Source organism: Tauraco erythrolophus, chromosome 25, assembly GCF_009769465.1.
Source record: "Tauraco erythrolophus isolate bTauEry1 chromosome 25, bTauEry1.pri, whole genome shotgun sequence".
NCBI lineage: Eukaryota > Metazoa > Chordata > Aves > Musophagiformes > Musophagidae > Tauraco > Tauraco erythrolophus.
The window spans coordinates 1-71,257 of NC_141489.1; the positions used below are offsets into that span (position 1 = coordinate 1).

General features: G+C 39.4%; 4 protein-coding genes across 6 annotated transcripts; 3 read left to right on the forward strand and 1 right to left on the reverse strand.

The window, feature by feature from the left end:
• Window positions 1-2,078: 2,078 nt before the first annotated feature.
• MPP3 (MAGUK p55 scaffold protein 3) lies at window positions 2,079-19,684 on the forward strand. Its single transcript, XM_086626717.1, has 15 exons — window positions 2,079-2,183; window positions 2,440-2,577; window positions 3,542-3,623; window positions 5,100-5,185; window positions 6,081-6,155; window positions 7,164-7,360; window positions 9,162-9,226; window positions 10,391-10,411; window positions 12,003-12,044; window positions 12,528-12,689; window positions 13,421-13,501; window positions 14,786-14,879; window positions 15,675-15,783; window positions 16,614-16,736; window positions 17,627-19,684. The coding sequence occupies exons 1-15, from the start codon at window positions 2,148-2,150 to the stop codon at window positions 17,804-17,806; spliced, it is 1,491 nt and encodes a 496-aa protein (XP_086482843.1). The 5' UTR covers window positions 2,079-2,147; the 3' UTR covers window positions 17,807-19,684.
• LOC104370185 (ras-related protein Rab-18-B) lies at window positions 15,864-25,950 on the reverse strand. 3 transcript variants are annotated; one of them, XR_015222876.1, is made up of 8 exons: window positions 25,886-25,950; window positions 25,752-25,807; window positions 25,478-25,539; window positions 24,960-25,032; window positions 23,864-23,982; window positions 22,912-23,053; window positions 21,659-21,996; window positions 15,864-16,558 (listed from the first exon to the last, which is right to left on the reverse strand). XR_015222876.1 is itself a non-coding variant. In XM_086626719.1 (7 exons), the coding sequence occupies exons 1-7, from the start codon at window positions 25,948-25,950 to the stop codon at window positions 21,824-21,826; spliced, it is 615 nt and encodes a 204-aa protein (XP_086482845.1). In that variant the 3' UTR covers window positions 19,680-21,823. The 3 variants fall into 3 exon arrangements, 2 of the variants coding, with proteins under 2 accessions (XP_086482845.1, XP_086482844.1); XM_086626719.1 differs by lacking the exon at window positions 15,864-16,558 and having other exon boundaries at window positions 19,680-21,996; window positions 22,912-22,978; XM_086626718.1 differs by lacking the exon at window positions 15,864-16,558 and having other exon boundaries at window positions 19,680-21,996.
• Window positions 25,951-26,148: 198 nt separating this feature from the next.
• Window positions 26,149-36,343, forward strand: DUSP3 (dual specificity phosphatase 3). The gene is made up of 3 exons (XM_086626637.1): window positions 26,149-26,312; window positions 31,349-31,575; window positions 34,836-36,343. The coding sequence occupies exons 1-3, from the start codon at window positions 26,191-26,193 to the stop codon at window positions 35,039-35,041; spliced, it is 555 nt and encodes a 184-aa protein (XP_086482763.1). The 5' UTR covers window positions 26,149-26,190; the 3' UTR covers window positions 35,042-36,343.
• A 6,809-nt stretch (window positions 36,344-43,152) lies between these two features.
• On the forward strand, window positions 43,153-46,633 carry SOST (sclerostin). Its single transcript, XM_009982310.1, has 2 exons — window positions 43,153-43,372; window positions 46,212-46,633. The coding sequence occupies exons 1-2, from the start codon at window positions 43,153-43,155 to the stop codon at window positions 46,631-46,633; spliced, it is 642 nt and encodes a 213-aa protein (XP_009980612.1).
• Window positions 46,634-71,257: the final 24,624 nt, after the last annotated feature.

Here is a 71,257-nt window from a genome sequence, read left to right on the forward strand (position 1 = left end):
GTCACTACAGGCCTTGGTGTTCCAGTTCTCGGATTGTTTTCGTGCTCCTCTGCACGCACTCTAACAGTTCCATGTCTATCTTGTACTGGGGACCTTGGATCTGGATGCAGTACTCCAATTTTGGGGCAGTGGGTCTCATGAGGACGGAGTAGAGGAGGAGAATCACCTCTGTCGACCTGCTGGCCATGCTTCTCTTTATGCAGTCTGGATACAATTGGTTTTCTGGGCTGCAAGCACACATTGCCGTCACGTATCTGATTTTCATCCACCAGTATCCCAAGTCCTTCTCCACAGGGCTGTTCTCAATCATTTCATCCCACAGTCTGTTCACAGAGCAAAGTTGTATCTTGGATTTGTTTGTAACGTGCCACATGCCTGAAAAGTGAAATTTTTACTGCCTTTGTCAGCTCTTTACAAGTGGCTTGCAAATTTGTTTCCTTCCAAAATGCAGCAAAGGGCTGTGGAGGGTTTGGGAGCTAGAATTCCGCTCTTTGCAAAGCCAGGAGACCTCACTACCCCATCATCATCTGCAGCATACGCCCTCTCCCCTTTTACCACAAATAACCAACTGCCTCCATAAAAGTTTTGGCGCTGATGCCTGGCAAGTCATGCAAAATTACCGTCTTCTAAACAGCAGAGAAGTTTTATACAGGACTATATGACTTCCCTATCTAGAATGCCTTATGGGGGAAGGAAATGTCCCTTATCTCAACCCCTTCTCCCTTTGTCTTCCCTCTGCTTCTCTCTCCTCCCATCCAACCAGCCTAGTGCAAAAGTGCTTCCATTATTTCTCTAATCTTTTGTTTGGAAGGCCTGAGACTCCAAGGCATACTTCAGTATCAAGGCTTAGCAGGGGAACAAGGGAACTTCAGTTGCATGTTCCACACAGGTAACGCTACCTGGGTACAGAGAGGATTAACCTACTTTATCCTAGCACAAGCACAAGAGTGTTGTTTCATGTATCGCTTATGGATTCCATATGGAATTTAAGATTTCAGAACTCGTTCCTGAAATTATATTGACAGAAGCACTCAAATGTATGTTTATGGGCTAGGATCCTGATTTCCAATGATGTCTTCCTGCGCTATCTAATAAAAATAAAATAGATGAAGAAGCTTTCGTTTCTTTTAGGATTCACGCATTATTGAATTGGATTGGTTTTGATCTGTGCACACTACTTTGAAGAATGATAGACATTAGCAAACACTCACCAAAAATGCTCATTTGCAAATATATGATCTTGTTTTGTGGACTCCTTTTATTTTGAGGTTGTTAATTTTTATTTTAAAGGTAATAGAAGAATTGCAGACTGCACAAGTGAATAATGAAGAAAAAGAGCTACTTCAGCTGTTGTCAACACCACATCTCAGGGTAAAAAACACACCAGAGACCTTAATGAAATTCCTTTGCAGAATTCCAATATAACATTTTGTAATGGAAAAGTTACATTGCAGAGTCCCTAGAGAAAGGAAAAACTTCCTACAAACTGTAGTTCTGTTCCACTGTGATTTCCTGAACAGGCTTTAGGATGCGAAGGAGGTTGAGAAGACACAGCGTAGGCTTTTCATGCATAATGCACCATGCTGTCTTCTCTCCCCTCCTTAATATTTTCTAAGGGAGCAGAAAAGCAAAGAAAAGGATATAATTTCTCAATTTTCTGCTTTCCATTGTCATAGAATCATAGAATGGTTTGGGTTGGAAGAGACCTTTAAGATTGTCTAGTTCCAACACCCCTGCCATGGGCAGGGACACCTTCCCCTAGTTCATCTTGCTCAAAGCCTCATCCAGCCTGGCCTTGAACACCTCCAGGGATGAGGCACCAACAACTTCTCTGGGCAACCTATTCCAGTGCTTCACCATCCTCATAGTGAAGAACTTCTTCCATAGATCTAATCTAAATCTACCCCCTTTCAGTTTAAATCCATTGCCCTTTGTTCTGTCACTACACACCCTTGTCCAAAGCCCCTCTCCAGCTTTTTTATAGCCCCTTTAGGTACTGGAAGGCTGCCGGAAGGTCTCCCCGGAGCCTTCTCCAGGCTGAACAGCCCCAACTCTCTCAGCCTGTCTTCATAGGAGAGGTGCTCCAGCCCTCGGATCATCTTTGTGGCACTCCTTTGGACTCATTCCAACAGGTCCATGTCCTCTTTATGTTGAGGGCCCCAGAGCTGAACACAGTACTCCAGGTGGGATAGTCTCCCTCCATTCTGTAAGTTTATTTAGGCTGAGCTTTGTTACTGCCTAGATTTATGTTACATATCTATATATACCAATATATAGTTTAACATGATGGGTAAGAAGATAATTGCTAAATCTTTTTGGTGGGATTTATGGTGAGGGTGGGAAGGAGGAGGTTTAAGTTTGCTGTAATGCTGGAAACACGAGAACTGGAAACTGTAATATTACCCCATTACACTACTGTTTCTTATCTCCTTCATGCAGGCAATGCTTGTAGTACATGACACTGTAGCACAGAAGAACTTTGACCCAGTCCTTCCACCTCTACCTGATAACTTTGATGATGATTTTGATGAGGAATCAGTGAAAATTGTTCGACTAGTGAAAAATAAAGAACCCTTGGTACATATAAGATAACTCATCTCTAGTCATAAAACTCTCTAGTGCAAAAGTGTTCTTGTGAGTATGGAGGAGATACTTGAAGATGTCATCAAATAGTCTGGAAAAACTAGGAGTGTTCTGAAACTAGTAAAATAACATAAAAAGCAAACTCTGGTAAATACACCTTCACAATTTTGTGAGAGGTGCTTTATAGGCATGGGTTTATAATGCCGGTTAATGCAGGGAACAGGATCTCTGAGGAAACTGCACAAGTTGAAGCAATTATGCTTATTATACATAGTAATTCTTTTCATATTGTAGCTAACATTCAATTAATTAATACCTTGATTTGCATGAAAGTCAGTGATGTATGGTAAGAGTATGTTTGATAGCTGCATGTAAACATATTGACAAGGTACTAATATTATACAAACGGAAAATGGAAAAGGAAGAATTGATTTCCTAAGAAAAAAAAATTGCGTCAGGGAAGAAATCTGCTAAAGTGCTTTTTGTATATGACTGTAGGTAGTAGAAGAGAGCAGTGACTTAATTCCTGATTAAAGCTTTATATTGCCAGCAGAGGTAGGATAGGAGAAGAGGAAAAAAGGATGTAATTACTTGGCTTTCCTTGCTTTTATATGGAGACATGCTGGCTGTATTGTATAAAAATTCAGAAGACACACAGAAAGCTTGTACGAAATTGTTTTGTGCACTTGAGCGACTTTGATCACCACAATAACGTACGTAGTGTAAGCACTTGGCAAAGTTGGCAGAAAAGGAAGGTGTGCACACCTTCTCACAATTGCATGACATGGGCACAGGCAAAAGTTGAATGATGGTAAAATTTGTCAAAGAGGAAAACAAAATTTGTAGAACAAATTCATTCCAGTTTAAAAGACGCGTTAGCTTACATGTTGTTTCACTGCTCACTGTATTCTAAGCAAATTTATGATGATTTTGGGGTGGGGGGTATGTTTTATTTCAGGGAGCTACCATCAGAAGAGATGAGCGTACAGGAGCTGTGATTGTAGCAAGGATCATGAGAGGTGGTGCAGCTGATCGCAGCGGTAAATTTCTGAAGAAAAGGGGATTTAAAATTGCATTTGTTAACTGTTATAAAATTTCCAAAATTATGCACACACACACGTACTAGGTACACATACCTAGAGCAATAATCTCTGAATCTGATGGTTATTCATTCCAAAACCAGTCTTTTAATATAGGTGTTTAATATATTTATAGACTATTTTGTAAAAAAAAAATTATAACAGCCTATTGAAATCTTAATAGGCAACTGTTAAATGTCAAGTCTGAGCTAGTATGTAGGCTCTCTGTGTAGTCAGTGGAGGAAGATGAACGTTGCTGGAGCAAAATCATCCCAACAAGCTTTAAAATGGGATAGGTCTCTGCTGGAATTGTCTGTCTTCCTTCTTGACTAGAAAGGGAGCCTATATGGTAAGCTCACTTGACAACTGAATTGTGTCTAGTGGCAGGAGGGACTTCTGTGCGTAGGGTGTTGTTCAGCATGCTTTCAGGATCTACAGGGTTAATTCATGCAGTATTTGACCGTGCATTTTCTAGAAGGTGATAATCCAGATTTTATTAAATAAGATTATTTAGTTCTCTGAGATTTATGGACTCCAAATCTCATGTACTTTTTTAATATAGAAGTAATGAAATCCCAAAATAATGTGATGAAAAAAAATTTAGCTAATTACAACTTTCTTCTTGATCGTTACCATCTTTTAAATTAGTGTAATATGATTAATGTGAAATGACTAGAGCGTGCACTTAGCATTTCTGTATTTCGTCAGTAATGTATTAAGTTAATTAGATATGTTTTTCTCTAAAATAGCTGCTAGGAAAAAATGCCAACAGAGATGGAAGAAGTAGGTCTAAGGTTTAGAAGAAAGAAAAGAAAAAAAAATGTATTTTACCTTTAATCTGGTATCTTGGTTTATTCAGTGTATCATATGTTGTTTTCTCTTTGCTTTAGTGAGAAATTCTTTTATGTCAGTTTATAGTAGTTATATAACACAAATACAACATTTCTTATTGAACTGGATAAACAAACCTAAAACTTGTAAGGGCCTCTTCATGGCTTATTAAAAAAAAAAAAGTATCTGGCATCCTTTCTGGGACTGTGTAGTCTTGATCTGTCAGTTGTTGGCCATGCCATTCCTGCCTTTATAGTCAGCAGCGTGTCTCCTGATGCTGCAAGAGCTGATCATCTTCATGAAACTATACCAGTTTTGCATTCTTAGTGCTGATCCAAATATAGAGGCAGTGATTTTCCTGAGTCTCTTGCCTCATGTTCTCTATCTCCATGCTGGTCTCCTATAAGACTGTGCTGCATGAAAAAAAATGCCATATGGAATAAGGGCAGGAGACTTCAGAGCACGTTGCCAACTTGGCTCTAGCAGGAAATCCATTAAGCTGGGGAACGAGGAGAGGAGGTACATGCTATTAACTTAGGTCAGACATCAGAGGAGTGGTGCTTTCCGGACTGTAGACTTATTTTAATTTACTTACTATCTTTTCAGGTCTTGTCCATGTTGGGGATGAACTAAGAGAAGTCAACGGTATTGCTGTGCTTCACAAACGACCAGAAGAAATAAGTCAGATTTTGGTCTGCACTGATTTTTCACTTCAAGATCTTCTCTGTTGAGTGATGTAGTAATTACAAAAGATGATGAAATTTAACCATGAGTTTAAAATATGTATGGAGCTAAAAGATGCAATCTCTGCTTGTCTTTGCATTAAGATTATTTCTTCCTCCAGTGGATTAGTCTTCTCCTTTTGAATTCAGAAAATTCTGCAAACTGAATCGGTACCAAGTAAGATACAAATAGAAAGTTACATGTTGCTCTGTCAAGAACTTCCCTTTCACGCTTTGTTTATGACAAACAAATTGCAAATTAAAAGTGCAGTCCTAGAAGATAAGCAGTTTATTCCTAATACAGCATGTTAGGAAGCTGTATTTCCAAAGCACCTAGAAGTGCTTTTTAATTTACTATAACTAATAATTGAAATATATTAGCAAAGATTTTTAGAGTGAAAGTAGATGTTTACTTTGTAGATGTTTACATTTCACCCTAACCAGTTAGCCACTACATGGGAAAATACAGCAATATTTTTCAAAGGAGCACTTTAAAATGGTTAGTCTGCAAGAACTTGAGTTAGCATCATGCCAAAATCCACAGAAGTATTTAATGCCCTGTGAACTGTAATTAATTGTAATTGTAAGAAATTAATACAGTTGCTAAAAGCAAATGAAGGAATTTTAATGCAGGTCTTAATATGTTCTAGCAAGTAGTTACTGTGGATGTCTCCATGGGGAAGACACTGTTGTAGAGGATTTGAGGAATATCATGATAGTCTCTGTAATGAAGTTAAATAGTGTATTAGCTTGCCTATTAAAGTTCTGAGAAGAGACAGACGGTAGCTCTGAAACTGGAACTTGAATAGTCTGCATTGTGTCCTTGTCCCACTTTCGAAGTGAAAAACATTTCTCTCTTTCTCAGGCTCAGTCTCAGGGATCAATAACATTAAAAGTAATTCCAGCCATCAAAGAAGAAGATCGTCTAAAAGACAGCAAGGTAGGCAACTTAGTGAAGTACTGAAGCACGTGTTTTCATATTTGCACAATGCTGGCATCTCTGGAAGTGCAAGATTCCTGCTGTTTCAGTTAGGAGTGTCACAGACCCATAGTTGAACTGAAAATACAGTAGAGCAGTCTCTTGTTGTAAAATGCAATGTCCTTTTATTCATTAGAATTACTTAGATGACTTCTCTCCATCATCTTTGCACATGTTCTTTCATAGTATTTCTGAAATCTAGCCTCTTCTTTTTGTTCACTTAATTAAAATTGGTGTTCCTGCCAGTCTCCTCTTACCATGACAGCTGCTACTCGTCCGTTATCTCTGGGCATTGTGCCATTCTCTTGAGTCAAAACAGACTTACTTGCCAACAGAGCTGCATTCATTTGACCCCATTAGCCCACTGCAAAAATCAGCATGCCTCTCTGAGTGTTTTGTTTGCCCTCCTTGATCAGCAGTGACTTAAAGTTTGACTGGTCCCTTACAGGGTTCCCCTGTCAATCTCTGTTTCTGCTTCCCTGTTCTCAGTTGCCAGATTTTTCCTTGAAGCCCCACAAATCACTTTTATAAGTAGTTCTAGTGTGATGTGTTAAATAGTGGTAAGATACAAATCCAAAGTTGAATATTAGATTTTGATGCATTAAAAGAATGTTTTAAGGACAGTCTTTATAATTGGATGACTTGGCCGTAAATCCCTTTTATTTTTTTCTCCCTCTCCTTATTTTTTTTTCTTTGTTTGTTGCATTTTTTACTTACGTAGGCTGTGAACTGTGTACGTGGATTTTTGAGGCTCATGTTCTGTAATGCCAATACATTATGACTGCGTACGGGCTTGAAAGTTAGTTCAATTAAGTAAACATACAGATATGGCTCACTAGGTTTTGAGTACCATAAAGGAGAGATGAAGAGTATATATAGTTAGCAGCATAAGCATTGGGGAAACCTTTTAAAGGTAGTTTGAAATTCCAAATAGGACAAGAAGAAAGGATGTGTTACTTTCTTTTAAAGGTGTTTATGAGGGCGCTTTTCTGTTATAATCCCAAAGAAGACAGAGCCATTCCTTGTCAGGAGGCTGGGCTGCCATTTAAGAGACGACATGTCCTTGAAGTTGTAAGCCAAGACGATCCCACGTGGTGGCAAGCAAAGCGTGTTGGAGATACCAACCTCAGAGCAGGCCTGATCCCCTCAAAACAGTTCCAAGAAAGGTTTGTCAATGAAGATGATAGAACTTTTTTCACATATATAGTGTCACACTGATTTTATGCGGCTTTTTTTCACAGGAGATGAAGGGCAGGATCATGCCAGGGTGAATATCAGATGCTTAGCGGAAAATGCTAAAAAGCTCCATCTCCTCTAATTATGTAATAAACTTCCTCGCTTTCCTTGGCTAGTTTGCCGTTGACTTAATGCTTTGTAGTATGAGGACAGAAGCACTTGCTAAACAAACATGTATGAAATGAAATGTGGAATATCAGTCCCTTGACCCTCTTTGCTTATGGAGACACTGTATTTCACAGACTTGTACTTCCATAGTATAAGAGGAAATGCTTATTTATTGTAACAATTTTGAATTTATACATGTAGTAGTAGTAAAAAAAAATGTATCTGATCTTCTGGCTCTTAAGTGAGTGTTTAGTTTGGACCCAGATGCCTTCTAGAGCTTGAAGTTTCTCGGTGCTTACAGCAAGATCTGTGTATCTTCTAAAGCAAAAATGTTCTTCAAGTCTTGTATTTACAGTACAGAAGTCTTGTATTTAAGAAGGAATCTGATTTAGGTCATTGGTCTCATTGTGTGATTCTTACTCCATATTACTGGATGTGTCTTCTTTAGATTGTAGGTGTTACAAAGGTGAGGCATCTAAGAATTAAACAGGTCTGATTATATTGCTGGCCTCCCAAGATTTGCATAAGGTTTCAAATAGAGGATTTCGCTCCACTCTAAGAATGCTCCTTTGAAATACTAGGCAAATTCTGCCTGAACAGCTGTAACCCTCTTCCTGTGCACACATATATGTCAAAAGATACAGCTACGCTGCAGTGCTTTTTTTTTTTGCTTTTTTTTTTTCAGATGTTGTAAACTACATTTCAGTGTATGCAAGAATATAGAAATTGCTTCAGTGTCTGTTTCCCCAGAGTGACTATGTAAATGCCTGAGCATCTTCTTTAGACTGTTATGAATGTTGATCTGTTGCAGAAAACCACTAAGGAAGAAAATGTGGTTTCCTTTGCCAACAGTGAGGAGGTTCTTTGGGATTGGATTTTTGTGCTGGGTTGTTGGAGTTTTTTTTGATGTTGCATTTTTGGGGTGGAAAGAGTTGGGATTTTTGAGCAAATTCAAGACTGGGAGATTAGGAGTTTAGCTCTGGTTCATAATTTTCATAAAAAACACTTCAGGAATTTTTACGTGATACTCTTCTAACATTTTCTTACAAGCTGGGTAACTTGGTTTGTTTATTAGTTAATAACAGAAAACTCCAAACTGATTGGGAAGGCAATGGATAATTTCTGAGTGTGTATAGGTGCAGTGATCATTTTGGACAAAGGTTATCTACTTTTGAGTTCTCTTTGAAGTTAGTAGTTTTAGGATTGTGGCAGACAGAAGTTTTGCCTGTCCTTTGTGAAAATGGCAAATGGAAGTTGGATTCTCGGCAGAAATAGAATAGAATAGTTGTTGTTTTTGTAATCTTTCAAAAAAGATTGGGTGGGGAAAAGGAAGTAGAAAGAAAATTACATTAATAAAAGTAACGTGCTATTGATTTCTGTGCTCTGATGTATGAAAGCCTAAAAGGTTATAGAATCTTCTCTATCGGCCACTTATCAGTGGCAGTCTCGGTTCATCATAGTTTTAAAGAAAAAATCTTTTAAAATGTTGAATCAGAGATGTTTTATATTTTTCAAGGAAAAGCACTACTTCATTTTTTATTTTCAATGCTATATGTATAACATGCTATAAATTCTTTCTAATTCTGAGCTTACATGGCTAAAATAGAATCATTTTCTACTTAGACGATTGACTTACAGAAGAACAATAGGCGCTCTGCAGAATCCCAGAACTGTGAAGAAACCATTATGTAAGTCTGTTCTATTCCTTCAGTGCTGTCTTAGTTGACACCAACTTCTCAGTATTTTTCTGTTATTTCAGTAATTAAATGTGTGAGTACGCTTTGTGTAATCTCGCATTGATTGATTTGCTTGGATACAAGCTGCCACATAAGAGGATTTGGGTTTGAGCTTTATCCAGTGTTGCTAGTGCCTATTGTTGTCAAAAAACATTGCTGCCCCTCTCTTCCTGCTTTCAAGAACATGCGGCCTTACGCAGTCTAGATGCTTTAAAATTTGCTAGTGCTCACGTTTTTTCTACAGTTTGAAATTTGAAAGCTGCAAACGTAACCCAATGCACACTTCTTGAAATTCCTACACAAGTGCATGAAATTACTCTAAGCTTGTATGAAAATAAACTGTAGCCATAAGGAGGATAAAAACCACTGGAGCTGGCAATACCATCTGCATTTCAGGCTTACCATTACAGAGCTGGTCTTAAGCAGACTTTAAAGTGATTCTTGTTTACAGCTCTGAAACCTCTGTTAGTGAATTACACAAAAACTGCTACTCGTGATGCAATTGCTAGTCAGCGATGAAAGGCAGAAAACATACTGTATTGTCCCAGTATATAATGTTCCTGTTGCTCTTGGGTGCTTCAGCACTGCTATTATTGATGTCTGGGGCAGCCCTGTCACTGTGGGAAGCCAGGCATTGTGCTAGGAGTGCCACCCTCATGTAGACTAGGAATCTGGAAATTGTCTGTCTTCAGCGATATAAGTGAACTTCAGACCCGTGGTGCATGGCACATCTGAAGAGATACAGGTATTCTTACGCTACAAAGTGGAGGGAAGATGCTCGACCAAATTATAAAATAACATTACTGATTTAAATTAAGCTTTTCCAAAATAGTTTCCGTTACATTCGATGTTAGGAGGCATGTAATGAGGATTGCTACTTGGGCTTTTTGTCAGACGTTCTTGAGACAATTAAATTGATAACTGGTTACAATACAAATTTTAGCAAAAAAGTCTCTCATCAGTTGATAAGGGTACATTAGTCCATATTTTTAAGATAGAAAAGCCTGTTAAGCAAATCAGACTAGAAGGACCTTCCTTTCCATTCCCTCTAATTTTACTCAATCATTTGCCAGTCTTTTAATATCATGCCTACTCTGCCTTTCATGCTAACTACAGATGATCAACCTTCTGATAAAGGTAGGTACTCTCCTAACCCGTTTTCTGTCTGAGTATAAACAACCAATGCATTTTCTAAAATACTTACTAAGCTCCCCAGCAAATGGAATAGTAGATACAGCTTGTTCCCGTAGCAGTTTCTTCCTGAGTTATTATTTAAACTAATTTAATTTGGATTGATGACTTAGGTAATTATAACTTCTAAATTTACTCCCAATTCGAGATAAAAGATTTGTGCCTTCTGATATACATTTACACGTTCTGTAGGTTTCTGAGTGAAGTTGATAGAGTTGCAAGTTAAATGCAATCTTTGTATGTGGTATTTTAAAAAAAAATAAAGAAATATTGGGATTTAACCTTTTAGAGCACCTGTACTGATCTAAACTGATTTTTCTTCACTGTTCATTTGGACTGTTTTCTGCGTTACTTTCATGATGAGCAACTGTGTTGGGCTCCTGCAGTTTATATGTCACTGTACTACATGCCTTTCCAAATATCAAATATCAATAGGTGTACCCTATCGAAGCACAAGTGTGAGACTAGACTCTACCTTCAACAACAGAAAATAACTCTGATCTTAGCTATGGATAGGCGTATATTGCTAGTAGTGTCTTCTGTTAATGTAGGCATAATGTTTTATGAGTTTACAATGGCATTGCTTGATTACACATATGTATGCAACTATTCATTTTTTAATGAACAAAGCTCCTTCTCTGGATTGGCATATTTGGTTAAAGGTTTAAGCTGCATGTATTTTTGCCTATGGTTGGGCTTGTCCTGGAACCATACACCTCCTTCTTAAAATGAGTAGAGTTCTGTGGATATTGCAGGGTACAGGTGCCTAAGTTTTAACAAGCCAGGTAGCCTTCTTTCAGGAAGTATGAGAACTCAGTATTTATCTTAGGATTGCAGTTTCGTGTTTTGCAGCTCAATATCATGGGTTTACTTTGCATACATTTAGGGGCCTTGGGGGTGGTCGTAGTTTGAGAAGAGGTAGGTTGGCTTTTTTTAACATAGATTTGCGTGTTATTTTACATACATGCATATGACTAAAGCATGAATTACTAAGCAATGGTAACTTAATTTAGTCAAAATGAAGGTGTTTAGAGCTTATGCCTGTCATCTCTGATTCCCTTTTTTCAAGCCCAGATGATACTGAAATGTCAGAAGAGCCTGTATTCTTACACAATCCTACCCATTTATAAAGTCATACATTAAAAAAAAAAAAAAGCTCTGTTTGCAGAGTCTTCTTTTTTACTTAGGTCTGAATATTTTTAGCAGCAGCACTGATCAAATGTAATGAATGCTGAAGGGGAATAATAATAATGAAATTCTGGGGACCGTAAATACCAAGATGTAAAATTCTCTTGCAGAATATCAACATCAAGGATTTTTTCAAAATACAAACTGCTAGCCAAGACAAATAATTTTTTTTATCGTTAATATTTGTGTTAGGAAAGCATGTGCATATAATGCAGGATATAAAACTTCTTCCCTCACCAATGAGCCAGACTCATATCACAGGCACTGTTTAAGATATCTCCCTCCTCCCCTCTCTCCTCTCCCCTGTGCCCTTACCCTCCCTCCCCGCCTCCTGCTTTTTAATTTACAGAAGACTGTGACTGTGAAGGATATTTCAACGGACAGTACATAGGTGAGAAACCAAAATCCCTTTACTCTTCTGTAACACCACCCCCACCCCGCCAAATAAAAAAAAAGCAAACAACCCACAAACAAAACAAAACAAAACAAAAAAACCACCACCACAAAACGCAAAAAACCACTCTCACATTAAAAAGGAAAACCTAGCTTATTTACATTAGAGCTATTTTCCCATACATTGATGAACTAGATTATCTCTGCATATTATGCAGAGCCATAATTGGACTTTGGCGTAGCCAACGCTTGGCAAATCAAGGTGATACGAGGGGGGGTTTATTATAGATTGGGCACTTGGTTTTCTACACGATAGGCAAATTTTTCCTTTATAACATTAGCATATGTGCACTGATCTGATTATTCAAAAAACATGTGAGAGTAACTCGTATTCAAAGACATAGTAGCTTCTTGCTGAACAAGCTTGAATATTTATGTAAGTGGAGACATGGTTTAATATATCTTTTGTTTTTCTCTGCAGCTGGCTTACGCAGGAGCTTTAGGTTAAGTCGTAAAGAGAAGAACAATCTGAATGATGGAAAGCAAGCAGAGCAGGCAGACGCAGCAGAGTTCCTAACATACGAAGAAGTCACAAAATATCAGCAGCAGCCTGGTGAACAGCAGAGGCTGGTGGTTTTGATTGGTAAGATACATGAAAAATTTTGAACCAGTTGTGTATCTCCCTTTTCTCTTACCGCCTGCACTCCAGGAGGCTTTCTTTAGGTGTTTGGTTTTGGGATTTGTGGTTCTGGTGGTTTGGCTTGTTTTGGTTTTTGTTTTTTTAAAAGGTTTTTCTGGTCAGAAGTTGTTCTCTTGTTTTAAATGACATTAAAAAACCAAACCAAAACAAAACCAACAAAAAAACCCAACCAAACCCAATAAACAACCAAACTCACCAAATCCTTCTAAAAATAACAATTTAGCGCCATTTCTCATCTGAGTTACTTTCCATCTGTTCTCACTCAAACATGTGCATACTTATGCTGTCAGAACAATTGATGAAAAGGTCGATGTTAAAATTATCTAACAAAATTTTGCACGCAATTTTAATTCAGTATGCTTAACAGCTTTGTGTTAAGCCAGTTTCCCAGGATGTCTTAGAAATCAAGGGTATTTCATAAAGCTAACTCCTAAGATTACAGATTTTCTGACTTAGTGCTTGACAGATATTTGTCCAACAGCTATTCAAGGATTCAGTTTGTTCCCGATGATGTTCTTAAAGCAGAATGTGGCAGGTCATGAGGTCTCTCGTGTAAATGTTTCTTCAAGCACACTCCTGTATCATATTATTTGTGTGAAATTGGTATTATTTATTCTCTTTGCAGTAGTACTTCATTCCACACAGAAATCTGTCAGTCAGTTTTGTTTTACTAGGTTGTTTGGGGGCCAAATTAAGTGAGCTCAAGCAGAAGGTCGTGTCAGAGAACCCACAGGAGTATGGTGTTGCAGTTCCACGTGAGTAAAATTTACTGACTTCTGTGCGTCACCACTTTATTCCAGAAATCATAGAATCATAGAATGGTTAGGGTTGGAAGGGACCTCAAAGATCATCTAGTTCCAACCCCCCCTGCCATGGGCAGGGAAATCCTCCACTACACCAGGTTGCCCAAAGCCTCATCCAACCTGGCCTTGAACACTTCCAGGGATGGGGCATCCACAACTTCTCTGGGCAACCTGTTCCAGTACCTCACCACCCTCAAATGCATAATACAGTAGTGTAGTGTTAGCTGCATTGATGAATGGTAATTTGTGTTTTGAGTACTGATTACATGCATGCTTCAGAAGTACTTCAAATTATTTTTCTCATTGTAATATACTGTGTTTGCCCTTAATAGCTGAATAGATCACTATATAACTTGGCACATAGGCACTTTGGAATTCTGTCAGCTCAGTTGATTTTTTTTTTTTTTAAATGTGTTTACCTGAGTGAACAGATTACATTTTCTCAGTGTCCATTAAAAAAAAGAGAACTGAATACAGGAAGAAAAAACAAAATTGTAAATTGCAAAAAGAACTAGTGTGGAAAAACTAGTATCTTAAGATTCAACCAAAACATTATGTGTGTTTAAGAGAGGATGATTTTTCTTCAGAATAACACGCCAACTAAAGTTTTTGTAAAAAAAAAAAAGACAGCAATAAACCAAGTCAAAATTCTTACAAGATTTAAATTGTTGATCAGTATATCTACGCTGTTCAAACAATAAGTTTCACAACATAAGTTTCACAGTAGTGTGGGAAAACAGCCAGGGATATTCTTATTCTTAAACAGAGGCAACATAATAGGACTTTATATATTTCCTATTTTTATTTTCTAATAAAAATATTGATAAAATATTTATTTATTGATATTATTTATTGATAAAATATTATTTATGTATTGAAACTATTTATTTTCTAATTAAGAAATATTGACATGATATTCCAAACAGTTAAGAGATACCATTTTCCATAGGATGTACTCCACTGCTTCTACTAGGTGTTAGAAGCATGCCCCCTAATTTTTGTGTTAGTTACAGCACGCTTGGGAGCAAAACAACTTTGGTTTTGGTCTTACAAATTTTGAGATTGAGTTTAAAACAAAATTACAATGTTTGATTTGTAGTTCATATTAATTTGAATTTGTCAGTGTGTAACTACCTTGTCTGAGGTCACGAAGACGTGACAGGAACTAACCGGAGAAAATACAGTTGTTTGCAAAGACTGATCTGTCTCCTGTGTCTTGCTTCCCTTCTCTTCTAGATACTACCAGGTCAAAGAAAAGTCATGAGAAAGAGGGAGTAGAATACAATTTTGTCTCTAAGCAATCATTTGAGACAGATGTGCAGCAAAACAAGTGAGTTAATTTTAAAATACTGGCATAATTGACTATTTGAAAAATACTGGTAGTAAATCTTACATCATATGAATACGAAAATCAGGTGTAAAAATACTAGCTGAACTAGAAGGGTTCAGCTTTCCAAGTAAACAGCTCTTTATTCAGTCTGGACTGTTAGCATGAACAGAGAAATTTAGTAAGAAACCGTTTAGAAACAACATAGGACTAGTAGGAGGATCATAAGTTAGAATTTAAGTCGGCGTAAGTAGTATGATTGGTCAGAATTGAATTTAGTGAAAGTAACAGGTATTTATTGGGTCTACTTATTCTCATTTAATATGATTGGTAACGAGTTTTATTCGTAAGTCCACTCTAAAGTGTGTTGTAGACTGAATCCATGGATATAAAGGACTTTCTGTAAGATTGTTTCCTGAACGTACAGACTTTTGGCTAGTCTCCCAGAAGGTGGAAGAATTGGAGTCCATTTCATTGCCAGCTTTGTTCTATTTTCTGTGAAAAACATCCTCTTTCTTTTATTAGGCTTGAAACATCAGTCAACTGAATTAATGCAGCTTCTTCCCTTGTTTGTCAGTAGTGCTGATTAGCTATTAGTGACATGTGAAGACGACTATTGCTACTATGAAACCAGAAGAAAAAAATAAGCAGGAAAAAGAAACCCTTTTCCTTTCCCCCTGATTTTTCCACCCTTCCCCCCACCATCATTTGACTACTGTGACTTCAGGAAACAGCTATCAAATGTTGTAAGTTAAATATTCTTTGTGGAAGGTATTTAAAAATGTATTGACTTTTTAGATTTGTGGAACATGGAGAATACAAAGAAAATCTGTATGGTACAAGTCTTGAGGCAATCCGGTCCGTGATGGCCAAAAAGAAGGTTTGTTTGGTGGATGTGGTACCTGAAGTAAGTTCTGCAGCTTATTTTAAAGACAGCAAGTATTTCTTATTAGGCTGCCAGCCTAAGTAACTGATGTTGTTCACCATTTGTGTCTACTTGCTCTGCAAAGAACAATGATGCTCTCAGAACTTGTGTTTCTAACAGGTGGCCTGACCACTAGCTAAGCAGAATAGGGCTCTTCAGAAAGCAGCGCCGTGTTTACAGTTCCTAGATGTCTAGTTGATACAGCCTAGACTGACACTTCATCAGGTCTCACTGTGGGATTTTTCCTGTGCTGTAGGAGAAATGTGCATCACTGTCCTAGCCTCTCAAGTTCTTTCCTATTGCCGCTGAAGCATTATTAGTGTTGTAACCAGTGCCAGTATACCCTCTATACTGGGAGCTGATCTTTGAAATTTTGATTCAGATTTTGTAAAGAGGCTAGAAAAAGACTTTTAATGCTGCCTCAGATGAATTCCAGGTTTAAAATTTCCAGTGTTTGGCCTCTTAAGCGAAGCAAACCATAACTTGCCTGTCAAGTCTTTTTTTTTAAAAAAACCCAACTTTTACTAGTATCTCTTGCCATGTCCTTGTTCCTGGTATCACAATGTATAGCACAGCATGTGTGCAGTTAGACCATGCTCCAGGAAGCTCATGTGCTCTTGTAAGCTAGCCAGGACACTGACATTAACCTTTCTTTTGAAGAGCAAAAGGTTACCGTGGTCAGATGTACAGTACGCAGGACTTCACACCACAGTGTGTACTAGTGAACTGTTGAACCCAGCTTGAGTAGATCATTGACCTATAACTAAAAAACAAAAATTAAAAATGATGTAACAAAAACCATCTGTTCACAGGCAGTAAAGCACTTGAGGACTCCTGAGTTTAAGCCTTATGTTATCTTTGTGAAGCCTCTCATTCCCGAAAAGAAAAAACACGTCCTAAAATCTCCAATGTCAGAAGAAATCTCAGTCCCCCTTGTAAGTACCTAACTTTATTTTTAGACATAAAAGAAGTATTTGGGCTAGCATTTCTATGATGACAGCGAGAGTCAGAGTGGGGCAGTAAGTGGGTTCTGTGCACATAAAGCCTTTCAGGTGGAACTTTAGAATGAGATTTTTGACTCCCTTAAAACTTGACTATATGAGTCACATGAAGCAAAGTGCACATCTTCCATATGGATCTGTGTACATCACTCCAAGCTGCAGCAAGGGACGCTGCTAATGAACTCAGATAAACTAATAATTATTTTACGTTTCTGATGAGCAGGCCATCAAATGGTAAGGGTAGCCACCTATTCCTGACACCTCCAGATTGATATCCACCCATGCTGTTAGTCAGGTACACACAAAATGCAGCATGTGGACGTCTTGTAAGAACCAAACCTAGACCAACTGCAAATTGGTGATGTGTAAATGTGAACACAAATACTGAGTGCATAATGTCATTACTTTGGGTAACCTGAACTTGAATTTATACAGAACAGAACTTAGTTCACTTGGTAAGTTTTCATGTAAGTAAGTCCTTAAAATTATCCAACTTGGGGACAGTGGGTCCAGCATTCCCTTTCAACTTTTCAGGAGTATGATTTCCAGGTGTTAGGTTAGGCAGTGACATTAACTTCATAAAATGCAGTGTCACCGTCTTACATCCCTCCTGTAAAATGTTTTTCCCCCTTCCCTAGCAGCTCTTGCCTTTTTGAAACAGCATACCAAATTCCAGCAGTAGCATACTGTTCCTTGATCTCAGTTGCACCTTAGCTGCCCTAATGGTGGCAGCTCTTGAGTTACTGTACTAATATACTTTAAAATGCTAGTAAGTAAAAAGGCATACTGTAAATTTCAAACCATCTTCTCATGTTGATCAGCAGGATGAAGAACAGCAGGAAATTATTAATTCAGCAGCATTCATTGAAGAGCAGTATGGCCATTTAATTGACACTGTACTGGTGAAAGAAGATCTCCAGAGTGCCTGTAATCAGCTGAAAACTATGTTAGAGAAACTAAACAAGGATGCATTTTGGGTGCCAGTCAACTGGGTTAGGTCATAGCTTGTTTTCATCTGTTTAAGGAAAAGATTGTCTAAAAATGTCTTGTAAATATATGAATTAGAAAAGGAAAGTATGTTAAATTCACTTCAAAACTGCTGGTCTATCTAGAAGGTAATACATAAAGACTGTATGAGGAAAAACTAAAGAACATCAGAAGCTGCCTTCCTGAATCAAAATCTGGAATGGCAGCTGTCATTTCACAAAGGGTCCCACATTCCCGAAGCATTTAACTAGTGCTAGGACACTAATCAGCTGGAACTTTCATCCTTTGGCCACAAATTCTGTGGCTAGAGTTAAGGCACCTGAACAAGGTACTTTTCAGAAGCCAGTCTGCCTACAGAACAAGCTACTTCAGCTAGATGGGAGTGATGGCCTTTGGAGGGTGCTTACACCCTGTCAGCCAGTTACTCAAAAGTTCAACTGGCTGACAGGCCAGCAAAACGCGTTTCCCTTCATTCAGGATCACTAGTTACAAATCCTTTCCAACTAGACACTAAAACTAGGACAGTTATAAAAGTTGCAGATGTTTTAGTAGCTGAGAGATGGGGATTTTTTTTTTTTTTTGTCTATTCCACATTTCCCAGTGTCTCCAAGTTGTCTTACACAGGTATTCGTCTGCTCATCCATAGCTTATGCCCACTTTCCCAGTCTCTTTCTACAGCTACAGGACAAATGATAAACAACCTGTGAATACACCTGCATGACTAGGCAGCTCATAAACAGGAAACACTTTTTTAGTCTACATGAAAATAACTGCATATGATTTAAAATAGGACTTTTAAGAAACTTATTTTCTACAAGACATCTTTGCACGTCACCTGTCAGGATACCACCTTGACACCAATATAGCAGCTCTGAAAAGGGTGCTAAAAGGAGGCTGAAGTACTACGTAGCTGAGCTACAGGTCCAAATCATCCTTCAAGCATTTATGACTGCCTTTGTTCCAAATCAGGTAAAGGCTTCCAGAGCATCTAATTGGCTACATCAAGTCCTGAAGAAGAAATCTTAACTGTTAGAGGACTTGTCAAGAGACTTGAATATGCAGGATTTTTAGATGGGTATTAATAAGAAAATGCAGAGACATGATTCTGGAAGCACCTATGCTTTTTTTTTTTTTTTTTAAATTATGAATATTGTACAGGTGCATGTTAGCTGAAACTGGTTCCTGTTTTCTACTTTCTGCTGAGGTCTAACCTTTTCTGTGTACTATACCCTTTAACAAGCCCTTTTGGGGCACTAGTCTGCTTCCTGGCATCTTAACAGTATGATGTTAGTCTTGTTCCACTGCATTTAGCAAAACTAACAACATTGCATATTAAAAGCACATTTCTTATATACCAGTGTCACTGAATTTACATTAGCCCAAAAAGTTGTGTAGACAGTCACCTGTACCTGTCTTCTCTAAATGTGTACCCTGACAACTTTCAATGCCTTTAGGCTGTGTGTCACAGCACAGCCACCAAAAGTAACATGGCTTATGAGAGACACATCGCCAAGTAAATTTTGTGATAGATGTACCTTCATCCTATGAAAAACTGGGTGCAACAGTTTAAAAACTATTTAAGTAACAGCATTTCAAACTAAGTCATTTGATGAAAATACGAAGTGGGCAGATTGATCTCACCATAATCTGTATTGCAGATTACAATGAGGTATTTAGAGTCTGCAAGACATAAACATGTTTAGAGGATACATATTTAATTCGAATAAAACTAGGTAAGATACTAAGGGTCAGAATTCACTTAAAGCAAGGCTTGGTATCTAACATCTTAGACTATTCCAAATGACTAGCAGTAAATAAATTAATTTGTATGCCTTATGATCTAACATAGTCTGATAGTAGAAATACGCATTGAGATACAAGGCAAATGACATAGATGTACACCTGAAGTTAATAACTGAAAACCTAAGGTGTTAAGATATAATATTGCTATTAAAGTGAACTGCAATACTCAGTATGAGTTAAATAATCTTTTTTTTAAGTGTATGCAGATACTCTGGATTGATGTACAGTCACAGATACTAACTTGGGATACTGTCAGGGGTTTTTTTTATGTTCAAAGTAAAGGATGGTGAGAGGTTGTGTATTGTATGCTAAAGTTTGCAGGTACCCAAGATAAGCTTCAGCTGTAGGGGGAAAAAAGAACACAATGCTCCTATTTATTCTAAAATCCTAGAAGAGGGTACATGCAGATGGGTGGTTGTTAACAGGCCAAGATTCCAATTCTGACAAGATACTGAGTCCCTGCTGCATTAGCCATGCCTGGTATGTGCTTCTGCCATTAGAAAGAAAAAAGGTGAGAAGAGATTCTAAAGAAAATCAGCATGCAAATTTACTAATTCAAAGTCCTGCTTTGTAAATAGCACCAAAAGCTCTAAGTTAAAGTACTTAAGCAAACAGGAACTCCTCCCCCTCCATCCCTTTCCCCATCTTGCTCGCACCTAAAATTTATGTAGTTTTTCATGTTTCTTTTTATGGTTTGTAGCATTGAAGGATGAGCCTTAGGTAACATCTTAACAGTTTTCAGGTAGTCTTCCATATACTGGCTGTATCTGAAACTGCTTCCTTTTCTAAAAATGAGTTAAGTTGTGTACAGTAGATCCAGGGCATGCTTCAGTCAGTGAGCTCAAATATACATTCAGATGGTTTTGAAGACTCTAATCAAATTTGCAATAGGATTAAGATGACATTTTACTATAAAATATGTATCTTCAATATGACTATGAGATGCACACAGATTAGAACCCTGATACCTCTAACCCAGCTTCTTATGACGTGTACATTGTTTTTATGAAGTGAAACCTGCCTTAAAACAGTATACCCAATTCTCTTGTGAGAAGATAAGGGATCTTGTAGCAGTCATGACAAATCACTGGTAGTACTCAGGAAGGGCCTCCCTCTAATATAAATTAACTTGATAGCAATGAATCATCAATGCATCTTAAAAAAAGGGCAGTTTTTCTTTTCTGACTTGACCGTGTCCTGTAATGGAAGACTGTCTTTGGATTTGTCACTTGTTTACAAGCACTTCACTTTACATTTTAAATGCTTTCAATATTGTCCCCAAATGTGATACTTTTAGCGTTGCAGTCAGCTAACCAGAAGTCTTCTAGACATGCTACAAAGCAGAGTCTAGGCTAACATCTTCCATGACTCAGTTCATTTTTAAGAAAAGGCTGTGAGTTTATTGGAGGGGAAAGGTAAAAAGAGGCAGTTATCTGACATAACTTCATAATGAGATTGGCAATAGACAGACTCATCCTAGTAGTCTTCCATAATCAGCACACTTTACATTAAACTTAGTTTTAGCCCTGCAATTGCTGAATAAGAACAGGAACATGGGTTTGGAGCGCCGCATTAACTGCAGAAAGGATCCACAGTCTGAACTAGTCCAAAATGACTCCATCTCACCACTGATCCTCGGTAAAAAGTATTTAAGAGCAGCAAGGGGTAAGCTACAGTGTACTGCACAGGAATTGTGTGGGTTTTTTCCTTCTGAATGTTAATAGATACATCTCTTTACTACAATCCTAAAATTAAGAAGTAACAACTTACTATCTGGGGTCATGTAGCAATTTCAACTAAATTAATGCTTAAAACCATCTGAAATAGGAAAACAATGTCACTGCTTAGGGTGACTCCCAACTGTTAACTACATTTAAGAGAACTTGGGCACCTGAAAGACTCCCATGCCATTCTGGGGAAGAGCTTTTTGATAATACTCCAGAATGGAGTACTACCTTATTTTATGCTAAGACAGGAATTTCCAAAAAAGTCCATGTTGAATGCCATACAGCAAAAGCACAATACTGTACAAAGCACTGTGATTTAATAGTGAAAATGACAGTTACCAGAAAAACATCTGGAGATACAAGTTGTGCATAACGGAAGGAGAAACTGTATTTTGTTTATGAACAAAAATGTATTTTGCTAATCGGTTTGTTTTTTGGATCTACGCAACTGGTGGCGAGTCAAAAAAAGTCTGCTCCATTCAGACAGAACAGCCACCTGTAGATTTAAGAAAGTGGACAGTATGCACCACATAAGCTTTTATCCTGCTGTGAAGATTCGTTTAGCTGGACTCCGTGCTTCTCTGTGCTTTTATTCCAAAGACCTGGTGTCTGCAGGATCTTTATGACTAGTTCTTCAAAGGCACATTGCACTCCATCCTGGGTCTTGGCACTGGTCTCTGGCAGAGAAGAAAGAAAGGGGGGGGGGGGGACACAGGGAAGTACTTTATCTTATTTGCAAGGAGTATTTCACTTTGTAAGTTCTTTTGGTACCAAAAAGAAGATAAATTTTTTTAATGATCAAGCCTGCTCTCTGTTCTCCCTTAAAGAAACACACAAGTAGAATATGATAAACAGAAATGCACCCCAGTCTGAAGCATCTAATTTTTCCACCTAAAAACTTCCACAGCTCCTCATTCTCTCTGTAATGGAGAAACAGAAATTGTTCTCAGGTTGCAATAATAAATCTGCAATTACTCCATAACTAAGCTGGGAAACAAACAATGCAGAGGGAATTACGTGTTTTTCCCCTATGCATTTGTTCCAGTTCCTTCTGGAAATCTTTTCAAGAAGCTTCACCTAAAATTTATTTCATTTCTTTTTTTTTTTTTTTTTTATATAGAGTTTGTTCCCCATCTTTATATCTTCACATTGTACATTTTATTGCTGGTCTAAGAATACTGTCTTTTACTTAGCTGCAACAGAAACCTGGAAACAAAAAAGAGACTACCCAAGGTAGTCTACTACCAAGCTGACATCAGTCAGGAGAAAAAATCCGGTCCTTTGGGCTCTGAATTAAAAAAATCTTGCCAGTTCCAAGAGAATATAAAAATCATGCCTACACAGTATTTGAAGTAAATCTCTTTCAGAGCAAAGTACTTCCAATTACAGTCAACGCAGAGCATTTCTGAAAAACGTTAAAACCTATATCCATGCACATGAACGAATGCAGCAAATGGAACCCATATTAATTACTAAAAAAACCCCAACGTAAATCAACCTATCAACCTGAAATACCACTGTACACTTCATTCATGCTTAGCAATACCAAAATAAACACATGAATACAAAACTTTTGGCACAGAGTTACATACCTATAAAAAGCAGTGAGCGTTTCCTAGCAAACTGGAGCCCTTCTCTTCTCTCTACTTCACGATCAGGCTGCAGAGACGAATGAAGAACATGACTAAAATAAGCTACACTTGCCACTTTCAGGAAGCTCCTGGAAAAGCACCACTGCAGAAGAGAAGTTTTGCTGAAAAGAAAAAAAGTCTATAAAACTATGTAGTAATTTGCAACTGGATTTTCCCACTCTACAGAGAGCTTACTGCTAGGCAGGCTGTTAGCAGGTCAAATTGAACAGTACCAACATCAAATCGGTAGGAAATGAGTGTGTTGCTATCTTCTGAATCAACTAGGAGCAAATGCCAGAAAGGAGGTTTCAGTAGTCAAATAGCTAGAAGGGCATATCAAAGGGCATATCAAAGGATCTAAAATTGACAGATTTGGAAAGGAACAGAAGAGAATCTAGTTCAGGATAGCCACACTGGAAACCACTTGTAGTAAAGCAAGAATGAACCATCTCACTACGCAACAGGCATCCAAGATACATCAAAACACCCCAGAAATGTATAGCAACTGGTGCACCACACCCACATAGATGCATACTCTATAGCCATCTGAAGAGCTGAAATCTCCTTCCCAACCACCTGTTCAAAACAGTCTGGTCAAAAAGAAAGAAGCAGTTGTGCTGCAGTTAACTTCAATGTTACGTATCAGTTTTTAGGCAGAACCTCTCATTATCTTAAGAGAACCTCCCTCATCAATTGCATCTCTCCAGAACAGTTTCCATTAAAATCTTTAACAAAATCTGCTTCTAAAGTGAGGTGGTAAGTGGAGCCTGGCCCAACCTAGGTTCCTCAGTTACAGAGCATATGACCTCCTCACACAACAGATGTGTTAGTTTCAACACTCATCTCACATTTATACCCTATCATGACTGAGTAATCTGTGAAAGAGTGTAAGAGGATGCATTTCTAAACTGACCTTATCAGTTTTATTGCCAACTAACATCTTCACAGTGTTGCTTTTGGTGGTATATATTTCCAGTTCATTCAGCCAGCTCTCTAGTCCTGCGAAAGTGTCTTTTCTTGTAACATCATACACTGGTAACAGAGGAAAAGGAGTTTAACAGCTGTAGAGTCTTGAACAAGGTTTACTTTGTTACAGCAGAGCTTAGTCCCTACTAGCTAACTACTGCCCTGAAAAAGAGCAGTATTAGGAAATAACAGAAAGATACATCAACCATATCCTCTTTCCAGAGCTGAAACACATTGGCTGTGTGCACCCAAAGTTGCTAGGGATTACAGAGCACAAGCTGCTCTGCAATAGATCTGTGACTGGAAATCAGACTTACCAGCTGAAATCTTACATCCGTTACTGGTTCTGAATTGGGCCACACAGAATATTTTAAAATAGGTATTCTGTCACCTCATTTAATATATAACTACATGCATGCACTGCTGCTAAAAACACGGATTCTGAGTAAAGAGTGACTTTTGGTCACTGGTAACTTCATAACTGCATTTGCATTCATTTAATCACTAAGGTTTAAAAAGCTGCGTCATAGTTGGAAAGAATATTTTGTATGGCAATGTGTTCAGCCTTGTTTTAATCCCCCGGAATAAGAACCCCTTCTTTTTCTAATTGGTGGTGTCACGCAGAAAGAGACTAGCCATCCATTACTTGTGCAGCAAACCTCATGTCTTACAGTAATCACATCAAGAGTTTCTAGGGGAAAAATAAAAAGTAAAAACATAATGGGAGGGGAACCAACACAAAACTCAATTTGTCCTATTACCAGAAACTCGCCAAAGTAACTGTGACAAAGCTAATAATTCATCTGCTCAAGAACGTGCAATATGACATCAAAATATTTTAAATCAAAAATACAGAAAAGCAGCATTATTTCCTGCCTGTGGTTTTGCATACTGTATTTGACCTAATGATGCAGTAATGTTGTAAAAACCGTAATCATCCCTCCGATTCTCTCAGACAACCTCCTTTTGTAAAGACAGGCACATTTAGGCAGCAATAAAGACCACACTTTTGTAATCATGTTTTTCTTCCATATACCTCCTACCTAAAACAACCCCTTGAGCTCCTCGGTAATAACTGGGAGTCAGTGTTCTAAAGCGCTCCTGTCCTGCTGTGTCCTACAGAGGGAAAAAGAGAAAAAAAAAAAAAACACAACAAAAAAATACCACAACAATAAAACACACACACACAGTCAAATATATTTAGAGCAAAAAATGCATTTTAAACTACACAAGATAAACAATTTCTTCCTAATTAGGAAGACACTTGCCAAAGGGTTTGAGGAACCGAGTTGTATAAGTGTAGGAAAAAAGTAGTCAAAAGCTCTACCAGAACTGAAGGAAGTCCCAAACCTATAGCAGCGAAGCATTTATCAGTGTTTTAAAAGAACCCTGTCTGCAACTACTGTTATACGATCATGACAGACGCTCCTACGTGCATGTGCATCCTAAGTACACGATCTCGACCTGCAGAAGACTTTAGCAAGGGGAGGAAAAGGAAGAGGAAGAAACCCCACAAGAAGCAGCTCTTTAAGTTTTCACATCTGTCGAGAACAAAACCTACCCATATTGCAAGCTGTACTGCACGGCCGTCTACCACCATTTTCTTCACTTTAAAATCAACACCTAAGACGTAAGACAGGAAGGCTTTGTCAGAACGAACTGGCGCCCGCCCGCCCGCGCAGCCGGCTCCCCCCCCCCAAACGCTCGCCCCACGCCGGCTCCCCCCCGCCCCACACGCTCGCCCCACGCCGGCTCCCGCCGCTGCCTCTCGCCAGCGGAGCCGAACTACAACAGCGGAGAACGCCCCAGGCGAGGGGCGGGCGGGCTGCACTCACCAATGCTGGGCTTCAGGCACGGCTCAAACGCCCCGTCAGTGAACCTCAGCAGGAGGCTGCGCGGAGAGAGACCGAGAACTCAGCCGCCGCCGAGCGCCCCGCGCCCCGCCGCGCCCCGCCCGCCCGGCCCGCACCTGGACTTCCCCACGGCGCTGTCGCCGACCAGAAGCAGCTTCAGGGTGAGGCCCGCAGCGTCCATCTCCCGCACCGGCGCGGCCGGGAGGCGGCAGAGGCCGCGCGGATCGCAGCAGCGGCACAACGGCGCGTCCCCCGCGCTGCTGCGGGCCGGGCGTCGCCGGCAGAAGCAGCTGACGCGGCTCCGCCCATCCGGCGGCGGCCGGTGCCGGGCGGGGCGGGGCGGGAGCGGGCCGGGCCCGGCTCGAGCTGCTGCGCCACGGGGACCTCTGGCTGCCCGGCGGGGGGCGGCCCGGGCCCGGCCATGTCCGATTACGGGATCTCGGTGGAGGAGCTGAACGACCTTCTGGCTAACGGGAGCGGCTGCTACAGCCTCCCCAGCGCGCACAGCAACGAGGTGGTGCCGCGCATCCACGTGGGGAACGCGTGAGTGCGGCGGGCCGGGGCCGAGGCGGGCGGCTCGCGAGAGGCGGGGCGGGCCGCGGGGCCGGCGGGGGCCGCGCTCGTGGGCCCCTGCGCGGGGCTCTGGTCCGCGCTCGCGCGCAGAGGCGGGGCGGGCTCGCGGGGTGCGCGGGGTGCGCGGAGCCGCCCGGCAGGGGGTGGAGCGCACAAGGGGGCTGCAGCGCGGAGCCCGCTGCGTCCGTGCGGGCCCGGGGGGCCCCTCCGGAGCGAGGGCTGCGCCGCGCAGCCCCGGGCGCTCGAGCTTCGGGGGACCGTCAGCCGGGGGGGCTGCGGCTGCCCGGCCCGAGCGCCCGGCGGCGGGGGCAGCCCGGCGGCGGGGGCAGCCCGCGGCTCCTGCTGGTGCCTGGAACGGCAGATGACGAGGCAGAGCTCACAAATGGCACGTGCTAAAACGTTCGGTACCCTCTTGCAGTCCCAAATCTGAGCTAAAACAGAGCTGAAACAAGGACTAAGACCAAGTAAGTTGCTTAAGAATGAAACACTGTGTCAGCTGGGCCTTTTTTTTTTCTCCTGATATTCCTTGGTCTTGCTAAGCAGAGATGAGGTGCCATGAGGTGTGTGTACAATATCATCTGTGGAAGCCCGATCACAACACCGGTGTAATAACTGTATGTCAGATCAGTGGAATAAACCAGAACATGAAAAATGAGCAAAGTAGCAATATGGATATTCGCGCTCAATTTAAGCATGTGCGAAATGACCTAAAGGAAGCAAGACCTTAATAGGAGTCGCCACCCCTGTCTGTGGTTGGTCAAATGAATGTTTCTGCACTAAATGCTAAAAAACTGTGGAGGACAGCTAGAGGTAAAAAGTAACTCTGTGGGCTGAAAATGCTATTTCACAGTGGGAACAACGAACCTACTTAATTTATGAAGAGTTAGTAGGCAATAATATCTTTGAAACATCCATCGAGAGTTAAGATAGTGCTGAGGTCTAGGTGAATGGATGAACGTCTGTTAAGATTCAGTCACTGCAGGGTGAACTTTGATAGTTTCAAACTGGAAATAATACTAATTCTTAAGAGAATTTTTTGTATCAAGTGGGGTTGTGGTGTACTGCATTGCAAGTAGCATCTGCTGCGTTAGTTGTCAATTCTGAAAGAATTTGAAACTGTGCAAATTTGTTCTCAAGGCATTTCCAGCTACATGTCCCTTTTGTTCTCTTTGCGTAAAGAAGGCTGAAGAGAGATCTTTCTCACTTGACGACTCCTACGAACTGCTGGGGAAGTGAACCTCCTTTGCACTCAGCCTCTCAGGCTTCGTGCGGATGTGGGTCCAACAGTGTGCAAGGCACCAATAAAGCTTCTACCACTGTGTGCGAGAGAGAAGCCAAGCTTTGTTTGGGGCCTGCTTTTGCAGTTCATTACCCTGCCTTGTTCTGCTCTAGCACATGCGCAGAGCTTGGAATACATCTCATACTTGAAGCTGTCTTGGTGCAGTGTGCATCTGATCCGTGCTCACCTCGTATCTTGGTTTTGGCCTTTGTTGCACCAATCTCCTTACTGAATCTCTGAGGAGTAGTTGGAAGCACTTTGCATCGGGCTGCAGGGAAGTCCGGGAAGGCAGTCCAGCAGGAGAACAAAGAAACAGTCATTTGATCTGACGTTCACATCTCTGCTTTGACTTGGATGGATCAAACCTTTCTGCAGTACAGGGCCATACTTATGACTACAAGCGGCAGAGATTTTATGAAGTCATAGAGTAGCCACATCTGTAGAGTTTTAGCATGAGGGGATTGCAATCCTAATACATGGTATAAAAGCAATAGAATTTGAATGGGAACTCACAGGAAAAAATTAAAACATCTGAGTGAGATTCAGATTGTGTTGAAAACCGTTTAGAATATTTTGCATAGGGGTGCTGCTCTCCTTACGAGTAACTCATCTTTAGATAAAAATGACAACACAGAGACATTCAGGCAGATGAGGTTAAATTGGGTCATAGTGTAGAATAATGATTTATCAGTCAAATGACTTCAAGTTACAGGCAGAACCAAAGTACTAGACCTTCCATGCAATACATGAAAATCATGATTAATGAAAACACAGAGGTACAATGATAAAATATTTCTAAAAGAATATTTTTGCTTATTAAAGTAGGCAGTTCTAACCTCTCAAGAAGATTAGACAAGATTTGTGAAGATCAGAGTAAAAATGTAATATCACTGAAACAAGAATTATTATTATGACTAGCACAATTATGTATTTCTCAAGCAATAACAAAATAAGAATACAATATAAACTGGAAGTACAAATAATTTTCTATATCTGTATCTGTACCTGTCAAGATGTGTTTCAGTGTAACATCTTAATCAGTGACCAGGACAGGTGGACAGAATTCGTCTTTTTCAGGGTTGCAGATGACACCAAAATGGAGGGAGCAGTCAACACACCAGAGGGTAGAGTTTTTATTCAGAGCAACTGCGTCTTGTCAAAACCAGTGTTTTGCCAGAAAGCAAGCAGGTTTAGCTTTCTGAACTACTGGCTAAAGGAATCTGTTTGTGGTTTTTTTCACAGACTGTTGGAAACCATTCAAGCCATGTCTCCAGAACTGTATTTGGTAAAAAGGTTCTGGTTACGAATGCCCAGTCTCAGTTTTCTGTCTGCTTTAATGTGTGTCAGTAACCCATGAAGCAATTTTCTGTTCTTAATGTGCTAGCAGTGCAGGTGTGTTGTAACAAATACGAAGGGCATTCTTGCAAAATTAATATTAAATTTAGTGACTCTAGGGGAAGAAGCAGTGAGGAAGCAATTTTGCATGAACATAACAGTGGAAATTAAAATGTGTTAATGTGCTGGCATTTTTTTGCCATGAAGGACTTGGTTTATTTGCATATAATCCCATATGACAATACTTTATAGCCTCATGTACCTTTAACTGCCAAGCATGGTTCTCTAAGACCTGTGTTTAGTGGCTGGTAAAATTGTTCATCTCCATTCAAAAGAAACATTTCTTACTAGTGTTACTTACAGCATAAGGAACTCTCAATCTTCCATACTGAGAACAGACAAAATTCTGTGTTTTTTCTTAGAGAAATGGAAGAAGCTGATGGCAGCATCTCTCTGCTCTTTGGAGTAGCTAGCGTTTCAACACTGAGCATGATGCAACTGGAATGAAACATAAAGGATGGGAGACATCCAAGGACTGTTTGAAAAGGGAGAAAAAAATGACATACAAATACTCTCTTTTTCACCTCTAGCTGTGTAAGAAAATGATCTATAAAATCTGCAAAAAGTCATTCTCTAGGAATGAGTTTGCCTCCAGGGAAGTCAGTCCATGTTGCCAGATTCTATCACAATTCGAGGACACGAGTTGCTGTTGATCCTGACCACTATCAGATAGATACTGATCTAGATACTATTACTTAAACCATATACTAAACATACATAGGAACTTATAATACTTAAACCATATACTATACATACATAGGAACTCACAGCTGAATTAACACTTTTTGTTTTGGCCTTGCACTGCAGGATTTACTTTTGTGTTGCAAGCAGAATTCCCCAGGCCCTGATACTTGTTCCCTGGCACAGATGATGTCCTGCCAGATGGAAAATCTGTCAACATTTGTTTGGGTAATGAAGTCTTTACAAATATTTGGCTCATTGCCATAGTCATTTGACACAGACAGGAGAAGATATAGAAGCTTTGCTCATGCATAAGGATCCATTTGCTTACACTACAGTTTAAGGGGTGAACAGTCATTAGAAGAAAAGGAACAGTCTAGATGTTCATATAGCCTTGAATTACGTGAAAATTGTCAGTGAATGCACTCAGTGATTCATATAGAGATAAAACAACTAATTTGGGTATTTATTTTAACTTTTTTAGAATAGCTAAGTGTCTAGCCAAAAGCCTTAGGTGCACTGTCATCTCTGAGAAACTTGTTCTAAAAGATATTGCACAAATGCTTATCTGGAGCTCAGCTTAATATTGAGACACCTTGTATTTGCAACTTACGACTTGAGACGTAGGGAGATTTTCTAAAAGATTTCTGTTTCCCCATCCAGTTGGACACATAGTGAAAGCTACCTTTAAAAACAATAAAGCAATGTATGTCTGTTTAGGCTGCTTCTTTTCACAAAGTGTACAGGAACTGAATTATCTTTCAACTAAAGCCTTCTGTCAGATTCTGCTAATGTTGACCAGTGGGCTCAGCTTTTACTAGGAGACCACATGGTGTGATACAACATATGTGTTTTTTTTCTTCCTAGGAAAGTGAGGCAAATAGTGAGACTGACATACAGAAATCACAGAATCATAGAATGATTGGGTTGGAAGGCACCTTGAAGATCACCTGAATTATATCGCTGTATTGCTGGCCTTTGAATAGCTTTGCCAGATCTTTCTGTGACTTCAAAGATGTTGAGTAGCACAGGGACAGAAGACTACACTTCATAGGAGTCTTCAGATGAGACCTTTGAAGATGCAGGAACATTTACTCGTAGTTACTTTCAATCTTCTTGTGGCCTGAGAAGGAGCCAGTGCTGTTTCACAGTGGTTAAAATTGCCCCTAAAATGTCTTTGTGTGGACTGTCTGCTAGAGTAGCAAGTACTACTTACCTAGCCCTGCAACTCTGGTAGCTGACAGTAGAAGCGTTTTATAACTGTTTTTTAAATTATTTTATATAGATAGTGGTTAATCTAAGTCACCAAAGCCTGGTGACTATCCTAGACTTTCTGTTATGTCCAGTATTTTCTTGTTTTGATCAGAATGTTCTGTTCAGAAAGAGTTACAATTTTATGCCATAGTAGGGTCTAACGGATTAAGTTTCATGTGTGCTCTGCTCAGCTGTCAGCCAAGAAAGTAGCATTCTCTCATGCACAAGTAGTGACCATGGCTCTAAATATTTCTGTGAATTTATAATCTGTAGAATATTTAGCATCCATTAACAGAAAAATAAAATATTTTGGTCATCAGTGCCTTCTGGGGACATCATAAATACTGAGATGATTCACCAAGTCCTAATCATTTTCTTGACACTTTTTATCATACAGGTTCATAGCCAAGAACATTATGAGGCTGCAGCGTCTGGGGATAACCCATGTTCTGAATGCAGCAGAGGGGAAGTCTTTCATGCATGTGAACACTAATGCAGAGTTCTATGAAGGCACAGGCATCAGGTACCACGGCATTAAAGCCAACGACACACAAGAATTTAACCTCAGTCGCTATTTTGAGGAGGCAGCTGATTTTATTGAGAAAGCACTTTCCCAGAAGGACGGTAAGGCAAACTGAAATACCCTTCTACCATGTTTTCTGTGCACTGCATATGTTTCTTAGCAATTTATTTTACTGTTTAAAATGTTTTTTTGCTCAGATTATTCGCTGATAATTCCAAGTCAGGAATTCCGATCAAGGCTCTGGATCAAAGACACCAGAATACAAAATAACACATCTTAATCTTCTGTCTATACACGTAGGTCTCCAGTATATAGCAAATGGAAGTCTGTCACCATAGGGGTGACATTAAAAAGTGACACACCTGCTGCATCCTATAATAGTGCCTTCCTGGGAAGATATGTTCTTACTTTTCCTTAGAAGTGGTAAATCAATGTAAAAAATAAATAAAAAAAAAGTTCAGGATCTAGAAGTTGTTTTAAGACACTAGAAATTATAAATTAAAGGCAGAAGTGATACAAGTAATGCATTGCTGAAGCAATGCATTACACAACCTGCCATATGGGTGGTCTTTTTCAAAATGTAAAGTAAGCATAGAAACTGCAGCCTTACAATTTTTATTACATCAAGTCATTAAATTATTCTAAAATTGCACAAAGGCTGAAGATAATATCTGCAACATTGTTGATTGCCAGATTGCTCTACAACATGTTTCTTCAGAGCAGAAATCCTGGGACATAGTGCAGAGGGACAGATGGTGTTTGTTGTTGTCTGACTATTTCAGCATACCAGTTATTTCTACACATGCTTAATTTCTTTCTTTGTCCATGACTGAACATGAAAAAGGAGGAACAAGAACTTCCACAGTTCTAGAAGTTTTTTTTCTCTGAAAAGGGCAAATGGGTACTAGAGCTGTGATGTGCTTTTGATAGATGGAAAGAAATTTTACCTCCAGTTTGGTGAAGTACAAACATACTGTTTTCGTACTGTGATAAACAAAGAGGTACTTTGTAGCTGGGTGATGCTGGAGCCAGTTTTAAGATTAACTCACTACTGAAATTTTTTAGTTTTGTTTGACATTGAAGTGTAGAGTAAGGACAGTGAAGTGAAGTGGGATGCAGTAGTATTTTCCTTCAGTTTCATTTTCATGTTGTAGTCACATGAAGTTCTGGAAGGCAGGTGTGGTATACTAAAGGTCTGGAAGGCAGCCCCTAAGACACTGCCTTTAACAGAGGAAAGCTACAAACCCTTTTGCTTCTGATCATTTGCAGAGAGGAAGTCAATTCTCTTCCACATATATTATCAAGAAACTCTAAATCTTGCTAATTTTTGGCTACAGGCTCTCAAAAAATGTTGAGAATTAATTGTTTTAGCTGTTTCACTTGCTGCTGCTTGGAGATTTGCCTTGAGCTGAGAAGCCTTTCCAACTCCAAGGGAATGTGGTAATGGGCTTTCTGTTGCTGTGGTTCAAAGCTAGTTGTGGCTGTGACGAGAACGTGTGTGTATGGTTCATCTGTACTCGTCTCAGAAAAAAATCTACTCTGGAGAGTAGCCTGGGGCCATATCTCCCACTGCATTTGGAAAGGGGAAAATTTTTGTGTCTGGAAAAGCAGGTCAAAGAGGAAGCAATAAAATCGAGTTAGATTTCTCAAAGGAAGCAGTGGCTTGCTTTATTTTTGTTGGATACCTGCCTACAGGATTTACCCATGGCTAGCCTTGGCTGGATGCCAGGTGTCCCATCAAGCTGCTCTATCACTCCCCCTCCTCAGCTGGACAGGGGAGAGAACAACGAAAGGCTTGTGGGTCAAGGACAGGGAGATCACTCAGCAATTACTGTCATGGGCAAAACAGACTTGACTTGGGGAAATTAATTTAATTTATTACCAATCAAATCAGAGTAGGATAATCAGAAATAGACTCAAATCTTGAAACACCTACCCCTCACCCCTCCCTTCCCAGGTTCAACTTCAACCCCGATCTTCTCTACCTTCTCCCACCAAGCAGCACAAGGGGACAGGGAATGGGACTGCGGTCTGTTCATCACACGCTCCTTCCACCTCATTCTTCTGCTACAGCATGGTGTCCCACCCATGAGAGATAGTCCTCCATGAACTGCTCCAGCATGAGTCCTTCCCGTGGGGTGCAGTCCTTCAGAAACAGACTGCACCAGCGTGGGCCCCCTATAGGGTCACAGGTCCTGCCAGGAACCTGCTCCAGCCCAGGCTCTTCATGGGGTCACAGCCTTCTTCAGACGCATCCACCTGCTCTGGCGTGGGGTCCTCCATGGGCTGGAGGTGGATGTCTGCTCCATCATGGACCTCCATGGGCTGCAGAGGGACAGCGTGCCTCACCGTGGTCTTCATGGGCTGCAGGGGAATCTCTGCTCTGGCACCTGGAGCGCCTCCTCCTCCTCCTCCTTCTTCACTGACCTTGGTGTCTGCAGAGTTGTTTCTCTCACATATTCTTACTCTTCTCTCCCAGACGCTGTTCCACAGCATGTTTTTTTTTCTGCTTATTAAATATGTTATCACAGAGATGTTACCACTATCGCTGATGGGCTCAGGTTTGGCCAGCAGCGGATCCATCTTGGAGCCAGCTGGCACTGGCACTATTGGACATGGGGAAAGCTTCTAGCACCTTCTCACAGAAGCCACCCCTGTAGCCCCCCTCTCTACCAAAACTGCCACACAAACCCAGTACAAACCAACAAATATGTAGAATGGGCTCCCTAATCAGTTAGCTGGAAGCATTTTATTCGTGCTGGCATAGGTGTGATTAGATGTTTCTGGTTCTTGCTGCACAGTCGGCACTTTCATTTACTTGAGTGTTAATGTGGCTTCATAAATAGCCACAGAAGTAGCCAGATTTGATCCAACATGGAGTTAGGATAGGAATTGGCAGCAAGGTAGCAAAAGGGCTGGATATCTTTGAAGAGATGCAATAGATGATAAATAGCATATTGCTTTGTCTTCATTGTATTTTAAACTTTGTATCATTTATTTTTGCTCTTTGGTACTGGTCATCTTTAGGGGTAAGGCTTATTCTAAACTACAAAAGATGGGAGAAGTGTAGTAAATAGACACAGTTTGACTCTTTTTATTATAGTAGCAAATATGTTTTAGTATGAGTGTTTGATATACAACCATTTTTTTTCTGCTTTATCCTTGTGACAGCCAGTGTGGCTACTAACAGTGTGATAGCACTTTCCTTCCAAGTTCTACATGTCTTCTGTAGCATTCAAAATTTACAGTTCTCAAGCTGCTGAAGGACTAATATTATAACACTTTATATCTTAGCTATTTCATGTTGTTTTTCAAACATATATCCCAGTATAACCCAAATTATGACCTGTCTTCCCTGCAGGACAAGTGTTTGTGCATTGCCGCGAGGGCTACAGCCGTTCTCCTACACTGGTCATCGCCTACCTCATGCTTCGCCAGAATATGGATGTCAAGACTGCGTTGAGCACTGTCCGGCAGAAGCGAGAGATTGGCCCCAATGATGGCTTTCTAAGGCAGCTTTGCCAGCTCAATGAGCAATTAGTGAAGGAGGGCAAACTGAAGCCCTAGAACAGAGCACCGTATTATTTTTTGAAGTTTCTCAAACCGTTAGAGGACATCTTAGGTGCTTTAGATTCCCAAACCCCAACCACCAAGCTAAATCACATAATGTAAGAGAGACAGAATTCTGCTCTTGTCTAGTGAAAGTATCTTTCTTGAACTCTGGGTCTGTCTTTCAAGATGGCACAAAATTGTGTCGCTGTTCGGAGCTGTTGCAATAAAGAGGTGTTCATAGAGGGGTAACTCCAGTGATAACAGCTGTCTTCACACGTATTTCAGAACCCCCTGCAGACTCCTCTGTAGTACATGTGGTTTGCATTGACATTGAGTGTGATTCATTTAAGCCTTGTCTTGTATTCCACCAGAGCACCATTTTTTGAGAGCCCCAACACATCTCTTCACTCTCTTTTAATTGAAGTACTGTATTTTCTAAAGCTTCTTTTTCATGCACACAGTGCCTGAAGTTGTGAGTGTAGGAGCTTCAAGGAATGGAGAAGCATATATACAAATGCACAGATACACTCGCTTGTAAAATGAAGCGTATGCAGTGTTGTGGTTAGTGTGGATTTATGCAATACTCAGTGTGTGGTAGTAGAGCCATTCAGAGCCCAATCTTGATGCACACTGTTTTTCCAAGAGTGTTTGTTCCTCTTGCTGTTGTGATTGACATGAAATAGTCTGATATTAAATGCTCTTTTGTTTTGAAGTCATACTAGAAAAAAATGAGCAAATGTTGAGAAAAAAACTTGAGCAAGGAAGAAATAATGGCTGTATTTGGGAGTGCTTGTACTGGGTGTATGATAAAGTCCTAAGTATCAGAATATAATGGCTCCCAAGGCTTGTATTGAATCATAGAATCTCTCTCCCTTCTTTACTGTCGGTGTTTGTTATCACAGAATGGAATGAGCACATGCACAGATTACTTCCAGTAGGGCAGCGCAGGTGTGCTTACAAAGCAGTTTGCAGAAGTACACTCTCGACTTCTTGGATTGCTTGCATGGTATCATTAAACAGAAATGAGCATTGTTACATACCACATGGAATAGGAAACATTTCCTTTCTATTAAAATAAATGACGTCTTCATTCTGTTTGACACACAGATGAAATGAGTCATTGCAATGTTGGGAGAGGGAGCTTTGTTTACAGTACGTCTGACTTGGTGTGTAAATGTGTACCTGTGAGTTATACCACTGCATTAACACAAAGGATCTCCCACTGCAAACTCAGAATTGTTGGTTAAACTAACAGAACCTGAGATGTGTGTGTTCCCTTTTTATCTGTGCTTCAATGTAATTCTAGATTGAAAATCTTTAAACAGAAACACTGTTGTATTAGTAACACATGTAAGCCCAGATCTAGTTTTGTGTATTCAGTTCATTACACAGAGGACGTACGTTGTTTAACTTCTGGTTGTTGGGGTTGTGTGATTGGGAGGGTGGGAGTGGTGCTGGGGAGTTCTGTAAAGCCAGATAGCTTTTTTGAAATTAAATTCCAGAGGTGATTATTCTGGTTGAAGACCAGGCTTATTGCTGTTTCCTTGCACAGAACAGGAACTGCCAAATCAAGTAGCCTTTTCTCTTTTGTGTCCTTTAAAAGGACAAGTGGGGAACGCTCTACCTAGCGTTTCCTTTCACCTCTCTACAGTCAGACAGTTTAGTACTTTGAATCAGGCTGATCAATAATAACGAGCAGTAGTCAAGTTTCATTGGCCAATTACATACCTGTTTGCTTTCTCCCATTATATCAATATTAAATCAATTGCTTCTTCAAAATTCCAAGTTACTAATTTCATGCTGTGTAGCTTGGGGAATAGGAATACTGGCCTTAATCTTTTTTTTACTATACTGACCTTTTCGTACTGTGGTCTTATTTATAAATGATTCTTTTAGCCTTTTAAAATTTTTACCATGGGCATAGTTTTGGTTTGTTTTTTCCTGTCTCGTCTCACACCATGTATTCATAATACCTGTCTGCGCTACAAGGAGAAAAAGAAATGGAGACTCAGGTGCATGCACTTTGGCTTCGACCTGTCACTTAGAACGCAAAAATTCCTGTCCATTAAGTAGCTAAGATTGGGCATTAGATTTTTGTTACTCTTCCACAGATTGTAAGAAGGCTAATAGTTGTCAGATTAAAAATTGAATGGTTTATTAAAATTTGGTCTGTTTGCCTTATGGTGATGGTTTTATATTTGTCAGTATCAAGAAATACTGACCAATCAAGACGTACAGGAATTCGTTCTTATATTCAAGATGTTCCTTTAATTCATAGGACACTGCTTGCTTCTAGTGGTAACCTCAGTGGTACTCTGGCCCATTTATCTCCATATAACAAAACTGATTTAACAAATGTTTTATAGTATGAGGGTAGAGAGGAAAAAATAAGAAAATGCTATAAATTTGATTTTAAAAATTGAACTCCAAGACAGTATATCCTATTTTGAGTTACTGATAGGTCACTCAGTAATAAAACCATTTCTAGCTCCGCTTTTAGAGTAGGCTAAAAATAGATTGTCAGACCACTGCTCCATTAATGGATCACACCCTTCCTCTGTTAGCCTTATCTTGCTGTTTAAGTACAGCAATGTTGCAAATTCCTTTGCCTATTTTAGCTGGCCAAGAAGAGCTTGTATGCCTCTAATCCATAACAATATGCTGTATACTCCTAAATTTCTCTTTCTGATCATAGAAGGAAAGACTGTATAAAAATGGGAATGAGAACTTTCTTTCCATGTAATATGAAATTGAGAAAGTGTTGGAAGCATTACACCTTTTTATTCTTCTGAAATTACCGCGCACCTGCCCTTTGCTGTGAGATGTTTCTTACAAGCATACTAATCGGGGAAGATATTTTTTGAAACAACTATTCGTTGCAAATAGCAACATTGCATTTTTGGACTTGAACCCTCTTGGTTATAGCTAAAATAGTGTGATCTGGATTTACATTAATATGTTTATCCTGACTAGCAGCGTGGTACTTTTTGTGTGGATAGCACTCTGGAGAAGGGACAGGGTCTCTGTAAAATACGCATCTGTCATAGAACACAGATACCTACCATGTCAAATCCAGCACAATGAAAGAAAATGCAATAGCTTGTTTTTTTTGTACTCAAGAGTGAAGTTGGGAGAGTGGGGAAGAGTAGAGGTGAGAAGCTGTTAGCGTTTTATAGCAAGGAACAAAGAAGAAAGTCCAGATAGATAAAATAATGATATATGTAAAACTAAATTCACCTTCTACTCGTGCTGAACTAAATCTTTCTCAGCTGTTGCATAAACACAGGAGAGAAGTTTGTAACTAAAGATTCAAAGGAAAAATAACATTTTCTGAGTGCTTTCTTCATAGTTTGGTCATGCAGCTGAGACTACAACGTTGACAAGAAGTGATGTATCTAGCTAGCATGCTACTATGAACCACAGATACTGCCAGAAAATACTTCATGAGAGAATGTTGCAATATGTCACTGATGAAAAGTGAACACTTCATGAAGTTATTTCAAACTTAGAATTAATAGCATCCGAGTGCAGGACTAATAGCCACAATATGCTGTATTGTAATTCCATTTTTGGATGTTGAACCTGTGTTAGTATTTGACGTGTTTTAATCCTACAACATCAGCATGGCTGGTGTACATCTCTGGGTGATGTGAGAATTAATTAACCTTCATAAAGGCTTTGAAGATGAAAAGCACTGTGTATAAGAACACTACATGCTCTGTGAGTTGAAAAATAAACTCGTATCAATGTATTTCCCTCCTATTGAACAAGAGAACAACAAAAAGAATATTAACAATGTTTGTTTCCATCATTTAAGTATTTTCATTAAGCTGTCTTCTGTTGTCCAGAACTAGTAAAATCTCTGATGCTAGAACTAGAAGCAGGATTTTTTCACTTCTTAAGTTTGTTCTCCTAGTTTACTACAATGTGTTTTAGCACAGAGGGACTATGTAATGGAATTTCAGTATAGCACAGAGGTTTCTCCTAAAATTACTTTCTGGGCTTCGCCAATGAGTAAAACTGAAAATAGAACAGGCCTGAGAGACATCTTCTTAGGATTTGTTCATGAGAATTAGTGTCCTATTCATTTCTTCTATCATGCAAGTAAATCCTGGAAATGCAGATTGTGTGAGTAATTCAATTAAGTGTTGGTTTTGGTGGTGTTTTTTTTAATTCCCGTATGCCAAAGTTGCTGGCTAGCTGACTCACCAGATGGAGCTGTAGGCTTGTTATTCTTCACTAGATAGTCATCGTTCTATCCCTGAACAATGCTATTGTGTGAATCTAATGTATTCTTATCACTGAAAAAGGCAAGCTACCAGAATGATTTATCAGTGCATTTGCTGCTCTCTGGTGGGAGAATTTGGTCCAAGATTCCGTTTCTTGGCTACTTGGAGGAGATCACATCACAGCATCCAGACTGATATATTCACAAGGCAGTATGTGACTCAGCAAAATTCTTATGAGACAGATACAAGTTGCTTGGGCAAGGGTGGCTTAGCAGTGTCTTAGAAAAAGAACTGTTTGAGAAGCAAACAAGTTCTTCTTGAACGTGTCAGAAACTGAATTTCTGGGCAGCGTGTAAATTATGAGCCATTGTCCATAGATAAGCTTAAATCACACACATATATCTTAGGGCCTGTGTACCTAACAGAACACCTCTTGGCCCAGGTGTGGGCAGAGCAGGGTGCATAGTGAGCACCAGAAGTTACCAGTAACAGAAATGATTTCAGAAACTAGTTTATATGCCGTCATAGTACTGTGTTGCAATGCAAGCCCATCAGGGCAGAAGTCTGATATCAGAAAGCAGCAGCAATGGATTCAGGCTAATTAAGTGATGCCAATTTGCTCCTTGTACCTGCTTCCTAATATGTCTGATTCCTTCTTAGCATGGCTAAGAGTGGTGTTTTTTCAGCTCAGAAAGTAGCATCCCAGTTCTGAATATAGAGGATTCAAACTCAGTTCCACCCTGGTACTGAAAGGGATTCTGAAAGCATCCTTGATATGTCCTTTTTTCCTCTCTCCTGTGCTTCATAAACAGTGCAAAAATCAATTGTTTTGGGGTGGCTACAGCCCAGACCATGTCTGCTTTGTTGCAGAAAGTACTGTGAGCAGCTACAGGATGTGGAAGAATGTATTTCTAGTTAAAGAATCTGAATATCTATGGGATTTGGATTCTTTTTTTACTTCTATTAGGCTGCCTTCCTAGCTTGTGGACAAGAAGTTTTAAGCCAGAGGCTAAATACAGCTTCTGATTTTTACTTCTGTAGATTCTTTGGTATTATTTCTCCCTGTGGGTAATACAGATAAATGTTAAGACAGTTAATAGAGGAGATTGTTTAAGGACTTGGAGAAGCTACATCAAGAAAAATTTTATGGTTTATGTGACAATTGATTACTGTAAATGTGGTTCTCTGTAGTAAGCCTACACTGACAATGATAGCTTTTGGAAATATTCTCTAGGCAGATATTACATGAGAAGAAATTAACAGAAACTGAGCTTTGATAGATACATACAATTCTGAAGGCATTTAAATAGGGAGTGAATAGGTAGCAATGGTCCAGTGATTACCAGTACTCGATTTTCTTCTGCTCTCCTGTTCTGCTTTTCAGCTGAACTCCGTTGTTCCACAAGCTGAGATCTCCCTTTGGATGAGACTACTATTGGTAAATACCAGTTCCAGGTGGTATTCCTGTCTGACAAAAATAATACCAAGTTAAAAAAAATCTTTATTTGGTTCCTGGTCATCCTTCCTGAATTGTTCAGTTTCAAAAAAAAAAAAAAAAACACCACCAAAATAAAACCCCACACCATTTAATTCCTTTGAGGGCCATTAGAACATCACGTCAGTATTTCCAAAGAAAAAGAAAAAAATAGCTGTGTCATAAGGTCTGATAGCAGAGCTTGAGATCATTATACACAATTTCAAGTATAACTTAATCATCATAGTCTAGCCTGTTTGGTGGGCAATCATATGATGCCTCTCTGAAGTTGTGTATCCTTTGCTGTTGACTAGATTTCACTTGTAGCTTTAAGCCAAAAATAGACTTACTAAGTGAGAAAAATTATGCTTGGAAAAATGCTTGCAATGGCTGAGTGTTTGGGTTTCCTGTATTTCTGAGACCATCATTGACTGCTTTGAGTTAAGGAGGCAGTTATTAATAAAAGATTAATAATCTTTAAGCAGCAGTGCTGCTGCTGCTGCTGCTGATTATAGCAGCAGCTATAATGAAAAATGAATCAGCACATCTGAGGCAAATTATGTGACAACAGTCTGTATTAAAGAATGATATCGTGACTGGCTGTGAAGAAAAAAAATATTGTAAAAAGAAAATAGTATGTTGTATCCCTCCATAAAACCAGTAATTTCTGAGATGGTCGGATGCAGAAGATGCGGGCTGGAGGAAAGGAGGAACAGACAGTAAGGGCACACAGTTGTATGCAGCACAATGCATGAATGCTTTTAGAGGGTTTGGAGTATTTGGAAAGGAGGGCTCTTCTAAGAATGCTAATTGCGATAATTTTGGCAGAGAGAAAGGGTAGGAGAGAAAGCATGTCACAATATATTTCAGATGATATTATTTTAGGGAAGGACCATCGTACAGAGCAGGTAGACAAAAGCTCATCAAGCTCAGCACCGCCAGTGCATCTACTGTGTGTGTCTCTGTGTATGTGTAAGGCTGAGGAGGTCAAGTGTCCTCAGGTCATTGCTGTTGTTTGACCCTATTATTTATCATCAAGGTCACACCAAGGGAGAATACACCTCCACTTCAAACTTGATGACACTTTTTTTCCATGCCAAGTCAGGGAAATTGTCAGAATGGAACGCAAGCCCTAGGTAATCAGTCTTACAGTAGCAAGGAAAAGTCAGACAGTGAATCACTTTTGAATCTGTTCTACATGAAATATTTTCATGAGGATATATGCAACAAACATTGCGGTAACACACATGGGTGTCCCTCTACTGCTTTAAGTGAACTTCTTGCTTTCAGTAGCTTTGATGAGCTCAATGTAGTATCTAACCTTACTAAAAGCTGAGATGCTTTCCAGTCAGTGTATTTAGCCTGACATCATTTGCAAATAACTTGAAAGTGGTGTATGGTCTTGAGACAAAGAAATGATGCAGCTATCACCACTATCATGTTATTTTTGCAAGGAAGAAGAACACCATAGATGAGATTTTAAAACATGACACATTAATACATCTTGGGCATAGGTGCCCTAAACACAAGGTCATTGATTCTCCCTTTTTGTTGGTTGCATCATGAATGGAAATCAATCTGGTCACGTTCATGTGTTTAAAATAAGCACATGTCCTATATTCAACACTTGCGCAGAATGTCAGCAGAAGTAGTAGTAGGCAGTGAGTTTAAAGCAAATGCAAATGTTTGGGTTTTTTAAGTGATAAAAATGTGAGAAAGAGCACATCAAAAAACATGACGTACAACATCCTGGCAGTTTACCCTAACATATTCCAGATAGCTTATTTTTTTAAGGAAAACTAAACAAAACAACTTCTCATTTTGAAAAGAAGCTCTTTCCTGTTTCTTCCAGTACATTTGTGAAACAAAATGTAGAGTTCCTTGTTTTCCAAAGGAAAAAAAAAAAGTTATCCACCCCCTACCGTTGGCCTGCAGAGACTGAAAAGCATAACTATTGAGCTACAGTTTCGAGATTTGCTTACTTCAATATCGGAAGTGGGGGAGAAGAGTAAAAATAAAAAGTCTGAAAAACTGTTGGAAAAGACAACAGTTAAAGATTTAAATATGGAGGTAGAAGCAGGTTTTAATTATAACATTGTTAGAAAAACCACAGAAAGACTTGTCAGGTGGCAATTCATCCTAGTCTTGTCAATCACCATTGTTGCCAGGCTCAAAAATGAAGTGCATGTGAGAAGTTTTTACATAGAAGTTGTAGAATTTTGTCACTAACCCACCCCCACACACCCGTTTTATTTCACACTGACAAAAGCTGAGATGAATGAGTTGTTGTCTAGCCCTTCCCACTTTGTATAGTCATTGGCTGGCTTGATTCTAAAAGGGATTTAAAAAAGGGGAATAATGTGCTTTTTGCCTGGGATCTGAGACTGTCAGAGTGTTGAAAAGCTAATCTGTGAGCTGCCACCATGCAGATCTCTTGGGCTGTGTGCTCTGTCTGTGTCTTAATACAAATTGCATTTCGATCTGTGGAAGGATGGCAAGTGTTTAAAAATGACGCTACAGAAATCATTCCTGAGGTCCCTGAAAATACAGAAACACCAATGGAGCAGACTTTCAGCAACAACAACACAATGAACCAGGCAAAGCATGGAGGAAGACACATACAACAAGCCCCAGACCCTAACGGTAAGAAAAATAACATCATGATTACTGTTTTGGACCTTAGCAGACAGTTTGTAAAAGAAGACTTTTTGTCATGTATGTTTATTTATTAAAACCTTAAAGTGTGCACCTAATGCTGTACGTGATAGGGAGTTACATCTACTGTTGAAGAAGTATCAATGTAAACATTAGAAGGGATATACCAGAGTTCATTGATGAAAAATGTGGTCTGTCTATTAAACAATCCTTAGATACTACAATATACATTCCTGTTCTGCCCAGCTGCTCTCTGCAGACACAACTTCAATACATAAAACCATAGAAGATATTCAATTTCTCTCTGTTTTGCGAGTACTATGAGGAAACATCATCATTCTGTCTTTGATTTTAGGATGGGGCAGTGAGTTGACAGTGGAGATAATAATATAAATTCTTAATATTTAGAAAGAGTCACACTAGTGATATCTAAGATCACACAGCATTCAGCTAGGTGGAAGAAGTGTGCTGCTTGGAAAGCGTCCTTTGCCAACAGCCAGATTTTCAGCCAAATTCCAGCAGCCTGTTGTGAACAGTTAAAGCACTCCCAAGGGGAATCCATGCCCAAATGAATTGGAGGGGACTCTATTTTGCAGAGCTGTGCAATCTTGGAATCAGTGGGGCTACTTTAACAGCACTGACACACTTCATAATACCTGATCACTGCATTCGGCCAAATGTCTGACATTAGCAAAGATGCAAGCCACAAGCTTTGTGAGGGGAGATGCAAGATGGGGAGTTAGCACCAAACAGAGAAGGTAGTTTTAAAGAGGTGTTCTACTGGAGGAAAAGGTAAACTTGGTCCTCCAGACTGACACATTTGGCTACCAAATGCACATAGCAACAAGTTAAACTTAGAATTTCCGCTGTTGTGCATTGCAGATCTGAGCTGATTGCCTTTTTCTGGGGACAACTGGAAGGGAATTGTGTTTTACTGCTGGAGCTGTCAGTCAAGGTGTTTAAAACCATAGCATTAACAATATCTAAAAAAAAAAAAAAAAAGTTTTTGAGAGTGCAACTTTATAAAGGTCTTAAGTCCCTAAAACGGGGAACACTCTGCTTCTCCCAGGCAGCCCCACCATGCGCTAGGTCAAAGCAGGTTTATTTTGTTGTTACATTTAAATACCTTCATTTTTTAGCCTCTTGCTACTCTGACATCAACTGGAGGGAATCTGTCCCACTGATACATGCATATTTTTTTAAGTGGATAGCACATTTACTTAAGAAAGAGAGAATGAAGGAGACTGGACAGTTATTCAAGATAGGCAATGGTCTTGCATATATATTTTAATATCTTTAACACAAGGAATCAAATCAATGATCCAAAGCAGCCAGACCTTACTGGGACACATGACGTTGCACCAGACCATAATTAATTTTGCAGTATGTAGAACCTCCACACATATAGGACAGGACATATATACACAGAAAATAAACCTATATAGCTGAGGCAAAATGCCCGTATATTTAACGATATCTGCCTATGTGCTATGGTGCTACAATACTCTGATTCAGAGCATTATTTTTTACATAGACATAATTTTCTTAAATGCTTAGGGAACTTGGGAGGGACTTGGGGACTAAGTGCACATGGAGTTCAGTTGTCAGCATTTTTGTCACAGCATTATGACAAGGATTGTTTTTTATTTCATTTATGCAGTCCTTAAAACGTCTAAAAAATGAAATCTTGCTAGCTGTACTTTGGTAAGTATAAACTTGAGCACTAAAACACGTTTCTGTACTTCACAGGAAAAACAAAAATGTCTGTACAAATAATGTTCTATCACTAATGACTCAGGGTCAGAATTCTCTTTGGATGTACTAAGAAGGGAACCACCTTGTGCACAGCAAGGAGAATGGGTCTAAGAGACACAGCCTTCTATTTGTAAGCTGACCTTTGAGGATTTCCACCAAAACTAGCGTTCCTGAGTTAAAACTATCCTTTTGACTAAGAGAACATTAGCATGTGTTTATCTAGATGAAGTTCTAGAAGATAAACACCTTCAAAAATCAAATTCTGTGTCCTCCAAACAAGTCAATTAGCCAAGCATGTCACTTGGCAGAAGAGTCTTTTCCTACAATTGGAAGGGTTTTCTAAACCTTTAATGCTAAAAAATCTTGTATTTCCTAGTGTTTCATCTGCCCATAGCTATCCATTGAGAAAAAGGGGGGGGGGGGGGACAGTGTAAGGTTCCTAATCAGGCCGAAGGTACCTCTAGCTGTCTGAAGGAAATTATGTAAGATGTGGGATTATCACAGAGAGCAATAAACTTGGAAAACCTAATGCCTGAAGAGTGGGAATTCCTTACTTATCACTGTTGTTACCTGCTGATTTCCCTAACATGGAACACGTTATGCTAGTTAAAAATCACTTCAGGAACACTGTCTTTGTTGCAGAAGAATTTATATCTGGAATCAACCTCTAAAGTCAATAAACTAGTGTAATGAGGGAAGGTTTTGCCCACAGGTAAATGAGGCCAGGAGAATCCCATCAAAATTTGCCATGAAGTAACCACTTCTGCTGAGGTTACACTTCAGAAACTCCACTCCCCACCTGCACAACCCTGACATGGAATTTACCTAGTGGCAAGAGAAGGATTTTGTTCATCAATTTGTACGTGGTTGTTCGAGGGTCTTATAACTAGAATAGCCAAATATTCAGAAGCTGCATGAGTGAGCCTTTGGAGATACTCTTCCCAAAATCTGCCATTCATGATATCCAACTTGTATCTAGCTCAGTGCTAGTTATCTGCTACAGAAACAACAAAGTGCTTTCTCAAGGATGGGGAAGAAATTAGTCATTAGTTAATGTGTTTCTTGTTTGCAGATGCTTCCGACCTTAGCTGCAGAGAAATGCGAACCACCCGCTATGTCACAGAAGGGCCTTGTCGCAGCGTCAAGCCTGTCAAGGAACTGGTCTGCTCTGGTCAGTGTGGCCCCTCACACCTCCTTCCCAACTCTATTGGCAGAGGGAAGTGGTGGCGTCAGAATGCTCTGGATTATCGCTGCATTCCTGCTCACACTCGCACGCAGCGCATCCAGATGTCTTGTCCTGAGGAAGAGACTCGGACTTACAAATTCCGAGCTGTCACATCCTGCAAATGCAAGCGCTACACTCGCTACCACAATCAGTCTGAGCTGAAGGACTTTGGAAAGGAAACTGTCAGGCCTCAGAAGAACAAGAAGCCCCGTCTCTCCAGAGCCCGGAGCAGCAAATCGAACCAGCATGAGTTAGAAAATGCTTATTAGAAGATGGCTTTGGGTGATACAGCCTAGCAGCTCTGGATATTTTACAAAACATCAAATGGCACTCACAGGCCACAGCATGACGTTCTGACTGCAGTAGGTTCCAATTCCTTCTGCTAAGATGGGTCAAAGTCTCACATAGTCAAAAATCTATCAGACTATAGCAGTTACGGTCTGATAAGAAAATGAGATAAACTGAGCTAGAGGTAGCAACACCTAAATTCAGTCTGAGAGGAGAGGTACACCTTGGAGATTTATGGGAGGTCACGTGGCTAGTGCAAGTAGGAAGGCAGAGGAAAATGAAGCTGTTATGGTGACAATCACACTTTGTTAGAAGTCATTCTACTCACTTTCTGTGAGAAGAACACTGAGATCCCTTTCCCACTTTTGTAAGTGCCATGATGCAGGACAAGCACACTATTAAGGAAGCACCAGCAGAGTTACCACTCTCTGAATGACTTGTAGAAAGTTAGTGATAGCAGAGATTTCAACAGCTATGGTGACTGAAGTCAAATTGCTGGGAAATTAACATCCTGTCAGATGTCCTCATGCCCCAGTTGTTTCCTCTAAAACACAAAAATCAAAATATGGCACTCGTGTTCTCAAAACAAAAGTAAAAGCGTGATAAATCTATTTCATACTTTTAATTAAAAGACTATAGGATCAACAGATTCAAAATTGAGATTTGACAATTAAAACCATATTTGTTTTAGGGACAATGATTTGTTTTAGGAGCAATTAAGCAAATTCTACTAAGTGGAGCAGATTTATGAAACGGATGGTCCTCTCAAATCAGATAACCTCACTGATGTTTGTCCTGTAAACACCTAACGATGTGCATGGTTTAACATAAAAGGTACTGATTATTCCTTATTTCCTAGAACACAGGTGACTTTAGTATCAGCTTAGATATCTCAGTTTACATTTTCTATTCTGTAGAGTTTGGGTTATCTGGCCGTACACTTCATAGTGCTAAGACTGTGCAGGCCGAGTTCTGGGAGTAAGGTGCTGGTTCTACATTAAAAGTGAGCCTCTGCTAATTTTAAAGTCATTAATTCCTCTAGAAAATTCTTTGTTATGTGCAACTTTGGTAAGTCTTGAGTTTGACAGCAACTTTTCTTTACTTAGCTTCTCAACATCCAGACTAATGTTTGTGTTTTTACATTAAAGAATATTATTAGAAAGTGAATCATCACATGCTGTATATATCCTATAGAAGTGCTAAGCCTAGTATCAGATGAACACAGTTTGGGATGAAGACAGTTCCTCACTGTTGGTATTTTCTCTGTAGAGTTTATGCTGAAATCATATAAACTATGGAAATTTGTGATGTTGATAGATTTTTGCAATTATTTCATGAGGGACCAGAACCTAGAGAGAAAAGGTATTGTTTCAGAGATTGAATTACATATTTATTATTTTCTAAGAAATTATTTATGCAATGTTTTTCTTTGTAGACAATGAGAAGTAATACTGCTTTAAAAATATTAGTCTGTTATTTTAAATTTTAAATACGTTGTTAATAAAGTAGAAAGAATGATTAATTATAGGAAGACTCATCGATTTTCAATTATATTATAAAGCTGATTTGCTGCAAAGTCAGCGAAGAACAGTCAGAGTGTTGACTCCAATTTCTGCGACAGAGAATGTCGAAGTCCATAATTTTCGATCAATAACGCACATATCTCTAAAGAAACTCCATCCTGAAACTTCTTGCTCCAATGCATGACATTTCTCATGGCAAAAGTCTTCCTGGGCAGATGTGGAGCTCAGAATGATTTCAATATTCTCATTTCTACTTCCCCTGGGGAGGTAACGATTGGTTCTTTGCATGTTATAAAAGCTTTTACAAGAATACTAATGGACAGGGTGTCCCGAGGCACTTACACTATTATATTTCCTCTTAACACCCAGCCTGCTTACAGTTGCTTCTCACTGGTTTCTTACCACAGGTTAAAAGTGGATTAGATAAGCAGTCTGCTCAGTCTTAGTCTTCTGTAATCTTACTCCTGAAACAGCCCCCTCCAATCACCTCTTTTGCAATTTATGTCGTCAGGAGACGAACAGGAGATAGCAGTATTCTGTGAACAGCTGGAAAAATCAAAATGTGGGATGTTTCACAAAGGTAGACGGCTACATTTCCCTCCCTCCTCACGGATTCTTTTTCAACAGAGCATTTGGGTTTATTTATGTATTTATTTTGCACTCTTTTTTTTTTTTTAATATCCAATAAAGGTGTACATTATTTTAGCCTCTGATTAGTACATGTTGCTTACAGCTGTTAGTAGAGCTCTAGAACAAGACAGAAATTCAGAGAGTGGCTTACTGGTCTAACAAACTATGTCAGTGTTTAGTGAAAGCATTATCTACGACTCAAGGGACATGCTGTACAGAGGAGATGCCATCTCTAACTGGGGGGTTGAGAATGAGAGTCTGCTGGAAATGTCAGTTTGTCTTTCACACCAAACCTATACACTTCCAGTTCTTTCCAAAGACAAAAGCTTGATACCGTACACAGAGGAAATAACTGAAAACAGAGCGACTTTATAGATTGTTCTTACATCCGTGAAACATTACTGGACACAAGACACACACGGGTCAGGCTCTTTCAGAGTGACAAATACTCCAAAGGGGCTTCGTAACAAGCAGAGACCTGCTGTGTCCTCCTTCTACAGAAGCATTAAATAGTTTTTCTTCAGAACTATAAACTCTTTAGGCAAGGGTGAATTTCTTCATTGCAATTTTTGCAATAAAATAGCACAATGGGATGTAATTTAGGTACTACTGAACTATAAGCAGTAACAGGTCACTGAATTTACCTTCACTTTGCTGGAGACAGCTGCCTGTCAGCAACTGGACAACTGTCATAATGGGTTGTCTACCAAAAAAAACCAATCAAGTTGCTTTTTTCAGATAGGATTCATGATTTCTCCAAATCAGCTTTGAACATTCATTTGTCTCCTATTTTTATTTCCAACTTGTGTAGACATTGAACCATGGCACATTCTCTACAATATACTCACTGAGTTACAATAAATAGTGTGCTTACTTTATTTTTTTTTCTGGCAAAAATACAATCCTGCTATTATTCAGTGAAAGATAAACTTAGAAGCAGCACAAATAGCCTGCTGGTATCCACAAGATCCCAAAGGTTTTGCATGAGGTTTAACTTTTTAGTAACAAAATGCACAATAAAGAACATAACTTTATCCAGTAAGGCCCTAGGCCCAGAAAACCCATTATGTGTGTGTTCTGCAAATGTGGTTGAGAACGTCAGCGTCATGAAACACGGAAGGAATAAACATGTATTTTTTTAGCCATATGACATCAACTTATAATTAGCTTGTTTCACTCAAATTAGTGCAGTATATGGGCACACAGAACAAGTTTTCTATAGTAAACAGTCTCAAAAGTCTTAAATTAACATAGAACATATTTATATGTAGCTTGAGTCTGGATTGAACATACTGTGCAGTAACCTGAAATTTGAATAAACTGAAACTCCCATCAATAGGCAAGTATTGGAAGTTCACCTTTAAAAGAACTCACAGTTTAAAATAAAGCCAGTACAAGTCACAGAACTTGCAATAGACACAGCCCATGTTACTCGGTTACGCAGAACAGCGCCACTGCTCCCCGTTCAGGCTTAGGGCCATCAAAGGACAATTTTGCACAAAGTTTTTTCCAGTTACATATAAAGGCATAGACGTTTCTCTCCTGTTCCCAGAACTGCAGGAACAGTTTTTACACTGAATGTTGGGAGAGTTGTAACGTCAAGCTGCAGTGTTTCATGGACAAGGCTCATGATGCCTTGTTGTCTTTTCATTGAATTAGGAATATGGTGCTTTTCTGTACTTTTTGACACCAAAATGAATTTTATTCTCACTAGAGTGTAATAAACATACTGTGCCTGAAACCCAAAGGGAAGGAAGTAATGCTAATTCTTCTGACTGTTAACCATTCCTGACGCTGTATCATGAACTAGCTATTTCTTTCAATCCTAAAAGTTCTCACTGCTCTTTTATGAGGACAAGTTATTACTGTGAAAAGAGGATAATAAAACTAATCAGCAAAACCTGATTAGAGGTAAAACCCAACAGCACAAGCCCTGCTAATTCTGAGATGAAAGTATAAGGAACACAAAGACAATCTTCAAAATATTCTCTCACATCTACTGCATGACAATGTACGGCTAAACTGAACACATTCAGGGAGGGGGCATCCACAGCTTCTCTGGGCAACCTGTTCTAGTGTCTCACCACCCTCACAGTAAAGAATTTCTTCCTAATATCTAACCTAAACCTACCCTCTTTCAGTTTAAAATTGCCCTTCTATCACTAGACTCCCTGATAAAGAGTTCCTCTCCAGCTTTCCTGGTGCCATCCTTCAAGTACTGAAAGGCCACTATAAGGTCTCCAGAGCCTTCTCTAGCTAAAAAAAAAACCCAACTCTCTCCACCTGTGCTCCAGCCCCATGATCATCTTTGTTGCCCTCCTCTGAACCCGCTCAGAGGTCCATGTCTTGCTTACGTTGGGGCCCCCAGAGCTGAACGCGGTACTTCAGGTGGGGTCTCACAAGAGTGGAATAGAGGGGCAGAATCACCTCCCTTGACCTGCTGGCCACACATCTTTTGATGCAGCCCAGGCTTTCTGGGCTGTGAGTGCACGCTGCCAGCTCACATTTAGTTTTTCACCCACTAATAACCCCAAGTCCTTCTCTACAGAGCTGCTCGCAATCCACTTACCCCCCAGTCTGTATCCATTTTTGGGATTGCCTCAACCCAGATGCAGGACCTTGCACTTGGCCACGCTGAACTTCATGAAGTTCACACAGCCCTACTTGTCTAGCTTGTCAAGGTCCCTCTGGGTGGCATCCCTTCCCTCTAGAGTATCAGCCACACCACTCAGCTTGGTGTCATCTTGAACACTTTAGTATCTAAGCTTGTAATCCATCCCAGCCCTGCTTCTCCCTGGTGTTACCAGGAGCTGACTGGTTCACACTGGTGCCATGAACATTGGTTTTAGCCATCTCAGGTGAGGCAGTGTGTGACATGAATCACTTTTTTTTTTGCCACATATTGGCTACTCAGATTCTAACTGATTTAGATGGGGCTATCATTACACTTTTGCACTAGCACTTTAGATGTGAAATTGTCCCTTTCTTATGAATTCGTACAGCACCCAGGATGTGGAAACCTTGATCTGTTCTTGGTGTTCATAAGGTTAACACCCTCATTTTCATCTCAAAGAGAAGCACCCCCAAGTCCTTGACTGAGTCAGAAGTCCAAAGTCACACATGTCCCTACTGAAGACTCCCACATCAGGCTGTTCATAGTATTAACCTTTAGACTCAAGCTTTCTTGCTCATGGCTTGCCAGGCAATTTAAATATAATCTCAAACCAAGGACTGAAAGTGTATTTATGTCATGGTTATCAAGCTCCTAAACTAAACAGACATCTCTATCACTTCACCAACAATTTAATGCTTCTGGCATGAGGTTATTTCAACGTCTTAAGAAAACAGCTCAGCTCTGGTTAAAGAAGTAAGTGATGTCATTCTTCATTCAGGCTGCCAGGTTCTTTGGTGTAAAAACTTCCCTTAGGAGAGGCCTTGGGACATAGTGGCTCCTCTGAGACTATTTACATCTGTCAGATTCTCTAATCTCTTCTTCTTCCTTCCTCCTGTCTATTTCCTTCCCTTTCACTGTAAAATGGCCAGTATTTAACTCTAATGCTTCCAGTCTGCACAACATGCTTTTAGAATTGGGTGGTTGTTGTGTTGTTTTGGGGTTTTTTTATAACCAGAAATAAGGCTTAATTTAAGGTAATTACTCTCCCATTTGGAGGGGTTTTCTATTTGCAGGGCCTTATTTTTTTCTAGTCAAATTAGCAGGAGAAGTTAGTTTTAAAAGTGACAGTTTTCTTCTAAAATTGTTCTTTGGATTAAGGGTGGTGGTCAGAACCAGAAACTTTTCATTCATGATGAATTTCTGTGTGTCTAGAAACAAAAGTAGTGCTATCAGGAAATCATTATTGAGGGGAGAGAAGACAGACAATTGCATAGACTTGTAATGAATTTAGAAAATGCATGTGAAATTTCAGCCTGCTTATCAATTAATATGTGCCTCTGAATAAATTAATCCTTGAATCAGAGGTGTCCGAGGTTCTCCTAGGAGCCAAAGATATGGCCAGTCATTTTAAAAGATACATTTTTATGGAATTAGTTTTGTCATTAACATCTGTAATATGGCATCAAGATCTAACAATCCGTCATAAGGACTATTCTTTGGACTTGCACTTGCAACAAGAACAGAATAGTACTTTGTAGAGTGAAAATTGTTAATAAACGCAAATATTCAACGGAGCATAGTTCAGTGGCAGGAATGAGTGAACAGGATATCCTTTTTGGGAAAACTGGCATAATTTCAGAATTTAAGCATCGTATCCTCAAACATGTGCCTTTCTTCTAGTTAGAAAAGCTGTCTGTCTAGAATTTAAGGATTTTAGCTAGTTTTTCATTATTTGGGGACACTTGGAACCTCAAAGTGGACATAAGATGTGATGCAACTGATTTGTAGCATAGTCTAAACAGACAGCCTGCATATGAGCAATAAATTCAGTGCACGTCTAATTTACTTTTAAGCTAAACAGCTCTCAAATCATAGAATCATAGAATGGTTTGGGTTGGAAGGGACCTTAAAGATACATATTTCTGTCTTGGACAGCAGTGCCATCACCCTGTATTTACTGAAATAAACCACTAATTATTTTGAAGTACATGTTACACACAGACATTACCCAATGACTTCGAATTTACTTTTATCTCTCTGCAAACAGTGAAAATATAACTTTTAATATGGATAGAATGCTCTGCTGTATAGAAGGCAAATAGAAGGCTTGCACATCTGCTAAAGTTAATTTGGAAAAACATTCCCTGATTTCAGAATGCACAAGTTGCATAACCAGGGAAGACACAACAGGCAAACTGCCAAACTCCAATAATGCAGGAGGCATTGCTACAGGAATAGGATGTAGAAGCCAGTCCTTAGTCACTAACACCTGCTCTCCCGGCACATGAGTGCTACACCTAAATCATCGCTTAAAATGTATTGTTAAGCATCAGGGACCAGTTTCCCTTTTATATTTTGCCAAGGTAAAATGACATCAAAATAAGGTTCCTGTCCCTAAGGCAAAAACTGGCTTCATGATAATCAGGCTTTTTTTCATTTGTATGCATATGTACACATGAAGGCGTCTGCACGTGAACTTTTTACAATATTTTCAAAAGCTAGAAATAAGCCTCTGTAGCAAATACTGTACTATACCATAATTCTGTTATACAGAAATGTACATGAAGAGCAGAAAAGAAGCTGTTAGACACCCACTTTCCAAAGCCAGATACTAAGATCAGTATCTCACCCCAGATTCCTGAGAGGTGGCTTGTCAGGGAGAGCTGCCTGGCGAGGAGCTGCAGGAGCATAATGGTGAGTAATGTTTGTGGCCTGTGCCTCAGAGCCTTTGAGGCTAAATGCAGGAAAGCACCTCTGCCTAGCTGGAATCAATATATATCACCTGGTTCCAGAGAAATTAATTATTAGAATGCGTAAGAAAACAATTTTGAGTCTCAGTGAAGGTATTCAGCATTACAAAGGATAGAAGTGACAATTTCATAGGATCATGGAATGGTTTGGGTTGGAAGGGACCTTAAAGATCATGTAGTTCCAACCTCCCTGACACAGCCAGGGACGCCTTCCACCAGATCATGTTGCTCAAAGCCTCATCCAACCTGGCCTTGAACACCTCCAGGGATGAGGCACCAACAACTTCTCTGGGCAAACTGTTCCAGTGCCTCATTTTAAAATGTTCCACCCTCATTGTAAAAAATTTCCTCCTTATAGCTAATCTAATTGTACCCTCTTTCAGTTTAAAGCCATTGCCCCTCGTCCTATCACTACACGCCCTTGTAAAAAGTCCTTCTCCAGCTTTCCTGTAGGCCCCCTTTATGTACTGGAAGGCTGCTGTAAGATCTCCCCAGAACCTTCTCTTCTCCAAGCTGAACAGCCCCAACTCTCCCAGCCTGTCTTCATAGGAGAGGTGCTCCAGCCCTTGGATCATCTTTGTGGCCTCCTCTGGACTCGTTCCAACAGCTCCATGTCCTTCTTATGTTGACGGCCCCAGAGCTGAACGCAGTACTCCAGGTGAGGTCTCACAAGAGCAGAGTAGAGGGGCAGAATCACCTCCCTCGACCTGCTGACCATGATTCTTTTGATGCAGCCCAGGATACGGTTGGCTTTCTGGGCTGCCAGCACACATTGCCAGCTCATGTTGAGCTTCTCATCAACCAGCACCCCCAAGTCCTTCTCCTCTGGGCTGCTCTCAACCCATTCTCCTGATTTCTTTACCTCAGCTGTAGTTTTACACCACCAGCTACATGATCATGAATTTGTCTCCCTCTGAATCACCCACAAGTGATGCTGCCTAGTGCTGAATGCAGCACCTTCAAAACAGGCCTCTCGATGCTTTTAAATTTTCATCATCTCTGACATTCCTTAGTCTAACTCTTCACTCTCTACATAATCAAAATGACTTATGAAAGATATAAATGAAAGTAGAATAAGATAAATCCATTGCAATTGTGGGGCAATGGATTTTTTTTTTTAAGAAAAGCAGCTGGAATATTGGCAAGTCAAATCAGAAAAGCTGAAAGGGAGTGTGAGGCACTCCCCTGTCCTGAGTCCATTCTGTTTGACTGACCAAAGCCTTGAGTCCTGTGTACACTTGATGTATCCTAAATTACAATATCCGGCAAGAAAAATACATTTTTGTCTCTGATCCTCAGTTAAAGCAGACTGAGAAAATCCCTTTATAATTGGTTAATATTTCATGGGGTTAAAATTGTTGTTGTAGCACAATCTGTGGGAACAACATAGGAGAAACATTTCCTGCAGAAAGAATGCCGAAGTTTAATTACTACACATTGCATGAGAGAGGATTTCAATTTTTAGGGCCCTGTGTTCAGGCAGTTACTAGGTAGCCAGCTTGTACTGGAATATTGATGCTTTAGTCTAATCTCTGCTGTGCCAGAGAACAGTGAAGGGGCCTCATTCTCATGACGGGGTAGAAGGAATGCTACATATTTCTTAGGTCTTATCATCATGTACATTGCTATGCCAGGCAGTTTAATTAATAACTGTCAACATCTTGTCATTTATGATTACCAAAATGAGAGGTGAGGACCCTTCCATATTGCATGCGGTACAAATAAATTGAAGTTGTCTCAACCAGTCTCATGGGTTTGCTGTTGTCAGTCACTTGTGCTGAGCTTCCTGCAGTTCAGAGCCTTGCATCTTACTCTCAGCGCTGGGCAGCTATTTACAAGGTAAAACAAAAACACATGCACATGCAAGCCTGGTGGATAATCAACCTCAGTTAATATTCTTGTAGAGAGTTCAGTTACTGAGTTCACATTAAGACGTTTACTATTAGATTTAAAATGTACATCAAGGAAGAATATTTCAGGAGCAGAGACATGCATAGAAATGAGCCCATGAGATAGTGTGAAAATGCTGCAGTCAGATAATGACATCAATATAAGCTTTTTCACTGACTTCAAATGTCATTAGAGCACTATCTTATTTTCATATCATGTAGCTAAATACCGAGTAGTTCAGCACATGTAAATTGTCCATCTTTCTTTGAACTCAGATTACCATTCTGCACATGCCCTAAGAATACTCAGAGTGGCTCTGGATACTAACACAGGATCTCGTTTCAAACAGTCAAAGAGAAAACCTTCCTCTCTGTGAATAATTGATTCTTGGTAGCATCTTACAGGAAAGATCAAGTCCAACTGAAATGAGAAGGTGGATATAGCTAGAGTAGTAGTTTGGGTAACACACTTTCAAATACTCACAAAAAATCCCACAGATCTTACTATTTAAGTTAAAAAACAATAAATTGAACTTCATTTAGTCTGTACAAGAAACTGAATTGTGAGAAATCTTCTTGTTAATTGTGGATGCAGACAGAGCTTCCAGTGCCTGCTGAAGACAAACGATGGAGCATCTCTGTTTTGGTTTTGCAGGAATGTCTGACTGACTCCGAAGAAGCTGCATACACTTGGCTACACACAGGAGAGTTTATGTAGCCACCTTTAAAGAATCATACTAAGCTGTGACTCACTTAAAGTACTTGTTAAAGCCACTAGCATGACTCAGGTCACACTTTGATTTTCACCAGGAAAACAGTTAAGCAAATTTTGGGATGTGGCAGTTTGGCCATACAGAGTGTCCTAGCCCTGTTCCTTGTATTGCTTTCATGTGAGAGGTGACCCTACACACAGGAGAGTTTATGTAGGACTGAATAATGTGTTTCTTACAGACAAACTATACGTTACGCTAAGATTTCATGAAGAGAAGAACATGATCAAACAGACCCCAGCATACAGATTAGTGCAAACAAGAAAATCCTGCACCAGAGCATGTGAATTTCCCATATTTAAAATGTCAAAGGGCCAAAAAGTCATAGGCATAAGATAGACCAAAAAAACAGAGAGCTTTCACATGCCATCCTTAGCAGAAGCTCATGGTAGTCCTAATACTTGGGGGTCAAATGGCTGAACTAACCATAAGAGCATTTTAATAATGTGATATGGTGGTAATTCCAGCCCCTCCTGGCCGCAGTAAATTGCCCTGTTTGGATGAGCCAAACTGAAATAGCAGGTTGTGCATGCATCAGGAAATGATCTCATAATATACAAAGCCTCAGTCTGTAGGTGATAAGTAAGGGCCTGGCAAATTAATCTCATCAGTTGCATTCATCTTCGGATGCTACTCTGTGCCAGGCCACAATGTGTGGGTTGGAGTCTATTTATTCATTTGTCTAACTTAAACAGGTAGTTTGAATTACTATGATACAAATGTTCTATTCCGTGCTGTCTGCGTCCTAGATTGTTCTTACTGAAATGGGAAGAAGTATCGAGACATGCTTTACAGACAGAGAGACAAATTATTATGCTGACAGCTTGCTTTTGTCAATATATTTTGAATTGTACATTCTGTAAATCTAATGAAGTGAACTTATTATTTTCCTTCGTCTTTTTACCTCTAATGGCAAGCATCTTTATTAATAATTGCAATTTAATTATTTATGATGCCATTCAGAATGCACTAAGTTCTACAGTCCATCCTTTAATTGTATTCCTGACTAAATATTATTAAGTCCTTGCAAAATCAGAAATCACATCTAAGTGAAATGGAAAGAAAGAGTTGGCTCAGGATTGGAATTTAGGAGATGGTATGTTATCAAAAAAAAAAAAAAAAAGAAAACCCACATTAATTTATAGAGAACAACTCCACCATCCTTCTTAAAGAAGCACATTTCTTTTTCCAAAATATATCAGCAAATTTTGCTGTCATATGAATGTTTTGGCAGCAGAAAGCATAAAATCTTTACAATGCTCTCCCTTTTTTTCCCTGACACACATAGTGATTCTGTTGCAGACATAAGGAAGGCAGGCAAACCTTTAGTTAACTGCATCCTACCTTTCTGGTGTTCATTTTAGAGTTAGCAAAGAGAAGACTTTTGGAGTTTTTGCCAAACCTATTATTTGCTCTCAGAAGTAACCATTTTTAGGAACATGAAGACCAAGTTTGTGTGCAGAGTCTTCATATGAATTTATGAGTATGTGCTCAATACATGAAGAGGCCACACATTACTGTGAGAAATAACCATTTTACTGCAATATCAGAGCCCTTTCTGATGAATTTCTAATCCTTGGCAGATGATAAAAAGCATAACAGTAACCAGAGAAGAATATCTATAGTACCATTCATTTTGCCAGCTCCGTTTCTTTGTTCTGCAAACAGTAGGCAATAACATATTTAACAAGTCATCCCCTAATGATGATTGCACATGACAGATGTACAAAAGTTAATTTTCACTTTGTCTCTACTTTCTAGAAGAGGGAAATTATTCCCTTTGGATGAAACCTAAGGCATACAGAGATGGGAGTACCAGCAGTGTATACAGGTAAGAACGTGTTAATATTCCTATTGTAAGACTCTTATTTTTTCAGTTTCTTCTATCTTTTATATTTTGTTTTAGATTCTTATTCTACAAAACCATTGGAACACTTCACTTCCAGAAAGGACACCTTGCTGGTATAAGTCCATGGGAGGAGGTTCCCAGGCACCAATCTATGGCAGATGACATGGAGGGGTTTTCTTGTGCTGGAGGGTTTTATTGGAGGAGACACAGTTTCTGGAAGGATACTTTTACAAACATTCTTCAATATCTAACTTCAGTTGTATAAGCCGTAAGATCTTGTGTAAGTCTGCTTTGGCCAAATCCAGAATTACGTGGCTTCCAAACTGAACCGAAGTTCTTAGATGCACTAACTGCCTAAGTAGAAACAGTATCAAAGAGTTTGAGCAAAATCTGTAAGAGAAAGACCCAGTGCAGCTTTAACTGTGTTGAAAACATATGAGATTGGAAAAATATACCATTATCTATCATTTAAGAAAACCGTCAACCTCCCAGGTAGCTGAAGGCCTAGGACCGACTCCTTTGGGGAGAGGTAATTCTTAGTCTTACAAACACTGATCCAAAAATGATCAAGATGTGAGAATTCATAAATTGAAGATTTTTTTCTTTACTTGCTTAAAAGCAATTTAACACTTTGACCCTAAGCTAGGAACAATTCTTAGTGTCCTAAAGGAAATTCAATATATTTATGAATATTTGGATGACTAAACAACTTGAAAAATAAAATGTTCAGTATTTCTGCACATTGGGTGAGGCAAAGCTACTTCCTCAAAAGTAAAGAAAAAAGAAAAAAAAAAGAAAGTGACCATTAAAAAGTATATACAACAATATTTAGTCCATGATCTTCTACTGCTGATACACAAAAACAACTGTACCAGACAGCCTCCAAGGTAGTTAATGTAAAAGTGATAATAAAGTGGGATAGTTATTCCATTTACAAAAGTAAAAAGCTCTGTGGTACAGCATTCTACATGTTAGCTATTAGACCACAGACAATTGCATTTATGCAACTCTAAGATGAGAGAAGAGAGAAAAGGTCTGAAGCTGATTTATTCATTAGCAGGTACAACAGCATGACACTTGGAAATTGTCACTGAAATAACAGACTGCAACTATAGGGACTATAATTCAATTAGGACAAGAAGTTTGGTTTTAATTCTCTAGGCAAGGAAAAACAATTCAGGTTTAGTTTATGCTTGCTTATCCTTTTGTCTTCACTTTTGTCTGCTGAAATATACTGCATCAGCCTTGTATCAGTTTGATTGTTGGTCATCTGTGTGTTATTGGCTGGGCTCACTATAACATCTCGGAAAATACTAAACAGGTGAATTCACAAAGTCTGCTCCTTACTACAGGATTATATTGGGAGAATAATCTCTGCATTGTTCCTTCTGCTGGGTCTGCTCCTGTGAGGGCAACAGAAGAGCCAGCGACTGGATCTGCACCCTCAGGAATGCGTGCTGAAGACACTTGCAGCTTCTCTGGCATGACAACCCAGCCAATTTGGCTTCAGCAGAAATTCCTGTCTTCAAACTCTAATTACTGTGCTGGCACAGCACTCTGAGTGGTTTTCTAATTGTTTGCATTTATTTGCAAAGCCTCTACTGCACAGCGTCATGTGACAAATATAATTCCAGTCATGGCTAATTCAATGTTTTCAGGGGGAGGGGAGAGAAGGGAGGGTAATTTCATGGCAAACCATAATTACTAGTATCTTAATCGCCAATCCAATCTGAGGGGGTAGCTGAGGCTCAAATCAGCCTAATTAGGATTCTACTTGTTCATAATAAATAAGTGGTAATTGCTAATTGGATCTAGCCTACATTATTTTCAGATGGGAACCATCTGAAAGTGTGAATTTAATGTCAATTTGTGTTTAATTTTGGCTATTTCCTACATGCACTAGGCTGACAGTTTAGCACAGAACTGAATATGGTAGACATCTAAGTCTTCTACTGCTATTAGTTTCTAGTGGCAAAGACCCCTGGCAAAACAGAGGGCTTGATAAAGCAACCAATAGCTATACGTTGAGTGTTGAGCTCTTTTGAAAATCTAGTTCCAGCTATAGGTGTAAAATTGGTCCTAAATGAATTGCCTACAGCTATAAGGTAACTCAATCACCGTCTAGAAATATACTTTTGACTTTGTCCCTGTTCCTCACCTTTTCTAATGAAATCACACTCCTTCCCAAGTTAAAAATTTCATATTTCATTATTTATGTCACTCATGGCTAGAAATAATTATTTCTGATTGATGCCAAGTAAAAAGAGGAACTATCATTACAATATACTGATAACTGGACTCCAGCTGTGTATCCAATATATATTTAATCACAGACATAACACAAGTATATTTTCCACACTTCTTCCCCACAGTTTACTGACCTAAATACCTGAGATATTCTTGCAGGCCTGAAACAACACTAGCAAGCATAAAGAAAGCATTATAAAAGTATTTCTTCTGACATTTTCCCTTCTTTTTTCTCTCTAGGAACTCCACTAGTTGGTAATGGGAATATTATGTTAGATCTATAAACACATTCTGAATTCTGATTGATACATGTTCAGCTGATTTGAGAATTGGACCATTACAGTAATGAAAAGTCAGTCAAAGATTTTTAATTTCCAATGAACATGACTGTCCTATTGTTGTCTATTGACTATCAACAGGGACCAGAAGGTTTGTCAATTACAGCAGGTATATAACAGCAGCTTTCTATCTACTGAGTCCCCTGAAAAGCATATGGGTAAGAACTAACTGCGGGAATTAGAACAAACAGCACTTTGTGGCATCAGCCTGAAGTCTTGTAGCTCTCTCTAATGACTAAGAGTAACATTAACTGTAAGACTGACTGGCCAAAAGACAAAATATCCTCTCCAAATCCTGTCCAAAAAGTTTGTCCTTAGTATAATCTAGAATCTTTAATGTATTAACACACTACTCTTTCCAAAAGCAAGAGAGTTCTCTGACTTCTAAGCATATCCAAACACATGGTAGATACAGAAAAAAACAAGTGTTAAGGTATTTAAATCTGCCAGTAGCAGTATATACTCTAGCTGCAGCTAGTCACAGTATAATATATACTTTGGAATGGATGGAACATTAGCTCCTCTTTGCCCCATTTTTATCTCTTTTTTGCAGTTTGGAATCCTTCAGAGAGAAACGGAAGAATTCCTTGGTTTTTTTAGATAAGCTTCTGTTCTCATAGCTTCTGGACAAATACTTCCTTATTTGCAAGAGGGCTTAGGGCCCTGGGAACCCAGTGAGGGGCAAGTGGAGGAGCTGCTCACACTCTTTCTTACCAAGCTAAAAATCACTTTTTCTATCAATCAAACTCTACATGAAGCCTCCTTCAACTTACAGGCTCCTCACCTTTGTATTATGATACTGCTAGTCACTGTCATGGCAACCACAGAGGCCATTCCAGCAGAGAAAACTGCCTTGGCGATTCGGAGGGAGCCTATGGACTGGGAATCCCTGCTCCAGAGTTATGGTCCTGTGGAGGGCATCGCAGGGCAAGGCTGAGGAAGAAGCTAGTACAGGAGGAACTGCGCACGATAACTGCCAGTAAATTTCCTGTAAAAAAGTAAAAAAACCCAACAAACCTGGAAAGGATAACGGTTTCCTCAAAGATTAATCTGGGTGCAGAGAGCCCTTTTGGCTGCAACTAATGGGAAAGACTGCACAAAGATCCAGTCTCTATCCTTCCAGAAATGCTTCTTGTTAAATGAGTCTCCTTTAGGACCTACTGCTGATATTCCCCACCCATACTTTGGAGAATCCTGAGACGTTTGTTCCTAAAGGGAACAATTTACACACATTCCTCTATCTGCCTATGAAGGTGCATAGCAGTTTCAGGAAAACCAACATTATCATTCTGGAAAGCTCACATACCTTACTGGGAGTTTGAAAAGTTCTTATTTACATTAAGCTTTTATCAAACTGCTTCTGATACTACAGAATATGGCTGCACTTTGATTTCTTGCATGTTCATGTCATTACCCAAACCCATATCTACTTGTCCTTCTCTTATGAAGCTCCTAAGAATCAAAGATAGCTTTGAACCACAGAAAATACATATTCTCTAATGTCTTCAGACTTTCACGTAAAAATATCTTCATGAAAAGAGATAATTTCCTGCATAAGTAAACTCCTTACAGCCATCTCTATAGATATTGTTGCCTAATTTATCTTCATTTTTATAGCCAAGCTTGAATACTTTTGTCCTTTTGCCCAAAGAGGACTGACAGCAACAACTGTAAGATAATCGATTAAGCAGCCTAATCCCCTACAGAAAAAGCTCGTTTCATCTTTGGAACATATTAACTGCATTTTCTTGTTACTTGCTTACAGAAATCATGGCCAACAGGAGGAGAGTGTCCATAATGTCTCATTTTGATATTTTGCAGCATTAGGACTGATCAAAGTCTCCCAAGAGCTTTATAGCTTCTGATACAGATATATCCGTTAGGTGGTCCTTTACATATTATATTAAACTTAGAGCATTTTGGCAACTTCTGATGCAATTTATTTGTGGAAAATTCTGAAGGGATAAAAATCAACCCATTTCCACTCTAAGCTTTTCAAACTTTTTGCTTTTATTTCTCATTTAAATATTTTTACTTACAGAAAGGTGTTTACCCTTCTGTAGACGTCCCAAGTTTACATCCTTAAGTGTACACTTCCTAAGGTTGCTGGCACTCTCTCTTGGATGGGGGAAAAGGGTTCTGTGCATTAATGTGCCTCAGCACCTTAGGCTTGATTTCTAATTTACAGACACTTCTGCTACAAATTGTGCCACAAATGCCGATAGTCATTTTTTTTATGTGAACCCTGGCTAATTGATGGGATTGATACATAGGTGTCAAGCCTGAGCTGCCAGTGGTTGACACTACACCATGGCTGTTGAGTGACCTGTACAAAAGGGATTGGCTGGTCACAGCACAGTTCTGCACATGGACTCTGCATCTGCCTTGTCAGAGGAGGGAATGTCTGAAGTAGTAGCCAAGGGCAGAGATGAAACTTTAACTCCCAGATGACGGTTAAAGCTTGCAGTTCTGGAAAATGCTAATTTATCTTGAACTAAATATTTATTCAGCCTGCGGTGGGTCCTTCTGTCTCTGTCAAATTTAATATTGATTCATTCTCTTAGTGGCAGCTTGCAACGCATTCTCCCTTGCTCATTCCTTGTTCTGGCCCATCTACTGCAATTGCTTAGTAGACTTACTCTGCTGTAACACAAATTCTTTGTTGTAAACTATCCTGTAGCATCATTATTCTGTGCACTTCTGCTTCTTCGGCAAGCCAGGCTCTGCATGCGAGTGGTTAGTGTGCGTGTGTTAACAAATTTCACCTCTGTTTCCCTGATCTTTAAATTTACACATTTTTTTCTGAAGCCAGTTGCTTGACACTTTAAAAAATAAGGCATTCACTAGAAACGTTTTACTTTTCTTTTCATACACAGAACTAAAAAGAGCAAGACATGTAGTACTCAAAAAAATGTGAAAATCAATTTTTTTCTCCATAAACCATAACTGTTACATCCTGAGTCACAGCAGGAACCATGGTGCCTCACTGTCTTCAAGCAATGAACCACAGAAGTGACTGTCGCAGCAAAGGAGGTGTTCCTCAGACACATTTCTCCTGCAATAGCAACAGTCCAATGACAAGAAAAAAATAGCTTCTTTCCTTACTCCCCAACAACAATCTGGCAAACACACTTATAATTTGCTGAAGGGGCCTGGAGTGTATAAGTTATAAACATAAAACCAAACAAGGATACAGCCACAAGGCAAAAGTTGTAGATCGAGAGAGGGGAGCAAGAATTCAGCAAATCTGTGGAGAGCCTTACCTCGGGACCCAGTGGCCACACAGGACTCAAGGAGTCTGAAAGTACACCAGCTTCTGAGCTTGCCCTTGTTTTCCTGTTGCAAAAACAAAGGTTCACATTTCTTTTTTGAGTAAACCAGAATAATTGTCCTATCTGAAGCTGTGATTTCCCTTACCCTTTGCCAGTAGCTGTAGTGTAGGGGGTCTGAACCTGTTTGCTTTTGCTAACTGAACACTAAGGCATTGGCCTTTTCTCAAAGAATTGGTCCAGCTGGGAATTCATTAACTACTGCATATGCTTAGGTGTATACTTCTTTCATGCAAAGGAGTTCCTCACTGTTCTTCCTTGCCACTCAGCTTGCAAGCATGCTCCCTGGCTCTTAACTGCAGCTTGGAGGTGGTGCAAGCAAATCTTGCCAGTGGATCTATGGAATGGACATGGCAAAATTTCATGGAAATGCTCACATCCATTCACCAGTGGATGGTTGCTACAATTCAGTGATTTTTTTTTAATGCAAACCAAAAGATTAATGGACCTTCTCGATAAAGTATCTGCATACTTTTATTCCATTTTATTGTATTTACTTATTTTTAAGTGAAAGGATGGGAGGGAGAAGGCAGCATTTTACTTAAACCTTAGCTACAATTTAACCATTACAAATTAGAGTCGTTTTACTAATAGTTGCAAGTAGACATCTCCACCTCGTGGTGTGAAATCAAAATATCTTTAGAAAAATTCTGAAATGCTATTTTATGCAAAGGCAGCATGTTAAATTCACCTCTGTAAATTACTTCCCAAGGCAAACTGTGCTTGTCAGCAGTATGCTTAGGAAAAAAGGCAGGGAGGAAAAAAGGTTTTCTGGAAAACTGACGACATACATACATGATGGTGCATCGTATTACATAAGCATGCTGCACTCAGTTACACTTTCTGTAGACAATGATCCATATCCTGTAGAGTATGAATAGGTTTCTGATGCCAAGTTTAAAGCATTCTTGTATTTTAATTATTTCATTTGTTAAGGACAGTTCTGTGTAATTTAATACAGAAAACAAGGCCTAAACCCTCAACTTTTCCTCGACTCACTATTACTTAAATATTTAGGCTCTTATAAAGTATTTACAGGTATAGCCTGATTAACTGTGCAATTCTGGAATGTATACGATTTTTCGTAACCATATGTTGGACAGCTCACAGTCATCTTAGAATTAGCTTATATACCCAGGTCCTGTCCCCCTGCTCCATCTCATTTATTGTTTCCAGCTGGTAAACTCCCATTTTATAACAGAAATTCTTGTTTGATACATTCATTTGCCTCATCTATAAATTTTTATCTGATTTTTATAACTGTAATTCTCGTGATAAAATAACATTCATCAAAAGAAATAAAATGAGTCAAAGACCAGAACGGCTCAGTTTTCTCAGGCTATTAAGCAAGCATCCAGCACTTGCTCAAGATGTATGCATGCTCTGACCTAGAGAATAGCTAAAATCAGGCTTTCCAGAGCACGGGAATCGCCAGTCACAGAAATGTATTGTAACCTGGGACTGATCCCATGTCCTGCTGCTTATTAAGTCCTCCTTTGCACTGACTATGTTTCCTAACTTTACATCAGCATCCTTTGTTCTTACTTTTGGCATTTAATAAGGTCTGGGTGTCACATAAGTCAAATACTTAATAAAGCATCCATTTATATCGTGTGTATAAATACAACAAAAAAGGAGAAATGAGGCTACAGAAAATAGAAATACTATAAAAATTATTTACATCAAGTAACAGCAAATCAGTGGCCAAATCGAGATGAAAATACAGGTCTTAAGTCCCAATTCATGAACGACATTGTTCCTATAGCAACGAAAAATCTAGCAGTTGATATGAGGACTTTGCAGTTTTACACACTTCTGATTAGTTACTGAGCAGTGGATGTGGTAGGCTTTACACTACACCCAGTCTCCCGGTGTATGGATAATCATTGCATTTTGTTTCCACTTACAATGATGGGATCACGACTTGCAAATACTACTGGAAAACAGATAATTCAAAATGAATTAAAAAAAAAATCAATTTTTCTCAGTCTTAGTCTTTCAAAACATATTTTTCCCATGTAAGACAACAGGCTGTAGAAAGGTCCCACAATATCTTCTAATTTTCTGCCTGATATGCTACACATATGAAAACAAATAGCTTTTCATTATATATACTTGAGAAACTTCCTCTGAACTTCCTTTAGAAGTGACTCATTCTGAAAGAACCTCTAGGAGGATAGATCACCAGGCAACGGAACAAGGCAAGTACAGTTCAAGGCTTTGGCTACAGGAAAAAAAAACAAAAAACAAAAAACAAAAAATAAGAGAAAGGCCAGCACATACGCTCTGCTCTCACAAGCAGACACGCTCTGCACGCATCAGAGGCTCTACCGTCAGCATCCGTGCTGAAGCGCGGATCCGTGAAGCTTTGCTTTTCATGGGCTACATAACCCACATCTCGAGAGCTGGAACTCGTGCGCCAGGGAGGCAGGGCGGCTCCGCTCCGGTACACGGGGCGGCTCCGCTCCGGTACACGGGGCGGCTCCGCTCCGGTACACGGGGCGGCTCCGCTCCGGTACACGGGGCGGCTCCGCTCAGGTACACAGGCCGCCAGCAGAGGGCGACACTCCCCCACGAACAGCGGGGCAGAGGCGTCAACCCCAGGCAGCGGCACCGCGGAGCTGCACCGCCTGCTGCGCTTGCAGCAGAATTCCCTAAGGACGTGCCAGATGGGAACTGCCAGAATTTTAATTACTGTATACGATTCCATAGGACAGCTTCAATACCAGAATTAATGCTGATCTCTTTGAAACGATAAACACCCTGTGACTGTATTCCAAATAATAAGAATTTAAGGAATACTTTTAATTTAGGCAAATTTAAAAAATAAACAATTTCAGTGGCCATAAGAGTCATTTAGCATAGGAACGAGTCCTGTCTCTTCCAAAAATCCTTTCCAGAATTTTCATTTAATTGCATTTAGTTCAGCTGGCTCCAGTGAAAGAGATCACACAGCTCAATGACAAAAGCAGCAGCAAAGGATAGTCTCAATACAAGTAGTGCAGAAGTCTTAGCACTGAATACATTTAAAAGCTTATTACGTGGCAGATAATCCTATAGATTTATTTATTAGGATCTCCAGAAACATACGGGATTCTTATTACAACAAAAACTCAAATGAAAATGTTGCACACCATCCCACCTCAAAATGCATGAACGATGCACCAAAATGTGTCATTTGTCAATCTATACCCACAAAAATGGTTTGAAAAGGTAGAATGTTCTGTTCCTATCTGTTCCTTGGGGATGCCATGGTTCCTGTTGCTTTGGTGTGGTCTGATGAAAACAACAGATGACTTTTGCAATCTGCCAAAACCTGAGCTAATTCTGTATTTTTCAAAATATTTGCCAGTCAAACTCTTTAACTGTTCCTTTGCTGATCCTAAAAAATATTAGTAATTTAATAGAAAGCTTCTGATGCCTTGGACCTTGTTCAGAACATTCATCTCCTCAGGAGGTAGCCACAACAGCATGCACAACGTAAAAATGACTCATCATGTTAAAAAAAAACATGATTTATCAAATTTTTTCTCAGATGGTCTTTCCTGTCTTAAGGGTTAATGTTGTAGCTGAGACACTACTTGCTTTTATGACCTTTCAAGGAAAGGATATTCCTCATCTTTGCATGGCACTAGGCCTCAAATCTAGAAAAAATATTGAAAGGGGAGAGACAAGCAAGGAATACAGAAATTGGTGTCTAGACTTGCAAGCAGAGATTTTTGCTCCCTTAGCACAGCTGAGCACACAGCTGCTGAAACAACTGAACACACTTTTCCTCCTGTAATTGCTAAGTCTCGAGGTATGGATATATATTTACCTGTTTTCATTCATATGAAAATTACATTCATATGAAATTTCTTAATAGTAGAGAGACACCAAAAGACAATGTTTTAAACAAATTGCACAAGAAAATCCCAGTTATGTGGGAACAGATTCAAAGTATAAGAAAAATGTGTACACATCTACCCATTCTAGAATTTACTGGATCAAATTTCCCAGCTTCAATGGCAGCAGCAGCAGCATCAATTTTTTTGAGAGTTTCATGTCAATTTCTTTTAGGAACAAACATTGTCAATATCCCTCTGCCAGAAGTTCTTTCTCCAGAGCTCAAATAATTTTGCTAGTTGCTTACTCATTTTCTGCAGACTTCAGGTTCTTGATTATCAGCTTTCTTACCTAGTTACACAGTTGGATGAGGTAGCAACTATTTCAGTGAGAAGAGTTGGGATATTGGTTTTAACTCGGTACAAGAGAAGTACTAGTGAAAAACAAACTGTGAAATAGTAAGACAAAGACAGAACTCATTTATTCAATAAAATTATTGCAGACGCAACTGAGTTTTTCCTAAGAGTAAACCCACTGAATCCAGTCAACCCAAGTTTGCCACCATTTGCCTGTGACTCATCACACCTTTCCTTTCTAAAACCGAAACCGCTTGTTGTAGTAAAGGTAGTAACGAAAAAAGCTAAAAAACAAAACCAACTAAGTGATCTTTCAAACAAAAACTGTTAAAACGGACAGATTATGCATTGCATAATGTGATTAAGCACTTTCCAGTTACTATTTTTTCTTTTTAATACTTCTGCAAACTTAAAGCTGGTCACCTCTCTCTTCTGCTTTTTGCTTTTACTGCACTCTGCCCTAAGATAAATTATCGTGTAAATGTCTCTGAACACATCTTGATGTTTCCTGTACCTGAAGCTTTTTTTTTTTCTCCCCCACTACTGCAGCCATCAAATTTAATTAATACCGGAAATATTGACTCAGTGCTAAGAGAAACATTATCATTAAATTAGAAATCCTTGTGGTAGTGATGCCAGCTCCCCATCTGCACAGCAAGTCAGACACTGAATCTCAGTAAAAGCATCAGATGAGACTGTGGAAGGAAAAAAGCCTTAATAGTTCTACTCAGTGGTTTGACTGCACAGCTCCTGCCAACTCATGAGGGCTATACTAGCACCCTCCAATCTTACAGGGCATCATACTGCTAAGGTCACAGAGAAGCCTTTGAAAATTTAGGGGAATGTGAGCATGTTATTGCATGTACTTGTTAAATTTGTAGAAAATTAAGTAGAGAGGTTGACAAATGTGAGAATATGCAAGTGCTTTTGTAGAAAAGGAAAAGGCAAATCAAACAATCAGAAAATCACCTCAGTCTATCTGGAACTGTGAAAATTACAAGCATATTGTCAGGAGAATGTCAGATTCAATTTGCAAATGACTCACCACACCAAAGAGTAAATAGGTAGCAAATATAATTCTTCAGCAGTTTTAGCTGCTATGGATATGAACAAATAGGAAAGTGCATTCTGTTCAATTTTTGTTTGGCTAATATTACCAAGACTCTGCCAGTGCTACAGTCAAAGCAGCTACATTACACAGCAATGATCCTAAATTGGAGCACAACATCTGGGTTGGGTAGAAATTAAATGACATAGCATGGATTCAACCACCTAATCAGGTGAAAGATCCCCAAACGCTACACTATGGTCACTTCTCATGATTGCAAGAGTACCAATTTTTTAAAAAAGCCGTGGAAAGGAAAACTAGCCAGACAAAACTTCCAAACTAATGCAAAAACAACACTCAATCATTTTTCCCTTCTTTTTTTTAGTCTACTGTTTGGAACAGAACAGATGAAATAAGATGTGGAGAAGAAAAACTCAAGTCATTAAATCAATATGAACTGAAGCATTTTAATAAGATCACTCTTGAGATACAGCTTTTAAGTGTACCATATTTGCATAGCAAAGAAACCATCTAGAGGAGAACGAAATGTATACATTGAATAGCCTTGTACCTGATTCTGTGGTAAGTTTAATTAATGTATCAGAAGCAACTAATGACCTTGAGTCAATATTCTTGGTCATTAGGTTGCCTGTATCTTTCAAAGATGCAGCTACAACATTAATCTCGGAGAGTAACAGGCTCAAAAATTATATGTTCACAATTTGCTTAGAAAAACCTTTCTTTTATACGATTTTGTAGTTTTGACCCATCATTCATCTTGAATGGCTTGTTCTCAGATCATGTGCTGGGCTAAGAGAACATTAATTCCATGGATATTCCCTTCAAATCACCTTTGTGCGCAACAGAAATCAAGAGTATTGCAGAACGTGACCGATACATTGCCTCAAAACTCACAAAATGCAACAGAAGTCTGGTTTAATCTACTTATGAATTTTGCAGCTGAAGCATAAAAATGATTTTATAACAAAAACACGGCCAAAGCCAGATAATAGTTTTGTAATTTTTTTTATGTGTACTGTGCTTTTGGTAAAACTCTTCAGGTAAAAACTCTTCTGAAAGCATTAATTACTCACATAACCTAAGATATTCATTATACTGCTTCAGACTAAGAAGCTGCTTGTTCGGCATCTTCTCTCCAACATTATTTCTCTGGTATTACATATAATTTCTGCCTGTACACTCCCTACAAAGTGACTGAAAACCTGTTCCTAGAAGTCTGGGGAGTAGAGAGATAAATATATCATACCATCATGATATCACTGTTACAAAATAGCTGCTTTTTTTTTGAGAGAGAGAGAGGGAACGCACTTTCTCACTCTCTACATCTCCTCCCTCAAATTATCACAAACCTAATGCTGATTTCCTGCAAATACAAGCCTTTTAAACTGGACTAATATGTCATATGGCATTACAGCA

What these genes read in the sequence shown, in the direction of transcription:
- DUSP3 (XM_086626637.1), top strand. Translation starts at nt 26,191, where the DNA reads ATGTCCGATTACGGGATCTCGGTGGAGGAGCTGAACGACCTTCTGGCT. An exon ending in CGCATCCACGTGGGGAACGC is followed by an intron (nt 26,313 to 31,348) that starts GTGAGTGCGGCG and finishes TTTATCATACAG; the next exon opens with GTTCATAGCCAAGAACATTA. An exon ending in AGCACTTTCCCAGAAGGACG is followed by an intron (nt 31,576 to 34,835) that starts GTAAGGCAAACT and finishes TCTTCCCTGCAG; the next exon opens with GACAAGTGTTTGTGCATTGC.
- MPP3 (XM_086626717.1), top strand. Translation starts at nt 2,148, where the DNA reads ATGTTGAGGGCCCCAGAGCTGAACACAGTACTCCAG. An exon ending in ACAGATGTGCAGCAAAACAA is followed by an intron (nt 14,880 to 15,674) that starts GTGAGTTAATTT and finishes TTGACTTTTTAG; the next exon opens with ATTTGTGGAACATGGAGAAT. An exon ending in AAGAAATCTCAGTCCCCCTT is followed by an intron (nt 16,737 to 17,626) that starts GTAAGTACCTAA and finishes GTTGATCAGCAG; the next exon opens with GATGAAGAACAGCAGGAAAT.
- LOC104370185 (XM_086626718.1), bottom strand. Translation starts at nt 25,950, where the DNA reads ATGGACGCTGCGGGCCTCACCCTGAAGCTGCTTCTGGTCGGCGACAGC. An exon ending in CAGTACAGCTTGCAATATGG is followed by an intron (nt 25,033 to 25,477) that starts GTAGGTTTTGTT and finishes TTCCCTCTGTAG; the next exon opens with GACACAGCAGGACAGGAGCG. An exon ending in TTGGCAATAAAACTGATAAG is followed by an intron (nt 23,054 to 23,863) that starts GTCAGTTTAGAA and finishes TCTCTTCTGCAG; the next exon opens with TGGTGCTTTTCCAGGAGCTT.
- SOST (XM_009982310.1), top strand. Translation starts at nt 43,153, where the DNA reads ATGCAGATCTCTTGGGCTGTGTGCTCTGTCTGTGTCTTAATACAAATT. An exon ending in ACAAGCCCCAGACCCTAACG is followed by an intron (nt 43,373 to 46,211) that starts GTAAGAAAAATA and finishes TCTTGTTTGCAG; the next exon opens with ATGCTTCCGACCTTAGCTGC.